The 62,837-nt window shown below is 40.9% G+C and overlaps 2 protein-coding genes across 2 annotated transcripts; both read right to left on the bottom strand.

Moving 5' to 3' along the window:
• Window positions 1–788: 788 nt before the first annotated feature.
• LOC115005129 (synaptic vesicular amine transporter-like) lies at window positions 789–12,823 on the bottom strand (the record flags this gene model as incomplete). The annotated part of the gene is made up of 9 exons (XM_029426943.1): window positions 12,738–12,823; window positions 12,430–12,611; window positions 8,497–8,821; window positions 5,503–5,561; window positions 5,317–5,400; window positions 4,104–4,196; window positions 2,528–2,617; window positions 2,369–2,412; window positions 789–849 (listed from the first exon to the last, which is right to left on the bottom strand). Coding segments are annotated over exons 2-9 (889 nt in total), but the record flags the coding sequence as incomplete, so codon positions are not given.
• An 11,494-nt stretch (window positions 12,824–24,317) lies between these two features.
• Window positions 24,318–37,317, bottom strand: kcnk18 (potassium channel, subfamily K, member 18). The gene is made up of 3 exons (XM_029426944.1): window positions 37,089–37,317; window positions 36,667–36,810; window positions 24,318–25,153 (listed from the first exon to the last, which is right to left on the bottom strand). The coding sequence occupies exons 1-3, from the start codon at window positions 37,315–37,317 to the stop codon at window positions 24,318–24,320; spliced, it is 1,209 nt and encodes a 402-aa protein (XP_029282804.1).
• Window positions 37,318–62,837: the final 25,520 nt, after the last annotated feature.

The following is a 62,837-nucleotide window of genomic DNA, read 5'->3' as shown; positions in this document are numbered from 1 at the left end:
AGCAGCACCTCCAAGTCTGAGACCTTGGTACTCTGCCAGAAAACAAAGCTCTCAATTTAACAGTCCGTGTTCCAAGCGCTACTCCTTAGTCATGAGCTTTGGGTGGTGACTGAAGAGGTCTTTCCATTGACACTTTTGGCTGCGCCAAAACAATGCCGAAACAATGTTGATTTATGTTTCCCTTACATACAAGGTTAAACTCGTCAAGTTGTGCCAAGTCGCGCCCGAGATGGAGTATCTCTGGAGTCGGATAAAAGTTTGTCCAACCTGTCTCCAAGTAGGTTACTGTGACGTCTTGCCGGGCACAGCCAATGAGCTATAGACCCCCTTTACCCCCTCAAACAAGCGTGTGTTGCGAGCCTCAACTCAATGACTGTGCAGGAGACAAGAAAAATAAACGTTGTGTTCTGACCTCTCTGAGCACTGCAAGTACTTTTGTAGTTTCTGACTAAGGCTACATCCTTTTATTGTAAAGAATCCTATTTATTTAGGAAGTATATTGAGTTTATCCACCAATTTACAGCTGCTCCTTTGACCACTAGTCGCAGCCATGGATCAGCCTGCTGCTTTTAAACTATTCAAGAGAAGCGTTTCATCAGTTAAAGACACACCTTTAACTGATGTGTTTAACTGAAATGTCCAATAGACAAACTGCAAGATCTGGTACAATTTCTCTTCCTGCTATTTCTACCATCACCATCATAAAAGGCAATATCCCACTGATGATATTCCTAAGTCGGGTGACATTAGGTTTTTTCACATCTACTGTGCTGCTATTATTTTCTTACCAGCTGCAATTAGAATGTATGGATCCTTCATTAGTGTGAACAGCGAGGTCCCCTTCTGACTCTGTGAAGGACAAAGGCACAATAACAAATGCAAAAATCTTATACCGTAGCCCTCAACTCTCACTTGTAAAAGACACATCTCAGCAGAATTTGCTTTAGACTAAGCAGATAAAAAGCATTTTAATTGTTCCATTGTATATTTGTACACACTGGCAACATTACCATTGAGATAACCTCCTCCCAATGAAATATAACCTTTGAGGATGAATCTAGTGTTTTGCTGTCATAGCATTGACTGAATTCACAAATACAATATTTAATGTAATAATATGATTGGATACACAAATATCTCCAACGACAATATTCTTCTTCTCCGGTGGGCCTCTGTGTAAGGCAAAGCATATTAGATACCGTAAAACTTAAATGAATATCCCAGGCTTTTATTTGCTTCAATCAATGAGATCAACTGGCTTGTATTTGGGACAGGTGTCTATATGGGAAAAACTCTCTGCAAAGATGGGAAAACAAGCATACCCAACAACAAAGTGCAGGAAGCAGAGAAAATATTGTGTGTCAGTAAAAGTGTGACAGACAGTGAGCAGGGGACTTGACATGACAATATTCACAACTTGGATTCATTTTTTATGAAAAACTGTATTGATTATTTTGATCAGAGGACTCTTACGGACTAAAGCAATATGAATAATCGAGGAATGGAAAATATTCAGACTTTACTTCTGAACGGGACTATCTTGTCTTACTGCAAGTCTCTGTGGAACCTTATTCAAATGTCTAGGCAGGCCTCTAGGCATTTTTGTTTTAGAAATGCACAAGATGAAGGATATTGAAAAGGTAAAAGAATCTGCTAATGACCAGACACAGATTACATTACGGGCCTAACATGTTCTATCTGAAGGAGTGCCTCTGTCAGTGCCTTTCATTCTGTTTGAACGGCCCCATGCGTTCAGCTGCTCCAACCATCTTGCTACCAAAATAACAATTTAAACCCCATGCATCCAGGAACAAGCATGAAGTAGCAGACACAAGTGACTGACATTCATGGGCTCTTCCATCAGCCTGCATTACAAATCATGAACTCTGTTGTCAGAAATCTTCCACTTCTTAATATTAATTTCCTTTAAAAAAATTCAAATAGCCTTCTAATTGGCTGTAGCCTCTTGGTTGCCATAGTTAATGATACCCACTCCACAGATTAGAGAAAAGAGCCAGTCAATGGTCTGACAAAAGATTGGATTGATCAGATTGGACTGATCCTGAATGTTAAATTGTGCCTGAGTTCCTGTTTTCTTGGGGAATATCAGACACTTTACAAAGTAAAGTGCTTTGCACTAGTGGCAAGTTTCAGTTCAGTGCAGTTCATTTGCTATTTACCAAAAGCCATGGATGTTTTGTTGCATGTCATCCACCTTCTTTATTTCTTTCAACAGATACCTGTATTTACTAAACAATTATGGACAAATGGCATAAAATAGTCTTTAAAATGTTCTGCAGCTGTAAAGGTTATCTTAATGAAGTAAGAAAACCTTCAGGAAATGAATTAACAAGGCAAACAAACTCACCTCTGGTTCCACCTTGGTGGGCTGAAGAACAAAGAGCTGCAGAGCTGAGCAGACGCACAGTAAATCAACTTAATGTGAGAATAAGCTCAGACATTATCCTTCCCATTACTTCCATAGTGACTATTCTTGGTTTTGATGTAAGAAACAATGTAACTGTACCTCCATCAAACAAAGCCAGGAAAGCCAGAATCAGGAAAGGAGCGGTCTTCCCAACAAACTCATACATCACACTGCCGAATGGGGGTCCAACTGTGGAGGAGACACAAGATATAATAGAGTAAAGGAGTTCTGAGCAGAGAATGAAGTTACTCTCCATCTGTGTGTTGTAATCCGAGTTTCTCTGTGATTAGTTTAAATAGGCCACACGTGCATGTTAGTGTGTGGCTAACTAATAATGACCGCCGTTCTGCGCTGCACTCGGCGGTAATCACTGATAACGTGAAAACGTAACGGCCACCTTCTGGCTGCTCCTCAGGTTAACACTGTCAGCACTTTTGTCGTTGTTTGCAATGTTTTTCTCTTTGTTAGCACTGTTAGGCTCACGAGGAGTAAGCTACCATGTGAATACAAATCAAGACTTCCTAGTCTAACAATGGCATAGTTGTCAGTGCTGCAAAAAATCGGGACCCTAAAATCAAAAGTCAAATTAATCTTCTATTGATCACGATATTGATTAAAGGAGGAAGTCAGGTGCAGTATAAAGAGTGACAAAGTCCGTGTATGGAGGAGGTTGTTCTGGATGAAACTGTCACATAAACAAAGGACTTTAACCCAGCAGACCCCTGTTCCTGTCCCGTGTGAAACCAAAGCTCAACACGTTGACTTATTTTTAGTTAAGTTACGTAACAAATGTACTGTTTTTTAAACCCAAAACATGATCTTTTCATCAACCTAAGGTTGTTTTGTTACCTTTAGGATTAGTTTTGTTGCCTAAATACAAACAAAACAAGTTGTTGTTATAATAATGATACTAATAATAATAATAATAAATATTTATAAATATGTAATAGCCAGTAGTGGACTCAGTAATCAGATCATTTACTTAAGTAAAAGTAACAATACCACAGTGTACAAATACTACTAAATAAGTAATTTAATTACTTAAGAAAAAGTAACATATTAACATCAAAATGTACTTAAAGTACAAAAAGTAAAATTACTCATACTGCACAACAGCCTATTACAAAATAATATATGATATACTATTGAATCATAATTATTAATGCATGAATGTGTTCTGTAGCTGGTAAAGTAGTTTACATATACTGCTAAGATACTTGTGAATTTCACTAAGAGATCAATAAAGTTTGATCTTAACCTATAATATTACATAATACAATACATACATTTGTATTATTAATCTGAATCTTCAAAGTAACTAAAGTAATCAAATAAATGTACAGTAGAAAGTATAATATTTATCTCTGAATTGTATTTGAGCAGAAGTATAGAGTAGCAAGAACAAGTACCTCAAAATTGTATTTAAGTGTAGTACTAGAGTAAATGTACTTAATTACTGTCCACCATGGCTCAGGAGGTAGAGCCTCCGTCTAGTAATCAGAGTTACAGGTTCGATCCCGTCTCCTCCACAGAGAGTTGAAGTGTACTAAGTGCTCCTGATGAGCAGGTTGGCACCATGGCAGCCTCTGCTACCAGTGAGCTGATGTGTTGTGAAGATCTTTGAGTGGTGCAACAAGATCTGTTGTGACCTTTACAGAAGCATCTGTATACATACTTAACACTCCCATTGCCAGACCACCCAGGGCGATCCCGATGGCGTGACCTCTCTCCTCATCGTCTGTGTACACACTCGCAAGCATTCCCATCCCTGAAAACACACAGATGTATAGATCCTGCAATACAAACCACTTGTTCATACATATTTCACTTAACAGACACAATTACTGACAGAGGGCAGCACTTCCTATACAAGGTTTACAAGATATACTATTATTCAGACATGTGTTTTGAGATATATATACTGACAGGTGTTTCTATTATCTTTTATAATAGCCCCTGGTAGACCACCACACCAACAACACACTATTCCACCACTGTGTGCAATTATCACTGCCATGTGCAATATTCACTTTTATCAACCACTCTGTACTTATAATACTTTTACTCTATTTTATTTTATTTACTTATTGTGTACTCGCCATTTTACTTTCTTGTTATTTTCCTGTAACAAGGTAAATTTCCCCGTTGTGGGACAAATAAAGGATTTCTGATTCTGATTCTGATTAGACTGCATTAGTTTTAACTCTGTGTAACTTAGCACGTAAAACAAAGAACATCACATGATCACAACTGTTGTAATGTGTGAAATGATGTGGTCTGGAAAATTAGGAGTATAGTTATTAATACTTTTTGTTGCTACACTTATGTTGCAGAATGTAAATGTTTTTTGCAATGCTCATGGCCAGTAGATAACAAATGGATCCTGTGACTTATCATTTTTCAAAGTAAAGTTTTGAAAGACAGTTACCAGCTTTTAAATATTTATATTGTGTCAAACTCATTGCTTTTAGACTGGAAAACATAAAGTTTTGCTGCTGCAGCCAGGCAATGAAAAAGAAAAATATCCAGTTCTCTGGATTGGTGCTTCGTTGTTATCTTACAAACAAAAGTATGCTAACGTCAAAGTCCCGTGTAACAAAGACTCAAAAACACCACTTAAGTAGGACATTTAAAAAAATACTTTTGTAGCATCAAAGAAAGCGACCTGCCTCTCTCCATTGGATGACAGGACTGAGGTCTTCACCTCTTGTCTAGCCTGGCAACATTTAGGCTACAAACAACCCATAATGCAACACTTATTCAAATGAAAAATCTCAGTCTGTAACATACTCATTCAATGTCTGTTGTGAATTGATAGGATGTATTTGGATCAGATGAATAGTTGGATGGATTGACTGACTGGATATTAAGACAGGAGGAAGTCTTACCGGCCACAGATGAGCAGGAGGAGCCTACACCTTGAAGCGATCTGGCCAGAAACAGCAGAGCGTAGCTCGATGAGAAGGCGAACACTTCACAACAGTGAGCACAACAGAAATATAGACAAAGAAACATCAGGCATGATGAAAGCATTTTGATTTTCTGATAACGACGACATGTTGCATGAAACTTACTGATAGTAGAGACGAACATGATACAGAAGCCGGCGAATAAGGGAAGTTGGTATCCTATTCTAAAGAGACAAAGAGAAAAAAGACAGACTACATTTTTACAGTCAGCAACTATTTTGAGATGTCTACACAAACATAAATGGCATTCAAAGCTTTCATTCTTTTCCACATATTGTCTCTTTCTAAAGCAGTGACACCTTAAACAATTGATGTGAGAAGTTGTGGAGGACTGCTGATTTTTAAAATGGAAAATGCTCCATCCAGTGAGGGATGTTATTGCTCTACATAATCATAAGAATAACGAGTGAAATCTGTTGTCAGTTAGAAGACATAATTGCTTTGGTCAACCAGGACAGATATTCAGGATGTAGATTGTCTCCAACTGAGAATTATGAGTCAAAATGGCCTGCAGCACAACCATGTAGTGATTCAAAAACCATGACCTGAAAGATAAAATGATCAAAATAAACTGCATAGCAAATACTGTCTTGTAACAGTATTTGTATGAACACAAAGCATTTGTAGAAATTCTGTATTTGCATGACACATTCTTGCCAGTTACAATTGTTAGACATTTAGAGGAGGATGACAGTGTGTTTTTTTTTATTAAAATGCTAAAAGCTGCCATGCACATCAGAGCTGTTGTATTCCCCCGTAGATACCTGACATGCTTGACTTGCCTTGTATTGTCCTCTGTCAGGATGGAAGGTGACTAAGAACCGGTAATGTTCCTTGCTTCAATTACAGCCTATCTGAGTGCCCATCTGAGACACTAAATATTGCTTTTGAGGTTAGTGTCACTAATGTTGGAACATCCACGCTTCACCATCTCCCCTAAATATGTATCTCACGTTCAGCTCAAATCTTCAGACTGGCTCTGTTTTTAATCCTTAGAATTAATTATTTAGTCTTGCCCATCATTATAATGTTATGTTCTCCTCCAAGAATTAAGGTGCCATGGAAAAAACTTTAAAAATTAAAATTAAGCCCAAAATAAAAAAAAAAGTGAGACATTTTTTTTTTAAAAGAAAAGAAAATGATACACATATATATATATATATATATATATATATATATATATATATATATATATATATATATATATATATATATATATATATAAATAAATCACATATGTGACATAGCCTATCATACTCATGTGCTGGTTGAAATTTGAGTAACTCATCCAGCTATCCATACATTATTTGTATCAGCTATTTTCTATGGAGCGGTCTGCTGGGGCAGCAGCATCTCGGCTGCTGACAGGAAGAGACTGAACAGACTGGTGAAGAAGGCCAGCTCTGTCCTGGGGAGCCCTCTGGACACTGTGGAGCTGGTGGGAAACAGGAGAATGACGGCCAAGTTGTCCTCTCTATTGGACAACATGTCCCCCCCCCTCCAGGACACTGTGTCCGCACTGTGCAGCGACAGGCTGCTTCACCTGCGGTGTCTCACAGAGAGATACCGTAGGTCCTCTCTCCCTGCAGCGGTCAGACTGTACAATCACCACGGCCCCTGGTAGACCACCACACCAACAACACACTATTCCACCACTGTGTGCAATTATCACTGCCATGTACAATGTTCACTTTGTATAACTTCTGTAATTATCACTGTCATGTACAATGTTCACTTTCACAACTTTTTATCAATCACTTTGTACTTATATTATTGTTACTCTATTTTATTCTATTTAACTATTGTGTACTCACCACTTTACTTTCTTGTTCTTTTGCTGTAACAAGGTACATTTCCCCGTTGTGGGACTAATAAAGGATTTCTGATTCTATTCTGATTTGATTCAGTTGGATTGTTAGCTGACATGACATTACACCCTTAAAAACCATCATGACATAAACTGACATGTTTACCATGTGCATCATTTGCTTTTCCTCTCTAGAATTGGAAAAGGGAGTCTGTTGCTGCTCTTTCTTCTCAATTTGTGTTGGATGTTAAATTAGATAAGGCCATAAGTGTTGTTCTGTGTTGACATAAGCTTTCTAAACACAAGAGCAAATTTGAACCACAATTCTGGCCCTCGGCTAGCAGGAAGCCTCTGCGGCCTGAAAGGAAACCTGTCATACTGTGATACTCTTGCTCGGTCCTTTTTCATTCAGCTTTACATGAAATAATTGTCTTCTTAATGTTTTTTGTCTTTTGTCTTTAAAATATCCTGCATCATTGTTCAGTTGTATCAAATGCCACATAACACCATAATTGTAGTTATTCCAAATATGTTCCTCACATGGATTAAATTGAGCTAAACACTGAAGTTACACACTGTAGATGCATTGCATATGTTACAAAAGAACCAGTAGTACCGAGCATTATGTAGGTCACTGAAAAATCAGTGTATAATACAAAACACAGGGACAGCAACAAACTGAGTCTCGTGCTGTGTTGGACACAAACCAGAAAGCTGAAAAGTCCCATCCTTTACAAGGGAAATGTAACTGGCTCTTCAAGTCAGAATTTTACATAGAAAACGCTGGCGATTAATTGAGTAATCAAGAAAATAATCGGTGGATTCATCGATAATAAAATCAATTGTTCATTGCAGCTCTAATGGTATGTCTAAGGGGAAAACATGCTGGGCATTTAGATCACAAATCAGTGCTTTCACCCTGTGATCTATACTCATGTGGTATGTGACTTAATGAGTGAAAACGTAAACTGCATTATATACTAGGAAAATTTTTATCTTATGGTTTAAGATAAGAATAACAAACATGCACGATTTCTGTTCATTATGTGACAACTACGTGAGTTTGGATTGCTTCTGCTCATTACTCTGTGACACAAATGTCTAGGCTGCGGCAACAATAATGCTCCAGGTTGCCTGCGAAAACCCTTAACCAGCTAATTTCCCCTGTTGTAAACGTTACATAAGTAATGCCTCCACACAGAGAAGAGACATAACGTTAAAGTTAAAGTTAAAGTTAAAGCCTTTTATTGTCATTATACAAAAGTACAACGAGATTCAGAGTGCAAACCTACCTGTTTGTGAGCGGCCCTATGAAAGGATTGATAATCAGCTGTACGGTGGCCTTGGAGGCGAACAGCAGTCCCACTTTGACATTCTCATTAAGCAGCATGGTGGTGGACTGGGGGCAATCGGAAGAGTTCTTTGGCAGCTCTGTAGCAGTAGGGGGGGCAGTAGACCTAGCTGTGGTGTTGGGGCCCGAAGACCTCATGGTGTTGTCGTATAAGGACACGATGCTGTGGAAGGCTCCTGCAGGAGCCTGCTGTGACAGGGTGTCGTTCTTCAACACCACATCTGTTGACTCATCCAGATTGTAGAGGTAGCTGGGAATGATGGGAACTAGCAGGCATAAAGAGGCAAGAGGAGATTGATGTGATGAAATATGACAGGAGCACTGACTGATGCTCACTAGCATGATAGTAATCCAGATGCCATTGTAACATACAGCATGTCAGCAGAGAGCAAGAAAGGTACTTCAGGGGTGATTCACTACCCTGAGACAGAAGGAAACCTCAAAGAAGCCAATGTTTCTTTAACCACTTAAATGTGTTTTTACCACAAAAAAAGGTTCCAGTGGTATCTATTTATTTAGACAGTTTAAGATATCAGCCCCTGAAACTTCTACCCAATGCAGTGGAAGTGAATGGAAGTAATGTGTGGTGCTCAATGCACTGAGTGTTACATTTGAATGACTCAAAACTAACGTGTCTTTTCCAGAAAACTTTAACCTTAAAGTTTCAGAAGTCCACTGAATTGTGTTCATCAATGAAGATTATATGTATATTATTTAATTTGATGGAATGTTGTAGCCATTAAAAAACATACAACTTTAATTAAGTGTTAGAACATATGATGTCATTAGGGCAGATCATTCAGTGCTTCAGCCTAGAATATATATATATTTTTTTATTCTGTGAAAAGATGGCATTAATATTTTGGGCCATTTTTGTGAAATATTATGGATTTATTAGAGAATTTTAAGCAGAGAGGTGAAGGATATGAGGGTAGGAAGAAGCTCGTAGAAACATGCAACAAAGGTTGGCGTTTTATGGTCAGCACGCAAAACCCCAGACACAGGGCACCGCTGAAACTTTGCATTCTAATATAGCAGGGGGATCCTTATGTAGGTGGGAGTAATATAGCACGGCACATGACATGATGCAGGCAGGCAGTAATATGCTCATGGGCAAATGTTGAAGCTGCTGGTAACAGAAAAATAAAGAGGAGGACGCATGCATTCATTCTGTGAGACAGAAAACAGGTTAAGAGAGGACCTGCTATTAAAAAACAATCTAACTTTTTTGATCCTTCACTAAATGTAAAATGTAATGTAAACAATGTATGGAACTACTGTATATTCTGTTTATGATTCTGTTTCCTCACATAATGAATAACAAACACAACATAATCTATGGTTAACTGACTTTTTGACAAGAGCACATTTTGTTCAGGTTCTGTCTTCTGCTGCTCCTGGACAAGCTTTGTCAGTTTGGCTATTTGCCTTCTCAAGATAGCATGGGAGCATGACGATGGTAGTTTGAATCACTTAAAAAAAGGAACACTGCGCAACACCCATTAAACAAATGTTTGATGTGTCAGACTGCTAGCATTGAAAGTAAAGTAAATAATGAAAATTATATACATGGGAAACCTATAACTATACATTGTTTTTACATTTTGTGTGTGAGAGAAAGATAGAAAGGAAAAAATAAAACTCATTGAATAATTAATGTATACTCATTTATGGAAATATGGTCAAGGAGTATGCATGGCACTGTCATCCATACAATGTCCAAATAATATAAATGATTGTAGTACTGGACACGATAATGATCTAAGATTTCAAATAATCCAGTGATTATACAGTATATGGGTTAGATTTTAAAGACTGCGTCTACCAAACATATGTCTTTTTATGTCTACAGGTTATTTTTTAATGATTATATTCCATCATTTTCAGTAAATCTGCATCAAGTGCCAAGGTCTGCTTGATACTAGTGGAATGATCTGCTTTATTCAGCATACATTCAGGATCTTTCTCCTTAAAGTTTTTTAACTAGATGAGAATGGTTCCATCTGTCAGAAAAGATCCAGAGTCTGTTCTGCCAGCAACAGTTGCAAATGTCTGGGATGTTCCGTGGTATAAGGACGAAGTGAGCGAGGATTGTTGATGCTGGTCTCAGTCGTCAGTTATTTTAATTTAACCATTAATAATGATGGTAAACTATGTTTTCAGGGGTAAATTAGGAATTAATTAAAGGTATTTCAAGGCCGCTGCTTGTGTGTTTGTTAAGTTAAATACATATTGCTTTGGAAATTATGGGATATGATGATGACACACACAAAAACACACATGCACACACATACACATATGTATTTTGTATTGTAATATATAGTGTAATATATATATATATATATAGATTATATCACAAGCATTTCAGGTTAAAGCTATGAACAGCCATCAGCACTACAAAAGTCACTAATGGCTAATGGTCAACGTTGCTGATGTGGTGCATAAGGGTGTGTTTGTACACACTCCTGACACTAAGTCCATACTGTATATGAGCACGCTCTCTAAAAACTAAGAACCACTAAGATTACTCTGTAGTTCCAGTATTTACTCTTAAACCAGCGGCTGCATGTTGAATGTTCAGTGAAACACAGTGTACCGTGCACAGAACAACGCATGATAACCTGGACGGAGACAAATCAACCACAGACCTTTTCAAAAGACCACTGGTGATGTGAGGGACACTGGATCATACCTCAGACTGTTTCATTGAAGAAGGTTCATCAACAGCAGTAACACTGGTTTATATTTCACATGTGCATCAGTGCTGTGATTTAAACAAACTGTGTTTAAGAATAGGCCATCACCTAAAGCGCTTTTACAACACAAGCCAGCCCCCGTTCACACACACATTCAAACACAAGGTGCCACCTGCTCTTCAGAAGAGATAAACACCCACACACACTTACACATTGATGGCACAGTTTGGGGTTCAGTATGTTGCCCAAAGTCTTTGGGAAACATACTGAACCCCAAACTGTGCCATCAATCAGTCTCCACGACATGGAGACCGCAGGAGCCGCAGCCGACCCTTGTGGTGTGTTTACTGTTGCAGGCTGACATGTAGGCTAAACCAGTGTTTTGGAGCCGATTTATTGTTGGGTATTGAGCTTTCCTCAAGCTTTTGTATGACTGGTCATTACAAATATTGGAGGGGACAGATTTAAGTGACCTCTGTTCCGGCGGCAAAATCGCGCTTGTATGAGTTTTGGGAAAATAACAGAATGAGAATCAATACGCATTGTAATATTTACTGTAACTTATTATTATAGCCTGCATAATGTCTAATTGTTATTTTATTAAATAGATTATACTTGGCTGGACTTACACAGTTTAAGAGAGAGAGAGAGAGAGAGAGAGAGAGAGAGAGAGAGAGAGAGAGAGAGAGAGAGAGAGAGAGAGAGAGAATATTAGCATCGGGATATTACATCTTTGCGAGCGTCAGATGGAGAGGTTAATATAAGAACTGAGCTGGTCTGGATTTTCCAGTTAATTTACTGGAGAGCAATGACAAGCCGTTGTGATTATTTTTGGAGGCTAAATCTAAAACATTTAAACAAATCATCATTCATGCTCCAGTCTGGTGACCTGCAACTTGCACTATATTTTAGAATATTAGAACATATATTTATATTATTAATATTTAGAACATATAATTTACTGAATAATACTAAATGTGTCACACGCGCGTTTTGAATTCGATGCGGGGACTTTAGCACAGTGTAAGCGCTCATCTCCTGACAGCGGCAACAAGCTGCGCCATACCAAAGGACAACTAGGCATATGAGGACAGACTTGGTGAATTGCACTACCTGTTGCAAAAAAACAAGCAAACTTTGCAGACATGTAAGAGGTGAGAAAACAGGAGTGCACCTACCGACTACAGTCAGCAGCATGTTATCCAAGAGGAGAGCGACGAAAACAATGAAGAGACTCAGTTTCCTCGATTGTCTCTCCTCTCTGAGCCATTTCATCAAATTAAACTGCCGAAGCGTATCTAATCTCCCCATGGTGTTAGTCCCGAAAAGAGCAAGACAATAGAAAGGATGACAAGTTATCCTGGAGAGACACAAGTGGCAGTGATGGGTCACTAACTTAAAAAAAAATCCTTCCAGTCTACATAAATAAGAAATATCAAACACACTGCTCAGAAGAACAGTGAGCGCTGCAGTGAACAAATCTTACCTTAGATGCACAAGGGCCAACAGCGGCGGCGGCAGCAGAGCTCGAAGGAGGAGATGCTGTCTTTCTAGTGACTGGACCCACTGCTGACGTCATTCAACCTTTATGTGTTGGTCCCTGTCAGCCCTACCTTCAAACATTCAAACCAGATCTACTGGATTAGAGGACAATAATACATCCTAAACAATAGACAGGACAACGCACACACGACTTAAAACTGGGCTTTAATGACGATGCAAAGATCAATACTGACCTGATGCCACCTGGATGTAGAACCAAGTAATCCTGCTTCATATACCTTTCATAAGGGGAAATAAATAAATCTGTGCTCAGAAGGTATTCATTCATGATTTACCATCTGCCTGTAGATCTGAGGTTTCATGCTGGTTCATTAGCATCAACATGAGTGCTAAACGCAAATCATCTCGCTGTTTTGTGATTGACATAAAGATAAGAATATCATTAAAAAAACAACATAAAGAATCATTACAGACATAACAATGTTTTGTACATTTTCATTAAAGATTGCAAAAATGATCAAACGCTCAATCGATCATTTAAATAACAGGTGTGTATAAAATATCAAATATAGATTTCTGTGTTTCTCAAATTAACAAAATAGAAAATGTAAAAGTAATTTACATTTTTTATTTACTTACCGTATTTGAGGTGAACTGTACATGGAATTAGTGATATTAAGGGTTAAAACAGCTGAATTGGATCCTTACAAAACCAAAAGTAAAGCCAAAAAAGTTTGATCAAGGACTTTAACAACTTAATTTAATTAAAGCTACATTAATGTTTTTTTTGTCTTGGGGGAAGAACTCTACAGCACAGTGAAAATCATATATTTAACATTATGGCTCTATAAAGTTATAGTTAACGTGTAAGAAAACAATTACCATCCATCAGACATGGAGCAACATTAACATGCATGTGGAGTTGTTTCTAGCAAGCTGAAAGATGTTAAAGAAAAAACACAGTTTAATATAATTTGGGTTTATTTTTCAAACTCCACTTATCGGTTCTATCTATACAATACCATTGTGCTCACCAAAATAATCACTGAGATTTTGGAATATAAAATCATTAGTTTACTTAAATCTGTAAAATAAATTCACCCATAATGTCGTAACAATCCCACATTGTATTGGATAACCGTGCACAGCTAGCATAAGTTGCACAAGGAATTTCACCTATAAACTGTGTTATCTGATCATCTGACCGTTCATGTTTCTTGCCCAGATCTGACGCAGTTTTAGTGACGTTTAGTGACACATTTCAAGATGTCAACAATTACTTTGCTGAGAACAAAGTTGTAATAAACTGTCCATTATTCACTCCGCCAGAGGGCATAGGTTGAGTTGTGCTCCCACAAACCATTTATTTGTATTCTCTATTTTGTCAGCAGGTAATATTCATCGCAGTCATTCAGAAGTTAAACAGTGACACCTTGTTTTATATGTCATACTGATTTTGTATATCATTATCTCCACAAGGAGATCATGCAATCGGTCATGTTTGTGCGTGAGGGAGTGAGTGTGCGTGTGCATCTCTGTGTCTGTCCACGGCTAATCCCGCATACAGGACCAATCATCCTAATATTTTTTGTGTACATTTATGACTGTATGCTCAGGGACCTCTCGTGGTTGCAGTGCTTCACAAGTTTCACTGTAACAAGTAATCACTGTTTCACACCGTGATTGACTACTGACTCCTCACTATTCTTAACCGGCCAGCAGGGGTCAGGGAAGCTGCTGCTTCAGTTTGGACTGTTTTGGACAGTGGGTTTGGCTAACAGTAAACAGCTAACGGAACTCAACACACCTTACATGGGTTTTTTTGGCCGACTTTTGACTTAATTTAGCTAACTAAGTGGTCTTTACACTATAAAGTAAGTCATAACCGAATGTGTGCTATTAGGTATGAATTATGTTTCTAAATAATAAAGAGAAAAGTAATATTGTGATTAACTTGTTTTCGTCTGTCAGACAAATTGGCATTCAGTCCATGGGCAGTCCTCGTAATTATTACGGTTTGAAAATGTCAACCTAATTTTCTAAAGAGAGCAGAAGAGCAAAAACGTCAATGTAAGGCATTGTCACATACTTAATATTCATGAGATGACCCTTCACCACAGTAGGGTTTATCCCAGTGTCCACATTTACAGAAAAACAAAGTTTGAGGCATGTTCCCCCTAAGTTTGCAAGTGCTTGCCTGAGAGAATACCCACAATTCATAGTGTTGTGACGTCAAACATGGGGTTACCAGGGGAACACGCTAAACAAGGACAACTGGCACATTGGTGTTCAGCCAGACATATATATTGGATGCTCTGTTCTGCCTAATTTACAAAGAAACACTACATTAACAAGGATTTAAGATGGTGCATAAAAACACATGAAATCAGAGGAATGTAAGCATAGGCTATTACCATTTCTTTCAATTGAAGTTCTGACAAAAATCCACTCTGTAAATCAAATCAAATAAAAACATATTTATATAGCCCAATATTACAAATGACACATTTGTCTCAGTGTGCTTTACAGACTGTACAGCATACGACACCCTCTGTTCTTAGACCCTCGCACCGCAAATGGAAAAACTCCCTAAAAGAAACCCCACAATTAAAGGGGAACAATGGAAGAAACCTCAAGGAGAGACTGAGGAGGGATCCCTCTCCCAGGACAGACAGACTGTAATAGATGTCGTGTGTACAACATAGTAAAAATACAACATAGACAATCCATGTGACAAAAATTATGATGTGATCGTATATGAAAAAGATGCATCCACGAAGATGTCAAAAAAAGCTTCCCAGTGCCTCCTAAAAAATAAATATGAATAAAAGTGGGACTAGGGCAACAAGCGCAGCCACGATTCATGATTCAGATGTAACTTTTAATAGTGGAAACCTGACAGATGAGAGACAGAAATCCTGGATGCTGAGTTAGTAACATGCATTTAAGGGACATGAATGCACACAGATAGAGAGGGAGAGGAGGAGAGAGAGAGAGGTGTAATTCCCCCGGCAGTCTAAGCCTATAGCAGCATAACTAGGGACTGGACCAAGGCAAGCCTGAGCCAGCCCTAACTATAAGCTTTATCAAAGAGGAAAACCATTATACCATTTTGAGCCCTTGCAGCCTCTCGCACTGAAGCACTAGACAACGTCAAAAAGACCCTGGGTTCAGGGGTTAGGGTTTACGGGAGACATTGTGATTGGGCATATGATTCATAATTTTGCCTCTGGGCCAACTCTGATTTCATCAACAATTTTACAGAAGTCGCCATGGGGTTCATCGGCAAACTGGTAGACGACTCCATGCCTACTGTCACTATTAAGACCTTCCCCAATCAGAAACTGTGAATGGATAGGACCATTTGGGACGCACCGAAGGGGTGCACTGATACATAGACCCTTCACGGTGAAAACTCTCTGGCAGACGAAGTTACTGTAACGCACTTATTTTTGGACTTTTAACTCTGTACAATGCATATTTTTATTCTTAACAATGCGAACCTTTGCACATCCCCTAGAATATACTTTTGCACATCCATGCCTAACTCTTTTATTTTAAACACATTTTACGTATTTTAAAATAGTATTTTTATAACATTTTTATTGTAATTACTTCTATTCTATACTTATGTTTCTATGCACTAAAACACCTCAGATTTCTTATGCACAAATTAAAAATGCTCAAACTCAATTATCTTATGCATCTGGCCTCGATACTTATGCTTTGAAAAGTTGAGTTTGAGGTAGATGAGTAAAACAGTAAAATTGTAAAGTTGCAGGCTGGAAAATCATAACAATGAATTAAAACAGATTGGTGGGAATTGCAGAACTGGGTCATGACTGGGTTAACGCTACAACGCATTACATGTATTCATTTCAACCATTGCGCTGATCCAAGGGATATTCCCCAAAGCTTTTAAAGTAAATCAGAAATCAGAAATCTTTTATTTGTCCGACAATGGGGAAATTTACCTTGTTACAGGAAAAGAACATATGAAGTAAAGTGGCGAGTGCACAATAATTACATAGAATGAAATGGAATTAAAATAATATAAGTACAAAGTGGTTGATAAAAAGTTGTGAAAGTGAATATTGCACATGGCAGGGATAATTGCACAAGCTTACACCCAAGGGGGTATATATTTTAAAATATGTTCAAGGGACTCTTTTTGTTGGCATTTGGGTTAAGGATAGGTCCAAAGGAAACATGAAATTGCCAGTTTAAAGGTTAAAAGTATCTGTCAGTGAAAGCAAGACATTGGCACATCAAGGCCTACAAAATGATAAAATGATCACATGGAAAAAAGCACAGCATAATATTTAAGCCAAAATAGCAGCAGATCATTTCTGTTTCATAATTTTGGTGTCATGAATGACATTTTATGTGCTTATTTGATGAGTTTGTCTAATAACATTGTTGTATTGTATCTGTATTTCACCCTGAAAGCTTCCCAAATGCTTTGGCAACAAACAGTAGATCCTTCCTCTGCCAATAAAGTAGATGTGAATTTGAGGTTGAGAGAGAGAAACACAGACCTTGGGAATGCATTTGTATTTCAAACAAACACTGAAAAGCTGACCAGTGTTGGAACTGCTACACAAAGAAATACAGTCTGGCACTAACTGTGAGTCTCCCTTTCTCCCCTCCTCATTATATTACAGCAGCACCATCTTGTGCTCTGGTTACGCTACTACAACAATAGGGCTTCACTGACGTGGTGCAGAATTACTCAATGATATTATACATTCTCACATTATGTTATGTAACAACTGATGAGTTCATAATAACTACATAACATAACTTTAAAATGTAGAAGAGTGTGCCTCTAAATAAATGGTTAACATATTAATAAAAACATGGCAATGTTATCAATTAAATCACATCAACAATCATTCCTTACAAAGGAGTGCAAACAGCTTTTAATATATGATAACTTAAACCTAAACGTTATGTACTTATATGGCGCCTTTCGTGAAAAGTTGCAATACAAGGCAATTAACATAGCACAGTAACAGAGGGTAGATACAAGATTAATACATATTTGGGGGATTAAGATGAAGAGAATTAGGCTTCTTTTAAGGTAAAAGATCAAATTTAAGATTTCGTCTAAAGCTATTTACAGATTATGATGCCCTCAGCTCTTCTGGCAGGCTATTCCAGAGGTGAGGACCAGAGACACTGCTTGTCTGGCTGACATTTCTGAGTGGATGTCTGCACACCACTCAACCTTGACAAGACCAAGCTCCTTTTCCTTCCAGGGAAGGGCTCTTCCATCCAAGACCTTACCATCAACATCGGCAGCTCCCTTCACTGGCTACCAGCGGTGCCCCGAATCTGCTTCAAGACTCTGGTGCTTGCCTACCGTGCTGTGAATGGATCAGCCCCTTCCTACATCCAGGCCATGGTCAAACGATACACCCCAGTCCACTTACTTCACTCTGCATCGGCCAATCAGCTCGCTCCTCCCTCACTGCGAGTGGGACCCAGATTCCCCTTTGCTATCCTGACTCCAAAAATGGTGGAACGAGCTCCCCATTGATGTCAGGTCAGCAGACAGTCTTCACATCTTCCGTTGCAGACTGAAAGGGCACCCGTTTGAACACCACCTTTGCCAATATATTAAAACATATATATATATCTTATTTCTGTATGTAGCACTTATTGGTTTGGTTTATTTGAAGCTATTGTACTGGACTTAAAATGATTTTACCTCTTGTAATGTAAATGCTTCCTCTCTGTATGACTTTGTCCTCACCCTGGGAATAATTAAAAGGCCAGTGTGGGATCTAGTGGGAGTATACATGGAGAGCATGTCTGATAAGTATTCAGGTGCTAGTCCATGCAGTGATTTGAACACTAATAAAAGGATCTCAAAATCTATTCTAAAATGGACAGGCAATCAATGAAGGGACTTCAGGACAGGTGAGCTGGTCCTCTCCATTAATGATGTGTCATGATCTTGGTTCTGTTTCCTGATTTATTTTGAAATGTTCCCTTCCTATTAGATGTGTCTCAATTCAGGGGCTGCAGCCTCTCCAGAGCGGTCCTGCCTGCTTCGCACACCTCCAGAGCGGTGCCGCCTGCTTCGCCTGCTTCGCCTGCTTCGCCTGCTTCGCCTGCTTCGCCTGCTTCGCCTGCTTCGCCTGCTTCGCCGGTCTCGCCAGCTTCACTGGTCTCGCCAGCTTCATCGGTCTCGCCAGCTTCACCGGCCTCCTGCCCGGCCTCCTGCCCGGCCTCTGCCCGGCCTCCTGCCCGGCCTACTGCCCGGCCTCCTGCCCGGCCTCTGCCCGGCCTCTGCCCGGCCTCTGCCCGGCCTCTGCCCGGCCTCCTGCCCGGCCTCTGCCCGGCCTCTGCCCGGCCTCCTGCCCGGCCTACTGCCCGGCCTCCTGCCCGGCCCTTGCCCGGCCTCTGCCCGGCCTACTGCCCGGCCTCCTGCCCGGCCTACTGCCCAGCCTACTGCCCGGCCTCCTGCCCGGCCTCCTGCCCGGCCTCCTGCCCGGGCTCCTGCCCGGCCTCCTGCCCGGCCTCCTGCCCGGCCTCCTGCCCGGCCTCCTGCCCGGGCTCCTGCCCGGCCTCCTGCCCGGCCTCTTGCCCGGCCTCCTGCGGGACTTCCTTTCTACTAGGAAGCTTCGCCTGCTTCACCTGCTTCGCCGGTCTCGCCAGCTTCACCGGTCTCGCCAGCTTCACCGGCCTCCTGCCCGGCCTCGCACCGCACAAGGAAAAACTTCCTAAAAGAAAAATGGAAGAAACCTGTAATAGCAATTTAAATGTCTACTGTTTAAATAATGTTCTAATAATGTTACAAGTGATGATCTGCCTATTTCTCTTTCTATGCATTTGCACAACTTTACAAATTCCCTTAGCAAGCCAGGGTCAACTGCCTTTTCTTGTCTTAATGGGGGAGGCATTGTAAAACAGGACACAGATGGTCCTCTCTCTTTAGATTTACATACTGATTAACTCTCTGAGAAAGAATCTTGGGTGTGACATTTGTATTAGTGTTTACATAACTGTTATCAAGGAGACGGTCAGGATACTATGTTGCTCCAAGAAACAAATGTTTATGTTTATATACCCAAAGCTAAAAGGTTTGAGTTTCCCAGGACTAAGTTCATCAGATTGGAGGAGATGACCTTACAAACATCAAAAGGAACTAATCTAACAGAGATCATCTTTGGTTTATTGCTTGTTTACAGTGAATAACAGATGTGCTGATCAATCACCTATTGACTGATGCTTTATTGTTCTATAGGTCATCAGCAGTCTGAACAGGAGTGTATAAATTGTCTATGTATCTTCATTCAAACTGTGCCCTCCTACAGACTATGTTGTATTCTGTAGAACTGGTGCCAATTTGAGATCTCAAATAAATGCAAAAAGACAACTCTGTCTCTATCACCATTTATTTGACTTTATATACATCTCTCCAGAGTAAAGCAGGAAAACTTCCACAACAAACCTCAGGGAGAGCAACTGAGGAGGGATCCCTCTCCCAGGATGGACAGATGTGCAATAGATGTCGTGTGTACAGGATAAACAACATAGTAAAAATACAACATTTGACAGAAATGATGTTGTGTTGAAAAAGAGAAAGTATGGATGAATCCAGGAAAATGTCAAAAAGGCTTCCCGGTGTCCAGCAGGACCAGGGCAGCAGGCGCAGCCACGATTCCTGATCCTGACGTAAACTTTATCAGTGGCAACCTGCCACATGAGACACAGAAACTCCGGGGATGATGCCCCGGATGCTGAGTTAGTAACATACATTTACATAAATGCATACAGATAGAGAGGGAGAAGAAGAGAGGGAGGGGAGGAGAGAGGAAGAGAAGGTGGAGAGCAGGGAGGTGTCCTCCGGCAGTCTAAGTCTAGGGTCTGATCCAAGGCAAACCTGAGCCAGCCCTAACTGTAAGCTTTATCAAAAAGGAAAGTCTTTAGCCTGCTCTTAAATGTGGAGAGGGTGTCTGCCTCCCGAACACAAACTGGAAGCTGGTTCCACTGGAGAGGAGCTTGATAACTGAAGGCTCTGGTTCCCATTGTGCTCTGAGATTCTAGGAACTACAAATCATCCTGCATTCTGGGAGCGCAATGCTCTATTTGGTGTATAAGGTACTATGAGATCTTTAAGATATGCTGGAGCCTGACCATTAATGGCTTTGTAAGTCAGGAGAAGGATTTTGAATTCTATCCTGTATTTTACCGGGAGCCAGTGCAGAGCAGCTAATACAGGAGTAATATGATCCCGTTTCCTAGTTCTTGTCAATACACGTGCCGCTGCATTTTGGATCAACTGAAGAGTCTTAAGCGACTTTTTGGGACAACCTGATAACAATGAGTTGCAGTAATCCAGCATTGAAGTAACAAATGCATGGACTTGTTTTTCTGCATCATTTTGAGACAGGATGTTATTCTTATTTTTGCAATGTTACGTAGATGAAAGAGGCAGTCCTTGAGATTTGTTTTATGTGGGAGTTAAAAGACAGATCCTGATCAAACATAACGCCAAGATTCCTTACGGTGGTGCTGGAGGCCTAATTAATGCCATCCAGAGCTTCTATGTCATTAGAAAATGCGTTTCGGAGGCGTTTAGGGCCAAATATAATAACTTCAGTTTTGTCTGTGTTTAACATCAAAAAGTTGCTATACATTCAAGTTTTTATGTCCTTAAGGCATGCTTGAAGTTTAGCTAATTAATTGGTTTCATCTGGTTTAATTGATAAATATAATTGGGTATCATCTGCATAAAATAAAAATATACTATATTATAAAATATTATATTTATATAATCGACAAAAAGCTTAATATGTTTTAAAGTTCAATGTGTAGTTCTTAGCCACCTGCTCCAAAGAAATAGGGGGCAGTATTTCACCTCTAAACTGGGTCCATACAATCTCTAATGTTTATATTTTTGCAGTTCCCCGGTGCTGTGGCTGAACTCCAGCTAACTGCTAACTGAAGCTACGCTGTTTCCCGGGGCTGCAGACAGATCTACTCAGAGAAACAGCCTCCTGGCAGCTGTGAGGACAAAGAGAGGTGGTGCTGGGTTTTTTGTTTCTGCCACTTTGAATGTAATCTAATAAACAAACTATAAAACAAACACAGAAAATGGCTGTAAGAGTCAGCAGTTGTACTTCTTCTCTCTGTACTGAGGCAGACTGCAGCTACACTGACTCACTATCACCTCTAGAGGAACAAGTGGTATTACATAAGACATATAGACGTGTTGACATAACGTCAACACTGCTTACCACACTGATGATCTGTTGGTAATGTTTGTTCATTGTTTTAATGTGTTAAGTTTAAATTATGGCAGATCTTACACATTGAACCATTAATCCATCCATCCATCCATCCATCCATCGTCTACCGCTTATCCGGGATCGGGTCGCGGGGGCAGCAGCTCCAGTAAGGAACCCCAATCTTCCCTTCTCCGGGCCACATCCTCCAGCTCCGACTGGGGGATCCTGAGGCATTCCCAGGCCAGTGAGGAGATATAATCTCTCCACCGAGTCCTGGGTCTTCCCCGGGGTCTCCTCCCAGCTGGACGTGCCTGGAACACCTCCCTTGGGAGGCGCCCAGGTGGGATCCTTACTAGATGCCCGAACCACCTCAACTGGCTCCTTTCAACGTAACCATGAACCATTAATGTGCGAAATAATAGCCTAACTAAGTAAATGCACGTTTTTTAATAATATTGATAGATGATGGGCCGGTCGGGGTCAAAATGCCAGGGCCGATTCTTTGTCCCAGTCCTGCCCTGTGAATGGTTATTATAATAAAACATACAGTGGTTTAATGTCTGTGTCATAAATGTTCAATTTGAGCAGTGATCAGGTTAATCAGTTAATGTGGTCTTGTAAATGATCAGAGGCCACAAAATATGCTTGTTAATATATATATACACAAATATACTTGTGTAATTGAAGACAAGGCAGCAAAATCCGCAATAATAATAAAATACTTCTTAGGACCATTAATTTAATTGATTTAACTACACGTAAGACAGGTTTCATTTCAGTTATGCTCAAACCTACAAAAAAGACAATATAAACAAATGAATTGTAATCTATGAATAATATTGGAGAGGCACCTAATTTGTATTTTGTGTACTGCAGCTCTTTGACCATTATGTAAAGTGAATCATCTGTCAATCCTCCTGTCCCCAAACTGTATCTGTATTTATTTATGTTTGGACTAACTACTTGCAGACTTGTCAAATACAACACTTTGGCCAAACGTTTTATTTGGAGAGTAAGTTTGTATACAGCATATTTATAGGCAGGCACAACATGATTTCAATCAAGCCTAATTTTTGTTTTCATTATTTGGAGATCTTGAAACATTGTACAGTATACACATCACTTGCAGTTTAAATGCATTCATTGTTATAATGTAAAATACACTATTAATGCGGGAGCCCACATACAATTAACCTGGTGCATGCTTGGAAGCTTTTCTGAACACAGAATCTTAATCCTTGGAGTTCCACATTTTTGTCATTAGTGGGAGATTGCAGGTCAACAGTATTGGTCACATAGAAGTGGTATACATCATCTGAAAGCTGAGACTGAGATGCAGCTCAGCACTGTGTCAAGTTCTTCTATTCCTAAATCTGTAATAAACATTGTGTTTTGGTTAAGTGCCTATTCAAATTTAGAGTGTATCAGAGCTTAGAACATTATGATCGAAGTATATGATGAATGCTACCATGCACTATTATGTCTCATAAGCTATTATGCAATTTTTGTACCATTTGTTACACAGATTCGGTGCCAAATTTAAACATATTTGACCACTTGATGGTCAGAAATCCCTCCAAAATACCACATAAAGAAACCAATACCTTGAGGAACACCATAGAAAAGTGTATGCTGTTATTTGGAATCAAAACCTTTTTTCCCCTCCATACACTATTTAAAGTGCCAGTATCAGATGTAACACTAGTATTTGATGTTGTTTTGCCCACCAAGTTGTCAAACTAGCATTGGTGGTATTTGCTATTGGTATTGCAGACTTATTGTAGTGGATTGTACTATCATCTGCAGGTGTTACCATTTTTGGTATTTATACTCCAAGTTTAAATTAGGAAACACATCCTTGTCGGTAATGCATCCTGGAAAATGTAACATTTGTCTATGTGTTCATTTGATATCATGTGATTAAGTAAAGTTTAATTGAATAAACAAGACTGAATTTAAAAGGAATTTTATTCGATTTTCCTAGAGTTCTGACGCATTATTTTGTCCATTCTCTTTAATGCTTTAAACCAGTACAATTGCTAGATTACTCATAATTATTCCTTGGCAAGATACTGCAGCCAGATATGCAGAATGTGTAGCTCTTCTTGATGGGAATCATTTTAAATATCACCCTCCTTCACTCGGCTACGTATGTGTTTGGCACATGCACACTTTTTATTTTGCTCATGCTTATAACCAAACAGCCAGCACAAAGAATGCACTGTACATGTTATTTTAGTCTGCTGTTTTGGACCTCAGTCAAAACCAGGACTGTGAGCTTGGTCAACACTTGGACATGAGGCAACGATTCTCTTGTTGACTTATTCCTTCTGTTCATTTTTGAAAGTCTCCACATTTCCCCTGCTGATGAACTTGATGCATTGACGGTAGCAGCTTACAATTCTTGTTTGGCCTAGCTTGAAAGCCATGGACATGATGGCCATGCCGACAATGATGAAGAGTGAGGTAAGCATGAAGTACTTAGGGTGATTGGGTACAATATCGCCAAAACCAATAGTAGTGAGTGTGATGAAGCAGAAGTAGTAAGGATCAAAGCCCTTAAATTCATTTTCCCACAACGGCAGAATCAAACCGCCAAATAAAATGTAGGCAAATACGATGAAAAGAATCAGAACAAAGGGTACATCCAACATTTCCATTCCATCCCCCAACCCTGTGAAGTCCCAAATGAGATATCCTTTGGGTGGTGGTGGCAGCCGGTCTAGCTCTGGGCAGGAGAGGGTCCTGAGCAGTGGGCTCTTTCTAAGTAAATTCTCCCGGGCGAGAATTTTCTCAAAGATCTCTTTGTTGTTTTGGAGCTGAATGGACTTGTGTCGTACATCCGCCTGGCTGTGCAGTACCTGCCGGATGTCAAGGGGTTCACGGGCCACAATGTCATGGCTAAAAAAAAAGGTTCCGTCCTCCAGGGCCAGGTTGGTCGAGACCCCTGACCTTTTCGGAGCCTTCCATGGTGACCAGGTGTGGGAGCGGAGGATTTTGCAGAAGGTGTGGATGCGCACATAGGCTCTGGACATAAGCATAGCAAGGAAGTCTCCCACATCGAGGGTGACCAGAAGCATGAGAGGGATGCCCACCATGGCATACAAGACACACACCACCTTACCAGTCAAGGTAACAGGATAGATCTCCCCATACCCTGCAACAACAATTGAGAAAATGGACACTTAAGAAGTGTAAAACAGGGGCTAATAATCTAGACAATATTTATGGGCAGGTCAGGTCCTCAACCTGCTGCTTGGATCCGCTTCTTACCACATTTTAAAAACTTTTTTTTAACTGTATAGTACTTTAAGTTTTAGTATTAGACATTATTAACTGTTCTCTTTAGTCAGGTATATTTCCTGCAGCACTTAAAACTGATTTCACTCAACCACTTATGAAGAAAAGCAACCTTGTGCAACCTAAAACACATGCCTGGCAATCAATCAAGAAATGCTACTTTTTCAAACAATGTATATTCATACAATGATACAAAGGCAGACAACAATGGATCTATAAGCTGGTTGTGAAGAGATGAATGATGAAAGTTCCTAACTAACAGGACAACACAGAAGACAATGTGCCTCTAACCTCTAACAACCTCTAATGAGCTTCTTGTGGTGTGGTAAAAAGCATTGTCTTCTGAGAGTGCCCTCTCTTCAGTGAGTTGTGGGCTTCCTGTTGCTGCTAAGCCATTAGCCATTAGCCATTAGCTGGGTCTCCTTCACCACTTATTATGTATCTGAGCGTAACGGACATACTAAAGTGTGTCTTCAAAAAGTTCTTACGCTTCAAATCATGTCGTGATTATAAATTATATAAAATAATTTAAAAATAGATCACTAATAAGTGAAAAAGAAACATTAGCAAAGGAAATGTTATCAAACTACTAAATATCTTAAAGGTATATGTTTAGCTAGTTGGATTGAGGTTTCTAGCTGATACAGAGTCTACACGTACCGTACAGCTCCCAGTTAGTTCCACAGTAAACACACAGATTGCTCAGGTAGAAAACTATAGGCCGCTACACCTGAAAATTACAGGACAGACAGCTGTGTTATTTTGACCAGCTCTGTTAGATGGATAAATATGTGAATATTGCTTGCATAGGAGTAAGAAAATACACAATAAATATACGTAACACTAGAAGTAGAACTAAAATATATATATATATATATATATATATATATATATATAATACAATACAATACACAATATAAATAATACATTATTTATAAATATAACTTTTTTAATAACTGATGACTGTAAATGTAGATTGTATGGACCCAGTAGTGTGAATTACTGCTACCTATTTCTTGGGAGCAGGTGGCTCGCAATTACACATTGCATCTTAAAATAACTCTAATAATTATATTATACCATAGCAATAACAATACAGAACAGCTGATAAACTATTAACCCAAATAGAGAAGGCAATGACTGTATGACGTTTGTGTAAAATTAGTGGTTTGGATGAATTTTGAGCAGACTATTTCTGTGAATATTATTATTCTAAATAACTTTTAATATAATTATGTGTATTGTCTTTTTTTATTTGAACAATTATACATACTTAATAGGCTTCTTTTTGACAAATTGCATATTTTTCTAATGCAGAATGGAGGGGGAAGGTTGAGAATATAGCAGTGTTGTGTTCAGGTCTTCACCGTGCATTTATCCTGTAAGATTTATATTATAAATAATATTCCAAACTTTAAAAATAACAATTTTATTTAGTTTAGTTTACAACATGTCACTTCCAAACAGCGAGGTCAAGTTTCAAAAGATGGTCTCAATGAATACTATGAAATGTCTGCTATAAGGGACCAACATCATCACACATAAATATAATTGGACTTATTGAATCCACATCAGCTTTCCAGTCATACTCAATGTATCCAATTCTAACACTGTTTAGGGACCCCACCATGCAGAAATACAATATTTTAGAATAAGCAAAAATAACACATGCAAAAAAACCTGCATGGTTAAGTTTTTACCCATTTTCATTCACATAACTTGAGGCGAGAGGTCAAGGGACCCCTGTGAATATGGCCATGACATGGTTGGTTTCATATGAAACATTCAGTACCTTCACTCTGGCTTTAAATGTCAAAACTTTAAGAGGCTAAGATTCTACCCTGCTGGATGATTTGTTCGCTGTTCTCCATTACTAGCACATTCTGATTAAATTAAAGTTAATTTCAACAATTTCAAAAACGACTTCATGAAAGAAAGGGAAAGGAAAGGAGAGACCCTGCCCGGAGGAAGCCCGGGGCCCCCGTCTGGAGCCAGGCCCAGAGGGAGGGCCTGACAGCGAGCGCCTGGTGGCCGGGTTTGCCACGGAGCCCGGTTGGGCACAGCCCGAAGAAGCTACGTGGTGCCTCCCATCCATCCATCCTGTGGGCCCACCACTCATGGGAAAAACCGCTGGGGTTGGGTGCGCTGTCACACGGGTGGCAGTGATGGTTAGGGACCTCGACGGACCAGACCCGGGCAGCAGAGGCTGGCTCTGGGGACGTGGAACGTCACCTCTCTGTGGGGGAAGGAGCCGGAACTAGTGCGGGAGGTGGATCGCTACCAGTTGGATCTGGTGGGGCTTAACTCCACGCACAGTCTTGGCTCTGGAACCGTACTCCTGGATAGGGGTTGGACTCTATTCTTCTCCGGAGTTGCCCAAGGTATGAGGCGTCAGGCCAGGGTGGGGATACTCACTAGCCCCCGGCTGAGCGCCGCTACGTTGGAGTTTATCCTGGTGGACGAGAGGGTCGCCTCCCTACGCCTTCGGGTTATGGGGGGGAAAACTCTGACTGTTGTTTGTGCCTATGCCCCAAACCGCAGTTCTGAGTATTCGGCCTTCTTGGAGACCCTGAATGGAGCCCTGCAGGGGGCTCCAGTAGGGGACTCCGTAGTCTTGCTGGGAGACTTCAACGCACATGTGGGAAACGATGGAGACACCTGGAGAGGCGTGATTGGGAGGAAGGGCCTCCCTGATCTAAACCTGAACGGTCGTTTGTTGTTGGACTTCTGTGCTAGTCATGGAATGGCCATAACAAACACCAGGTTCGAACATAAGGATGCTCATAAGTGCACGTGGTACCAGAGCACCCTAGGCCAAAGGTCAATGATCGATTTCGTAATCGTATCATCTGATCTGAGGCCGCATTTTTCGGACACTCGGGTGAAGAGAGGGGCGGAGCTGTCGACTGATCACCATCTGGTGGTGAGTTGGATCAAGGGGTGGGGGAAGACTCTGGACAGACCTGGTAAACCCAAACGGGTAGTGCGGGTGAACTGGGAACGTCTGGAGGAAGCCCCTGTCCTGGGGATCTTTAACTCACACCTCCGGCGGAGCTTTTCAGCCACCTGAGTGGGCGATGTTCAAAACCTCTATTGCTGAAGCTGCGGTGATGAGCTGTGGTCTCAAGGTCTTAGGTGCCTCAAGGGGCGGTAACCCTCGAACACCGTGGTGGACCCTGGTGGTCAGGGAAGCCGTCCGACTGAAGGAGTCCTTCCGGGTTATGTTATCCGGGAGGACTCCGGAAACAGTTGCAGGGTATTGAAGGACTAGAAGGGCGGCAGCTTCTGCCGTGTCGGAGGCAAAGCAGCGGGTGTGGGAGAAGTTCGGAGAAGCTATGGAGAAGGACTTTCGGTCGGCACCAAGGTGCTTTTGGAAAACCATCCGGCACCTCAGGAGGGGAAAGCGAGGAACCATCCAAGCTGTGTACAGCAAGGGTGGGACCCTGCTGACTTCAACTGAGAAGGTTATCGGCCGCTGGAAGGAGCACTTTGAGGAACTCCTGAATCCGACTAACACGCCCTCTATGGTTGAGGCAGAGCTGGAAGCTGATGGGGGATCATCGTCAATTTCCCTGATGGAAGTCACTGAGGTAGTCAAACAACTCCACAGTGGCAAAGCCGCAGGGGTTGATGAGATCCGTCCAGAAATGCTGAAGACTTTGGGTGTTGAGGGGCTGTCTTGGTTGACACGCCTCGTCAACATTGCGTGGAAGTCTGGGACAGTGCCTAGTGGTTGGCAGACCGGGTGGTGGTTCCCCTATTTAAAAAGGGGGACCAGAGAGTGTGTGCCAACTACAGGGGTATCACACTTCTCAGCCTCCCTGGTAAAGTCTACTCCAAGGTACTGGAAAGGAGGGTTCGGCCGGTAGTCGAACCTCTGATTGAAGAGGAACAATGCGGATTCCGTCCTGGTCGTGGAACAACAGACCAACTCTTTACTCTTGCAAGGATCCTGGAGGGGGCCTGGGAGTACGCCCATCCGGTCTACATGTGTTTTGTGGATCTGGAGAAGGCGTATGACCGTGTCCCCCGGGTGATACTGTGGGAGGTGCTGCGGGAGTATGGGGTGAGGGGGTCACTTTTGAGGGCCATCCAATCCCTGTACGCCCAAAGCGAGAGTTGTGTCCGGATACTCGGCAGTAAGTCGGACTCGTTTCCCGTGAATGTTGGCCTCCGCCAGGGCTGCGCTTTATCACCAATCCTGTTTGTGATTTTCATGGATAGGATATCGAGACGTAGTCGTGGAGGAGAGGGGTTGCAGTTCAGTGACCTGAGGATCTCATCGCTGCTCTTTGCAGATGATGTGGTCCTTATGGCATCATCGGTCTGTGACCTTCAACAGTCACTGGATCGGTTCGCAGCCGAGTGTGCAGCGGTTGGGTATGAGGATCAGCACCTCCAAATCTGAGGCCATGGCTCTCAGCAGGAAACCGGTGGATTGCCTACTCCGGGTAGGGAATGAGCCATTACCCCAAGTGAAGGAGTTCAAGTACCTCGGGGTCTTGTTCGCGAGTGAGGGGACAATGGAGCGAGAGATTGGCCGGAGAATCGGAGCAGCGGGGGCGGTATTACAGTCACTTTACCGCACCGTTGTGACGAAAAGAGAGCTGAGCCAGAAGGCAAAGCTCTCAATATACCGGTCGATCTTCGTTCCTACCCTCACCTATGGTCATGAAGGCTGGGTCATGACCGAAAGAACGAGATCACGGGTACAAGCGGCCGAAATGGGTTTTCTCAGACGGGTGGCTGGCGTCTCCCTTAGAGATAGGGTGAGAAGCTCAGCCATCCGTGAGAGACTCGGAGTAGAGCCGCTGCTCCTTTACGTTGAAAGGAGCCAGTTGAGGTGGTTCGGGCACCTAGTAAGGATGCCACCTGGGCGCCTCCCTAGGGAGGTGTTCCAGGCACGTCCAGCTGGGAGGAGACCCCGGGGAAGACCCAGGACTCGGTGGAGAGATTATATCTCCTCACTGGCCTGGGAACGCCTCAGGATTCCCCAGTCGGAGCTGGAGGATGTGGCCCGGAGAAGGGAAGATTGGGGTTCCTTACTGGAGCTGCTGCCCCCGCGACCCGATCCCGGATAAGCGGTAGACGATGGATGGATGGATGGATAATTTCAACAAGTTAAATATACATTATCCATCTAAAATTGCTGACAGGGCCCAGACTTGTGTCGTATCCCTGCGGGGTCCCTGCGCTGCACTTGGTTGGTATATGATACCTCCTTGATGACATAGTGAATGCTGGAGCGCATGGTCATCAGCTGTTCATATCATATTTGGTGTGTTTGAGGGACTGTGCTTCCCACACAGAGCACAACTAAAAAAACTGCACAATTTTTAGGGGCAACTAAGGAGTATATTACGGTAACTGTTAACTGTATTCGTCTGTTAACTATCAGTTCAATTTCCTCTTCTTTGATGCATTTATTGTAAATGGTGAAATCAATTAAAACAGTGTGTTGACAAAACATTTAAGAGGTAAGAGATACTTAATATTGGGCCCCTGCTTCCTTCTTTATGATTATTACAGCCAAAAACACAATTCTACAATATTTTAGGGACAATACTTTCTTGGACAGGTTGTTCTCAGTCATAACAATCTAATTTACAAAACAATGAAAATAGTGTGTTGACTTGTTTAATCAACCATTTGCAAAACATTGATACAGATGTTTGGGCTCTCATGTGATATCCAGAAGAGGAGGGAGCTGCCTTTTATATGTTATGGTGGTTTTAGTAAGAATAAGACAAGACACACTGCTGAAAATTGCAATTTTATAGCGATCCACAGAAATCTACACATTCTGCACGCATTTATCATGTCAAGAAGTTCTTCTGTGAGTGTTTCCCGTGTCTGCTGTGGGAACCTTCAGGTTTCTGGGATCAACAATATCCCAGGACATTCCAGTGAGCACCCAACATAGACACTATCAGGAAAAAGGCCCATCAAAGGATGTACTTTCTGCACCAGCTCAGGAAGTTCAACCTGCAAGATCTATACTGCAGTCATTAAGTCTGTTGTCTGTACATCAATCACTGTTTAGTTTGGATCAGCCACCAAAAAGGACAGGAACCGACTACAACAGACAGTTTCGATTGCAGAAAAACTCAATGGTGCTAATCTGCTCTCCATTCAATATTTACACATGCCCAGAGTCAGGAAACGTGCAGGAAACATCCCTGTAGACCAGGGGTGTCAGACTCATTTTAGTTCAGGGGCCACATACAGCACAATTTGATCTCAAGTGGGCCAGACCAGTAAAATCACAGCATAATAACCTATAAATAACTACAACTCCCTTCATTTAGTGCAAAAAAGTACAAGTACATTCTGAAAATGTTCAAACTTAATCTTTTTACAAAACATTATGCAAAAAAAAAAGGTCCAATCTCAACAATAGTAATAGTTTATCATTTACACGTGTGTTACAACTTACTGATCACAGTGTATCTACAAAGGCTTTTACTTTATGATCAAAGCAACTCATTTTTACACTTTGCAAAGTCATCCCGTGGGCCGGATTGGACCCTCTGGCGGGTCAGTTTCGTCTGAGTTACAATATGTATACACATGGTCACACATTGACTAAACCACAGTAATATGAAGCAAGCACTTTTCCCTTTTACTGCCTGGCGACCTCGATACAAAGGGCTGAGCACACAGTCATTAGCAGCGAACAGCACCAAACCACAAGTATCACAAACCACATCACAGAAGACTCTGAGGCACAGAGTCAGTTATCACTCAATGTCAAACAGACGGCTTTCAAAAGGCCTTACAAGTGATGTTTCAGTGTAGTTTGCTCATCTGACCTCAGGGTGTTTTACAAAGTGTGCCATGGTTGTAACGTGTAAACAGGTCTTCTGACTGATATTCATGTTTAGTTTTACAGATTGAACTCCTGGATTAACACATCAATAACAATTATCTGACTACACTTCTGATTGTCTTTTGAGATACACAACCTCACAGCTACTATGTATACAGTATGTATCTCATCTGTAAGACTAAGAGCATATAAACTGCTAATTGTTGTTATGTGTTATTTATTTTGTGTCTCAATTTGTTATTTACACCTGGTCCCCTTGTTACATCCTTGTTTTAGAGCTGACAGGATTGGTGGCTACCATGAAGAAAGTACTATACACCATTTCAAAGTCACCAGGATCATCAGTATATGTACTTCCAGGCAAACTGACAGTGATACCAGCAGTGATGACTTGCTAGGACTACACTGTAACCGGACTCCATTATCGTTCTATAACAAAATAATCACTGCAAAACAACGGCATTTTGTTTTCACTTGAATCCAATACAATGCCTGCCCCACATAAATACACATAAGTGGACTCAAGTAGTGCTTGAGTATACCTTCTGTACTACTTGAGTATACTGGCAATGTAAATTGTTTGTAAAATTCGGGTATTATTGCAATTATTGCCAGTGTGAAATATACTTAACAAAGCATTGAAGTTCATTTGATGGTAGTCAATTTTTAAATAAAATAAAATAAAATAAAATTCAGACTTTATTAAGGACACAACTCAAGGGGTTTCCATAGCAAAATAAAATTCAAGGTAAAGCATCAATTTAACCTGACAAAATTAAGTGAATGAATGCAATTGTAGGTGCAGATAATCTGTATTAATTTCATAATTATGAATGGATTTCAATGTAATATATTGTCTATCTTATCAAGTCTTAAGTAAGTATACTTTTGTTTCACTTACGACAGTAAATACAGTATAACAGCTTTGTAAATAAAATACACTTAGCTCATGATTAATGTACTGAAAGTATGCAATTTTATTTATGCACTATCAATGGTCTTTGTATGCTAATGGTATTTTCTCACATTATTAGGAAGTAGTAACCACACAGCATACAGCCACCTTCACAACAGACACAGCACTCAGCGAGGCACTTCCACATTGCTACATTGATACTTAGGTTGATTCATATGAATGCCATATCTCGATTAGAGGCACCCCATCCCCTGGTTGCTTCCGTCTCCCCAACTCTGGTGAGGTGAATAAAGGGAGGGTGATGTCTGACTCTCCATCTTTCCTTTCTTCTTCCCCACTCTGGGGTACCAGACTGCGCTACAATGCTTCTCAGTGAGTTTTTTATGTTGGAGAAGCAGCCCACTCTCTCCATGTCATGTGAGCTGGAGAAGGGGTAGAAAGCTTGGACACAGCTATGCGCTCCGCGTGCCACGATGCCAACCCACATACACTGGGTGATCAGGTCCCGGGTGAGTCTGTCACTGACAAGAGCTTGTGTCCTAATTGTGCCAGGAGCACAGGACCACACAACAAGGCTCCACACGGAACACCGGTGATGATTCTCATGATCACCAGAGTTTCCTCACTGAAGCATGGCAACATTCTCTGGTTACTTTCCCCCCATGAAGAGACTGTAAACTAGAGCAGTGTTTCCTAAACTTTCTGTAGCCAAGGCACACCAAAGACCAAGCCAAAGTCTCAAGGCAGGAAGGTTTTTTATTCTCTTTATATTCACAACTTACTTTTCACATTGAACAGGTGCTCTTTTATTAAATAAACTAAACGCTTATGTTATTTATCTAATTTATGTGCATGTTTCAGTTGCTTTGCGTATTCACATTCTCTCCTCTGCTCTGCTTCGCGAAGGGTGGAGCTCCGCTTCCGAACCCACACACACGCGTGCGCACACACTTATCTTAATCTCGCCCAGTCTGGGAAAATCGCCTTATGCTTTGACATCAAAGAGGGAGAAGTTGAGCAGTTTAAGTCTCCCAGCCGCAATGGTTCCACTGAAACACATGAACCTCCTTCACTCCCAGGGCATATGGGATGATTTTGATGCGTGTTCACGGTCGATGCTAGATCAGTGCCATTGACTAGTGTCGAGCTGGTCCCGATGGCATGGCCAACGGTGTGTGAGTGTGTGTGAATGTTTATCTCTACTGATGAGCTGATGTGCAACCTTGTATGGTAGCCTCTGACTCTGTATAAATGTGTGTGAATGGGTGAATGATGACATGTATTGTAAAGCGCTTTGAGTGATCGAAAAGATTGAAAATGCGTTATATAAATGTAGTCCATTTACTGCAATATTTATACCCACGTTATCCTCATTTGAACACCTAAAATGTCAAGGGCTGTCAACTGGTAAGACTTGCAAACAGAACCGGTCTCACTGTACACCTGGATGCCAACAAACTCCCCCAACAACAATACAAAGATGCACTCAACAGTGATAAATGGTAAATAGACTGCTTTTATATAGCGCTTTTCCAATCTTTGTGATCACTCAAAGCGCTTTACAATACATGTCAGCATTCACCCATTCACACACATTCATATAGAGTCAGAGGCTCCATACAAGGTGCACATCAACCCTATCCCCACCGTTCTTGTCAAGACCTACCAACACTCACTCTCCACACTCATCACGAACATAATCAACTTCTCCTTGTCCAATGGCCCCATCCCCTGCCCCCTCAAACTTGCCACTGTCACCCCAATACTGTAAAAACCTGGACTTGACCCTGACATTCCCAACAACGACCGGCCCATCTCCAACCTCCCCTTTCTGTCCAAAATCTAGAATCCCACCTCAACTCCAATAACCTCTACGAACCCTTCCAATCTGGCTTCCGCTCCAAATACTGCCCTTCTGAAAAGCGGCATACTTCCCTCTGCAGATTCTGGCTTCTTAAACATCCCCAGGATTCTCGACCTCAGCCTGTGAAACCATCAACTACTTAATTACTTAAAACCCACCTCTTCAAGATTGCCTTCTCCTGCTAAACTCCTTCCCCCATCTCATGACTCTGCTAGTTTTAACTGTCCTTTTTTTGCCACTTGTGTGTACAATGTTTTATGTATGTGCTTGCTATATAATTTAAACGTATTATTATAATTATAATTATTATAATAATTATTATTATTATTATTATTATTATTATTATTATTATTATTATTATTATTATTATTATTATTATTATTATTATGTGTTGCAATTGGTCCAGGTTATAAGGTGTTGTGTGATGTGCTCCCTGAGAGGAACCAGGAGCCTCTGGAACTGTCTACAGTCTACAGGGGTCTCATTAAAAGACATTACCTGGCTTTTTCCTAGTCTCCTATTTCTGCCTTTGTGCGGTCATACTTGATCAGCGTTGCCATATGTACGATAATTATCGTATTTGTACAATAATTTTGCCCTCTGTACGATGCACGATCAATAATGCCAAATATTCCATTGTGTACGATAATTTTATTATTTTGTACTGCAATTAGTAGTTGATATTACTATGTGTTGTCTCACTTTAATTAATCTCCCAATTAATCCTACGTCAGTGTTTATGCATTTCTTCTTATGTGTCCTTTTTTGCACATTTGAAGAAAGTTTGCACAGGAGAGTTGCTTGTCAGTTGCTTTAAAAAAACGAAATGATGTGGGGTAGATCTGTAGGTGTGTCAAAAAGTTGTTTAAATAAGTGTTTTGTAAAATGACACATTTACGCCTATTTATTCTTGTGATTATGACTCGCATACGATATTTTTCCTCTTAAGCCTCTGGTATGATAGTTTTACATTTATAATCTGGCAATGCTGTACCTCAGGGTTATGACATCTGGTTGTATATTTCACTCAGTGTTTGGTGTGAGGTCTGTGGAGAAACTATCCACTTTGGATATACAGACTTAGCTGGGAGTACATCAAATACCTAACAGCATTAGCCTCCGGTAGTTACCAATAGCAAGCCCGTTAGAAGGTGTAGCACGGAAAAACAAAAGTGTGTTAAACAAGGTGATTAATTTGATGTTGGTGTAATGAGGCTGTGTGTGTGTGTGTGTGTGTGTGTGTGTGTGTGTGTGTGTGTGTGTGTATGTGTGTGTGTGTGTGTGCACGTGTGTTCACGCGCGCGCGCGTGTGTGTGTGTGTGGCCAGACAGTTCCCATTTACCATAATTATCATTATCATTATAAAGGCAGAGGGAGTTTAAGATAGTGGGAGAGAGAAAGGGAAATCAATACAAAACTAAGAAGAAGCTGGGAACTGGAAGCCATTGCAGGGGAAATTCTAGGTCTCCTGTGATACACTTGGTAATAATCTTTTAGTGTTGGTATGGTACAGCAGAGGCTGAGATATCCTGACTTTTACTCCCTACCATGGGTCAAAGCTAGATCCCACATTTCCCATAATGCAACTTGATAATATATATATATATATATATATATATATATATACCGTATATATATATATATATATATACGTATATATATATATATATATATATATATATATATATATATATATATATATATATATATATATATATGAGCCATCAACTTGCAGTGGCTATGGTAATCTTGTTGACTTACCAACTGTTGTGAACACGGTGCAGCAGAAGAACAAGGAGCCAAAAAAGTTCCATCTGTCTGGTCTCTGGAGCCATATGGACTTGAACTTCTGCATCTTAGTCTCCACTTCATGCACTATGTCCTGATGTGTGATGGAGGCGTTTTCTGAAAATAAAGAGAATTTCTTAGATATTTAATGTCGTGCAAATTAATATTGATATTTAAATATAGTTAGTTGTTAACGCGCTGTGGCAAGGATACACGCATGCCTAGGTCCAAATTCATTTATCAGCATTAGAATGGAAAGAAAATATACCAATTAGCCACGGATTTAATCAGCAAACTCAAAAAGAAATAGTTAAATGTCGATATATATTTGTTTTAAAAGTTTAGTTGCACAGCGATATTAGATGGTACCAAAACAGATATTTGTGGCAACTTACGGGTTTGGTTCTGTACGGTGCTAACAATCTGACGCAGGAACAGATGGTACTCCTGCGGGGTAGGGAACACGCTCCTGCCTTCGATGTGCTCGAACATGAGCGCACCCAGCGCTGCGTATGCAACCAGAGACAGACACAGCAAAAGGTGAGGAAAGAGTTTCCAGAGACGCGCTGCGCATTTTCTGGACTCGGCCTTAGCGCTTATTCCTCTCCTCACTGCCACTGACATCTTCTTCTTCTTCTTCTTCTTCTTCTTCTTCTTCTTCTTCTTCTTCTTCTTCTTCTTCTTCTTTCACCTCCGCCTCTTCTACCGCAGCCCCAACAGTCCGTGTGGAGAGCGCCTATGCGTCCGTCAGTTTTGCTGCTCTAGAAATGTGCGCGGATGCTGCTGAGGCTGTAAACACACCGTACACGCATTACAAAGGCTCCCGGTAGTGCATTGTTGACTCTATCGTTAGTTACTCCCTTCTCTGACTGCCTGGGGTCCCGGAGGAGCCTGACAGAAACATTTACACCACCATCATTAGACCAAGATTGTTGTGTTCAATGCAGATCAAATAGGGGATTTTTTGTTTTGTTGATACTGATTGAAATAAAGCTGCAGCCAGGATAATGAACCTATAGCGACCCTCATTACAGATGTTTTTTTTGTTTGTTGGCCTCTCTTTGTGGTAATACTAAACATCCAGGCCAAAATGTTACTATTAATGTATTACTAATGTATTTTAGTTTATTCATCCAGTTTATTTTATCCATACGACAGTATTTATAGCCGGTGATGGTGGTGATATTTGACCTCTTCAGGTGCTGTAAATATTCACATATATACGTGTACATATATATATATTTATTCAATTTAAATGAAACTTGAACATTTCTCATTTGTGGAACTGCTAACAACTCATAGATGTCTGACAAGGGGCCCGACCAAGACTCTACTTTGTAAGAGGTTACAATCAAAAAGGAAAACCATTGTTTTAATCATAAATTAAAGTACAAGTAAAGCTGAAGTTGAAACTCAACCTTGACAAGACCGAGCTCCTTTTCCTTCCGGGGAAGGGCTGTCCCATCCAAGACCTTACCATCAACATCAGCACCTCTGTTGTTTCCCCGACTCGGACTGCAAGGAATTTGGGTGTGACACTGGACGACCAACTGTCCTTCAGAGCCAACATTGCTGCAACAACCTGCTCCTGCAGACACACTCTGTACAACATTAGGAGGATACGTCCTCTACTGACTCAGAAAGCGATGCAGGTTCTTGTCCAGGCTCTTTGTTATCTCATGCCTTGACTACTGCAACTCCCTCCTCGCTGGACTGCCTACATGAGCCATTCGACCTCTACAGCTCATCCAGAATGCAGCAGCCCGACTGGTCTTCAATCTACCCAAGTTCTCCCACACTACACCGCTTCTCCGCTCCCTTCACTGGCTACCAGTGGCGGCACGAATCTGCTTCAAGACTCTGGTTCTGGCCTACCGTGCTGTGAATGGATCAGCCCCTTTCTACATCCAGGCCATGGTCAAACCATACACCCCAGCCCACTTACTTCACTCTGCATCGGCTCACTGCTCCCTCACTGTGAGTGGGACCCAGATTCTCCTCAAACAAAACCGCCTGTTTTACCTATCCTGGCTCCAAAATGGTGGAACGACCTCCCCATTGATGTCAGGTCAGCAGATAGTCTTCACACCTTCCGCTTTATTTTTTCTTTGTACATTGCACTTATATTGGTTTGGCTTATTTGTAGCTAATAGTTGAATTTGTATTCTATTGTTTCTGCATGTTGCACTTTTGTTTGGCTTATTTATAGCTATTGTTCTGCACTTAAAGGATTTTACCTACTTGTAAGATTCTTGCTGTTCGGAGTTGTGTCCACATGATTGTTTGCACTTATTGTAAGTCGCTTTGGACAAAAGTGTCAGCTAAATTAATTGTAATGTAATATAAAGTACTGAGGTACTTAATAAAAAAAGATATGCTCACAGTCTCCTTGTTTTGACCATGTTTACTCTTTACATGTTGACTGTTTACTGGGAGTTTTACTTAAAAACACCATTTATTTCCATGTAGCCACGTTAAAAAAAACATAAATCTCCCCAAAACATTCCAATAGTATTAAACTCAATAAATATTGATCAATAATTATATATGACTGAATAACTCATTCTCTAAAGGCCCCTATTTGCCCCACAGTACTATATGATGTATCCACACACTGATTGTCTCAATCAGACGAATACAACTATATAAGCCTCAATATTGTCAGTGCTTCGATACAGCCAGCAGGTGGCTACGAACAGCCAGCGCTCCATCCAGTGAAAGTCACACAAGCTTCATTAGGATGGCTGTTATCTCCTCCTTAAGCTTCCCTGTGATTGGCCGTGAGCCTAAAAGACTCTAGAACTGTAAGAAGCTCAAATCTGCTGTTTTTGGCTAAGATAACAAATGCCTTTGGGAAATATTTTGGGAAGAACATAGATTTATGTTAGAGTGACTGTCAAATATAGAGTTTGACCGATCGTTTCCGCTTAATAGTGGCCGCTCTGTGTGTACAGAGTCGATGTGCGTTGAGGTGCTTTAGAAAGCTCGGAACTTCTGCTTTTCAGCAATATCGGACATGTTGTAGACTGAACATTCTCCAGGATCGTTTGAACACAACTTGCTCTTGTATTTCTGAAGGTTATATTTGTAGAACTTTATTATTAAAATACTTATTTTTAAAACATAGTTGGGACAACATACAGTTGGTTTACAGATTATGAAAGCTGAAGACTGCATGATTTAAAACATGCATATCTTCTATAAATAGCACATCTTCCATCGCAACTTTGGTAACTACAACACAGGGATGGACCCGGCTCAAGGGGTACAGTAAACGTACTTTGGACAACTGCCCTCCCTGCAACAGCAATTATGCCTCCTTAATCTCTCAAAACAAACAGGCTTGCCTTCTGTCTAGCCCCAGGGGCAACAGGTGCTGCAGGATTGCTATATTTAGTGAACCATATGAGGACCAATTGTGAACAACTGAGGCTCTATTCTGTAAATACTTCGACACTATTAGAGTGAACATCCCAAAGCATTCTATTTGAGATGCTTCTACTTTCAACTTGTAAGTGACAAAAGTTAAAGTTTACTGTGAAGTGCGCTGAGTTTATTAAATATGCATTAAGGAGGTGACAAGGTAAACTTGCACAAATCTGAAGAGCAATATCAAATATTGTATAATATGGATCATTCTGAGAAACACATTCCTTACTTAATATTCTTATCAGATATAAAACATGTTGTTTGTGTTTGCTATAAGTTAAACTTAATGTTTCTAGATAACTCGATTACTTACAGTGTAATTCTATCCCAATTTACAAATTTACAGCGTTGTTTTTTTGTACTAATGGTGTATTAGTACAGTACGTAGGCCTACTGCTTTTGAATTTATACAGTAGGTATTGTTTAATTTCTCAGTATCAGGTATAGAGCATGAACAATTTTCAATTTAGAGAGAACTATACTGTGATTATTTTTAACTACTTGTGACCTATTCTAATTATTAGAATAGGTCCCCTAATTATTAAAATAGGTCCCCAGTAGTTAAAAATACTCACAGTATAGTTCTTAGTTAGTTAGTAGTTATTAGAATCTAATATGACGGAGTACATGAGTGAACTCCTTGAGAGCCGCACACTGGTCATAAACAAGTGTCCACCATCAGTATTTGCTGGTGAAGTCAGCTGTGATTAGGCATGGGAGGATACGAACATTTCATGTCAGGATTATCCTGCCCAAAATAATTGCTATTCACGAAATTATCCAGATAATCATCAAAATATGCTTAAAACTCTTAAAATTACACTAAAACATACTGGAATCACAAATAATTGTATTCTATCAAAAATAGGACACACATATTTTAGGAGAACATCCTTTTTAGTGAAAACAAACAATCTTAAATAAGGTAATCGTAAATCATAATGTCTCCCTGCATGAATAAAGGATACAAAATAAATTACATTACAGTTAATTTAGCTGATGCTTTTGTCCAAAGCGACGTACAAAAAGTGCAAACAATCATGGGGATACAACTCCGAACGACAAGAATCTTGTAAGTATAATAGCTTCAAATAGGTACAATCGTTTAAGTGAACACTGTCTTCAAATAAGCCAGTTTGAAGTGCAATATAAGTGCAATATACAGAAACAGTAGAATACAAATTCAACTATTAGCTATAAATAAGCCAAACCAATATAAGTGCAACATACAAAGAACAGTTATTTTGTTGCAGTTGCAGTCGAAACAGGTGAGTTTTCTGTCTGCAATGGAAGATGTAAAGACGGTCTGCTGTCCTGACATCAATGAGCAGATTCGGGCTGCCAATGGTAGACAGTCGGTTGTCCAGATTCACACCTAGATTTATTGCAGTCGGAGTCGGGGAAACAACAGATTAATTATCCCGTATTTTTAACCTTTCAAAAATAATTTAAAAACGTGTACAGTGGTAAAGTGGCCTCCAGTAAAGCAGGTGGCAGTATTATGTTTAACTTTAGCTGAAAAACGTTATCCGCCAGTAAACACACAGAAGAAGAAAACAGGAGCAATAACACAGAAGAAGATGAAAAATATGGATGAGAATCACAGTGAACTGCTTCATTTATTTAATAAAAAGCAGAGTTGGGCAAATTCATGCTTTTTGTAATGTGTGCCATTCAGATGTTAGCATTGCACACAGCGGAAAAATCGTCCAAGCACAAGCACGCCCAAGAGGCACAAAAACATACACTGTCAATGACTTCATGTGTGACAAGATCTGTGTCGGAGGAAGACCAAGTGACCAAAGCTGAGGGAAAGATGTCGATGCTTTGCGCCAAAAATAATGTAGCCTTCAGCTAAATAACTCTAAACACAAAGCACAGCTGAGCGTGAAGACAATGTCATTAGTTTTCAGCTATTTGATCATAAACCAAATGATTGTATGTGTTTTGTAGATGAAAATGAAGTATTTAACAAAGTTATAAAAATTCATCCTGTGTTGGGCTTCAACATATATACCAAACTTTATGGTAATCCATCACATAGCTGTCAAGATCAAAAAAATCATTAAAAAATGTTTTTGAATCAACACATTGACACAAACAGCTGTGTAGACCATTCAGAATGTACTGTAATGTAAGGAATGGATGAACAGGATAGAATAAATAAGATTATAATAAGATATTTGCTCAACAATATTGTAGAGTCATATCCCATAACTTAATATGTTGTACAATTTGTTAAAGATCAGAAGCAGTTTATGCCATTGTTTATTATTATTATTATTATTATTATTATTATTATTATTATTATTATTATTATTATTATTTATTATTCATTATTCATTATTTATTATGGAGCTGAAGTCTTAGATATTTAAATTTTATGATAAAGTCTGTAGTGTATTTGCAGGTCAGTTCTCAGTTAAATGTAATAATGACCATAAGTGGTATAAGACAGGGGAGGTCCAGGGAATGTTGGCTTGGCTCACATACATCACTTGAACAGCATGTCTGCTCAGCGTCAGTGGAATAAACATTTTAGCTGGCGTTCTGCTTAAAATAAACACCCATCAGAAAGTCACTGTACTCTGGCGTCTAATCATCAACTTACTGTAACAGCATACCAAAGCACCTAGTCAGAGAGGAAACACAGTGAGTTTGTCCCTGGCCCGTATACCAATATCTTAGACAAAGCTTTTAAAGGCAAACTAAGTCAGCTGTGTTTGTGTTACCGTAACTTATTTTCAGATGAGCTTGGAGGAAACATTACTTAGGCCTGCTAAATCACCCTGACTGTGTTTATATTTGAGGCGAGGTGAAGACCACCCCAACTAGTAGGGAACGATCCCTTTTTAAAGAAAACATTTTAATCTAAAGTTCAAAGAATGTATTTAAAATAATAGTACAAATTCACAAAGTAATGGAATAAAAAGACACCTTGTAAAGAGTCCAGAGATTCAGCAGTTCTTATATTTTTAGGGAGACTTTGAGGTGATGCGTCGGACCATCGGGCCATTAGACCGGAGCGCACGGGGATATCACTTTGTGTTGGTTCTCGTGGATTACGCAACGCGATATCCGGAAGCAGTGCTGCTGCTTTAAAAAAACATTAATTGAAAAAAATTATTCTTCCTCCCAATCATTATGAAAATGTTACGTTTTCTTTCGCTTTTCTGCCATGTTTAGGGTAAAACCCGCACCTAGCGCCCCAGAGTAGCTGCTCCTACTAGCTTGTTTCAGCGAAAAGGGAAATGGAGATTTTGCTTGCGCGTGAAATTGAACGATACATTTAAAACATTTTTTTTAATTGTATACTTAATATTGTCATTTTAAAATAAAAAATAATGCAAGTGTTATTGATTTAAAAAAAATAACAAAACAATTAAATGCAGATTTTAGACGGCGCTCCATGGTGATTAGTGCTATTTTTTTTAACATGCCCTGCGGGCAACTCACGTAGTCCCTGCGAGCGATCAAGTGCCCACGGGCACCGTGTTGGCTACCCCTGCTCTAGAGCCTATGGTGGAAGGCCCTGGGAAGGTATATGGTGGTAGTCCACCAGCTGCCTCCATGCACTTGTGAAGTAGTGCCCTTAGTATTCATTTATTTTCTATCTGCAGTGGGCCTACACTGAGGAAGCTTGTTGATAATAAGGTATACTAATTAACAAATTGTGTTTGGGTAGCTGGATGTACAGAATTATTGTTTCTTCATGTAAGAATTTTTTGTTAAGGAATGCCATCAAGAGGCTTTTGAAACTCAAATAGCAAAAGGATCACATTTTACTTGCATGACTAAGATGTACATATTGTACAAAAGTTGACAAAGAAATTTGTAAATAATAATTAAATTATGATAAAATGTAATTCAATCCTATCTGGACACAAAGGGCGTCGATAGCCTATAAAGCTTTACGTCACACCCTAAAGCCATTAACACAATCTAATTCCAAGTCTTAAGGCGATGCCTTCCCTCCAGTTCGACAGATATTTTCCAGTGATAATGTTCTCTCTCTTTCACCACTCAAAGCCTGTGTTTGGCCTGGGCCCAGTGCAAGACCCTTACATTTGTCTTAAACAACTTTGTTGTTAATACTAGTTGGCAGTGACTTTTTAATACTCAATGCCTCCTACTCTGTATGTGACAGATTACTTACTCTGCTTTAGGGGAATACAAGTCTGACATTTTGGGAAATATTACATGTTGTTTGATTAATTTCTGCACATTCAGTATAGATCTTAGCCTTCCCTCAAATCCACATTTGACACAAGAAGTCAGCTGTGTGTAAACACTATTCTGTCTACGGACTCCGACCGCACTGCACAGTTGCTTCTGGACTGTAATGGAGGTCCACATAAGCTGAGAGTCTTAACCACACTCACATATTAATGAGACAACAATAGTTCAAGTATGATCCTAATTTGTTACATGCATACATAACAATATGTGCAATGTATAAATATGTAATTGTGGTTATGTGGTCGAGGTTAAGGTCAGAAATAATGAACACATTTAATGGAAGGAATACACAGGACAGGCTTTCAAACAGAACTGAAATCTTTGATTTCTTTTTATTGATATATACTTAAGTACAGTCATCAGGCTATTATGATTAAATCATCTAAAACAATACAAATTAATAATCAATACTAATCATGATGCAGACACTGTATGCAGTATATACAACTTAGGAATCCACATGACAAAACAAGCGTTTTCAGTATGTTAAGGCAAACCTGCATTCAGCAAACACAAGTAGGGTTGCAGTGGTATTAAGTAAGTTAGAAATTCATATGATTCTGGATTAATGCATGCCATAAAACATCCTGCTGATTTATCAGCAATAAATGTTTTTTAATTGTGCTTGGGAAATGTGAAATATATATACCATCTGTTATTATTTAACATTACAAGGTAGGTAAAAACATTTGAAGAATAGATTGTACTGTATATTGGACTTGTTGTATGAAGTCGTTGACACTTATTATGTTTCTCATTGAGACGGTTGGGACAAACATTTATTGATGGCTTATTTTGAGACAGTAGTTTGTAGTGTTGCTAATCAAATATCCTTTTAAGTGCCCTAATACCAATTACAGTAGCTACATTTCAGCTTTAATAGACATGTGGAGATTATATATATATATATATATATATATATATATATATATATATATATATATATATATATATATATATATATATATAATCTCCACATGTCTATTAAAGCTGAAATGTAGCTACTGTAATTGGTATTAGGGCACTTAAAAGGATATTTGATTAGCAACACTATATATATATATATATATATATATATATATATATATATATATATATATATATATATATGTTATAGTATCTGACGAACAAAATCCAATGGCCTCTACCCTAATTCCTACACCACTACATCCAGTGCTCTTTCTCAGACTTCACCTATCATTGAACTCGAAATTCATTTGGTTTCAAATAAACACCTTGTAAGTACTCAAACCTCCTCTGTGGTAGTTCCTGCTACAGTACGAGTCCCCAGGAGCACATTTTGTCATGATGACACACACAGACTCACTAGTAAATTTCACTGTGTGTGCTGTGCTATGTACATATGTGTGACCATTAAATGAGGATTCAAAATCCTCAATTCCCACTATGTATACAAAATAACAGTCACTTTCACAACAGCGGCTGGTAAATATTACTTGAAAAAAAAAAAAGAGTTAAAATGAGTAATTTAGTCAGTCGGGTGTGGTTATGGTGCCGGCTGCTGGTAGAGAGGTGGAAGTGACTCAGCCGGAGATCAGACAGTTGGACAGAATCGGTAATCAGTCACACAATATCAGCCTGGTGGTAACCTAGTTCTGGTCTCTTGCAGTAGGCTGGGTCCAAGACAAGGAAGATGTGGTGAAGCAGAGCAGCAGAACCACATTTAGGTTATAATCATTTTGTGAGGCTCATTACATTAAAGCCTGTTTGTTTTCACCCAACCTCCTCTCAGTCAGTCATTTTAATTGAGTGAGTGCAGGACACGCTCACAGTAATATATAATTTAAAGTGATAACACAAAGTGTTCAGCTTCCACCTGTTTAATTCCCCTTCTCACCCCCTCATCCTGGAGCTTCCCTGGCTGAAACATAATCCTCAGATCCACCGGGGGGCGGGGGTATTGGGATGGGGAGAGGACTGCTCATTAACCTGTCTTCATTCTGTTTCTGTCCGAAGGTCCCCTCAACCTGCGGATCCTGCACCTCCGGTACAGTCAGTGACTCTGGCAGTTCCAGATGAGGAGTTTTCTGATCTTTCAAACATTCTGCCCTGTTACCTCAACCTCAAGGAGGTTTTTAACAAGGCTCGAGCAACTGCTCTGCCTCCTCATCGACCTTAAGACTGCCCCATCATCTTGATTCCTGGTCATTCTCCCCCTAAGGCGCACCTCTACTCTCTCTCTGCTCTGGAGAGGGGGGCCATGAAGGAGTACATTGACGCTTCTCTCACTGCTGGACTCATCCATCCATCCTCTTCTCCTGCGGGGGTGGGTTTTTTCTTCGTGTTCAAGAAGGACAAGACACTCCGTCCCTGCATCGACTACCGTGGCCTGAATGACATCACCATTAAGAACAGGTACCCCTTCCTCTTATCTCATTGGCTTTTTAACTATTACAAGATGCTAAGATATTTACTAAGCTTGATCTTAGGAATGCTTATCTGGTGAGGATAAGGGAGGGGGATGAATGGAAGACCGCTTTCAACACCCCCAGTGGTCACTAAGAGTACTTGGTCATGCCTTTTGGTCTCATTAATGCCCCAGCCGTTTTCCAGGCGCTTGTGAATTACGTTCTCTAGGAGATGCTGAACCGTTTTGTGTTTGTCTATCTGGATATCCTCATCTTCTCTCCCGACAAGAAAACCCACGTCCAGCACGTCCACCAAGTCCGGCAGTGCCTCCTTGACCACCAGCTCTTTGTTAAGGCTGAGAAGTGCGAATTCCACGTTCCCACTGTCCTGGGGTTTATCGTCTCGGAGAACAGTATTCAAATGGATGTGTCTGAGTGGGCCATGCCCAGTAGTCGCAGCGTTTTTTGGGATTTGCTAATTTCTATAGACGTTTTTATTAGGGACTTTAGCACTGTTGCTGCCCCTCTACATGCTCTCACCTCCCCCCATGTCAAGTTCCAGTGGTCACCTCTTGTGGACCAGGCATTCCGGAGGCTGTGGAGGAGTTTCACCTCGGCACCTATCCTCACCCTTCTGGATTCCCGTCGCCAGTTTATTGTGGAGGTGGATGCCTCGGCTATGGGCATTGGAGCTGTTCTCTCCCAGCGGTCACTGGGGGACAACAAGGTTAATCCCTGCGCCTTCTTTTCCTGGAATGAAAGCAAAATGTACTCATTCAATGGAAATCTCCCATACGCCACATTTGGCATGGATCTGCGCAGTCAAGAAAACTGGCGATATCATAAGTGCTTATTGCAGTTGTGTTGCAGGGTAAGCTATTATAAATATATAGCTAACTTGTGTTTGTTAATTATTATAAAACTCAATATATAGAAAGTACATTTGTCAATATATAAGTAGATAGACTACCCAGACATAAAACTTTTTGACACATACCCCAGGTCGAGATCAGGGAATTAATTTGTTGATTTTCCTTGCATGAAATGCTCACTGCAAATCTGCGAAGATTTCTTGGGCTCCCAAGACTTCCCATTGTAATCCTGTCTCTTTACAGCGTTGGTCCATGCTAGCCTTCTATCATTGTTCTTTAGTGCTGTTGGAAATGGAAATAGTTAAAACGGGGGCTTGCAGTCGCAATTTTTCATCAAACGAGTGTAATCGTGAAGCTCACAATGAGATTCTGCCCATTTATTTAGCTTTTTCCCACTGTTTGAACATCCTTTCACCACACAACTTCGGTGTTCAAATCCCATAACTAGAAGAGCGATGATAACACACTAAAAACTAGCCAAATACAATGTAAACACGCGGAGAAGAAATCCAATATGGCGGCCCTTGTAGAGTTGGTGCTCACTTTTCTAGCCCCGCCACACCAGCATGCATTGCGATTCCACCGGAAGTCCAAAACTCCGATTCCATGTATAGGTTTCACTGCTCTCGTCATCAGGTTTGCCCTGGATCAGCCCCTAGTTATGCTGCTATAGGCTTAGACTGCCTGGACACCTCCCTGCTCTCTTCCTTCTCTTCCTCTCTCCTCCCCTCCCTCCCCTCTCTTCTTGTCCCTTCTTCTCCCTCTCTATCTGTATGCATTTATGTAAATGTATGTTACTAACTCACCATCCGGGGTATCATCCCCGGAGTGTCTGTCTCTCATGTGGCAGGTTGCCACTGATAAAGTTTACGTCAGGATCATGAATCGTGACAGCGCCTGCTGACCTGGTCCTGCTGGACACCGGGAAGCCTTATTGACATTTTCCTGGATTCATCCATACTTTCTATTTTTTTTTCCAACACAACATAATTTCTGTCAAATGTTGTATTTGTACTATGTTGTTTATCCTGTACACACGACATCTATTGCACGTCTGTCCGTCCTGGGAGAGGGATCCCTCCTCAGTTGCTCTCCCTGAGGTTTCTTCCATTTTTACCCCTTTAATTCTGGGGTTTCTTTTAGGAAGTTTTTCCTTGTGCGATGCGAGGGTCTAAGGACAGAGGGTGTCGTAACCTGTACAGTCTGTAAAGGACACTGAGACAAATGTATCATTTGTGATATTGGGCTATATAAATAAATTTGATTTGATTTGAAAATGTCTCTGCTGCGGGGTGCTGCCCCCTAATGGATCCCCGCTCTTTTTCTTTTTACATCTTGATTTAATTGATAACTACTGACTAACCCTCTTGTTCTAAATTTCTCTAAGTATCTCTCTATCTATCTTATCTTATGCTTCTCTCAAATACTCCTACATCTTGCTGTGGAGTGTTGCCTATATATATTATGTGGCATTATTAACTTCTCCTGCTCTAGATTGATATTCAATACTTCTAAACTTAAACATTTCTCCTAAATTGGTGTTGTTGGTAGCGTACTTCAACTGACTACCTGTTGTATCTAAACCTACACGTGTACTTCTTAAGCACTTACAACTCTCTCCTATCCTTCTTCTCTTAAATCCTCAGTTCTTTACTCTCCTTTTGGCTCTGCTAACGTTAGCTGCTGTAGCTTGGCAGCTTGCGATGGCATCTCTCTCTTCCTTTTCTGCTCTCTCCTGCTCGGTGCTTAGCTATTGCTCTGCCTCCTTTAGTGATAATGGTACATGTATCAAATGTAGTTTATATGCAGGGTTGGAGGCGAGTTTTAGAGGGATAGAAGCGCGGCTCCCCACCATGAAAAGTCAGTGGTTAGCAACTACAGCTGTTAGCAAGCCCCCTGTAGCCGGTGCGGGCCGACCAGAGGTATCTCCTGTTAGCTGTCCACTGTGACTGTCCGAAAGAAATGTAAGCAGAAGCACACTGCTCACCACCAACCGCTTGCTGTTTCTAAGAGGTTCTCCCCACTCAGCGACATACCCGCTAAGAAGCCAACTCTGCTTATCGGTAGCTCAATTCTGAGATACGTGAAGTTTGAGAATCCAGCGACAATAGTCACGTGCATTCCTGAGGCCAGAGCGGGCGACATAGAAGCACATTTAAAACTGCTGGCTAAGGCTAAATGTAAATACAGTAAGATTGTTATTTACGTCGGCGGTAATGACACCCAATTGCGTCAATCGGAGTGCTCTAAAATTAACATGGAGTCGGTGTGTTGATGAAATGTAAATGATGTAAATGATGTGGGCTTCGTAGATAATTGGCGGACTTTCTGGGGAACTCCTGGTCTGATTAGGAGTGACGGCCTCCATCCTACTTTGGAAGGAGCGGATCTCATATCTACTAATATTACAAAATGTATTAGTGGACCTAATCCATGACAACCTAGAGTTGAGACCAGGAGACAGAGTTGCAGTCTTACACACTTATCTGTGCTTCCTTCCGGGCAGTCACCCACTCAAATCTCCATAGTGACTGTATCTGCCCTACGACCATTGAAATGAATAAAATCAATAGTAAAAAGAAGAGGAGTTATACATAAAAACCTAATATAAATTAACACCACCGCTGCAAAAGTGCAACTAAATAGAACAATTAAACGTGGGCTCTTAAACATCAGATCTTTATCATCTAAAGCTGGACTAGTAAATGATTTAATATCAGATAATAAGATTTATTTATTTTTGTCTCACTGAAACCTGCCTGAGACATGAAGAATATGTCAGTCTAAATTAATCCACTCCGCCTGGTCATAATAATACTGACGTTCCTCGAGGCACAGGCCGAGGAGGTGAAGTTGCAGCCATATTTGACTGAAACCTATTGATCAATCCTAAACCTAAACTAAACTATATTTCTTTTGAAAGCCTTGTTCTTACGCTTTCAAACCCAACATGTAAAACAATAAAGCCAATTGTATTAGTCATAGTGTACCGCCCTCCTGGTCCGTATTCTGAATTTCTGTTTGAATTCTTATCGAGTTTAGTCCTTAAAACAGATAAAGTAATTATTGTAGGTGACTTTAATATTCATGTGGATGTTGATAATGACAGCCTTAATACTGCGTTTATTTCATTATTAGATTCAATTGGGTTTAGTCAGAATGTACATGAGCCAACTCACTGTTTAACCCTGGACCTTGTTCTGGCATATGGTGTTGAAATTGAATGTTTATCAGTCTGTCCGCATAATCCTCTTCTGTCAGACCATTTTTTAATAACTTTTGAAGTCCTGTTACTGGACTAAAAAATATCCTACGCTTGATGTCTATCTACATGTGCTGTAGCTGAATTTAAGAAAGTGATTCCATCAGCACTTAATTCAATTCAATACCAGGTCTCAATATCAATATAACGGAGGACTCCTCTGCTAACTTTAGTCCCTCCCAAATTAATCATCTTGTTGATAGTGCTGCAGACTCGAAGAAGAAGAGGAAGAGAAAGAGAAAGAGAAAGAGAAAGAGAAAGAGAAAGAGAAAGAGAAAGAGAAAGAGAAATAGAAATAGAAAGAGAAAGAGAAAGAGAAAGAGGAGGAGGAGAAGGAGGAGAAGGAGAAAAAAAAAAAAATCTTGTTTAGTCTGGCTAGATAATCTTAAAACGTATAAAAAGGCTCTACGTAATACCAGAGCAGCTTATTACTCATCATTAATAGAAGAAAAATATAAGAACAACCCCAGGTTTCTTTTCAGCACTGTAGCCAGGTTGACAGAGAGCAACAGCTCAACTGAGCCTTCTATTCCTATATCGCTCAGTAGTGACGACTTTATGAGCTTCTTTAACGATAAAATTATAATTATTAGAGAAATGTTTTATCTCCTCCTGTCCTCAATCAGTAATGACTTAACGTCAACCTCCAGAACCTTAAAAACAGCTGTAACTCCTGAAATATATCTAGACTGTTTTACTCCTATCGACCTTAACCAACTAACTTCAACAATCTCGTCGTCCAAGCCAGCGGTCCCCAACCTTTTTTGCGCCACGGACAATATTTTCACGGACTTCAAAGTATGTGGGGATAAATATGACAAAATAAAAGTATACGACTGGCATAGAAACAAATATAAAGTGCATAAAAAAACTCACCATTATGCTGAATTAGTGGGAGCCCTGAGCATGTGTTTCTGCAACGAGCCGGTCCAATATAGGGGTATCAATTCAATACTTCACCAATAGTAAAAGGTTTCTTCGCCTTAGCAATACGGTTAACCACTAAGTATGACGCTATCAGTGCACTCGCATTTGTTGATATGGTGGCCAATTGTTTATGTCCTTCTTGTTCATGTTCAGGGCTTGTCTTTTAATGCCGGGTGCTTGGTCGCCATGTGCCGAAGCAGTTTTGAAGGCTTCGTTGCCTCATTTGCAAGCCTGTGCAGAGTGGCGCATGAGAATCACCTGTAGCGATAAACATGTATTTTAAGTAGGACTCCTGATCTTGTCTTTTAAATGCAGCTTTCTTTTTCTTGGAAGTCATAGGCTTTTCTTCATCTGTCTCCCCATTGGATCTTTTCCCCTTTCCAAAAAAGCTCTTTAAAGACGTTTGTTTTCCACTAATATTTTGCTAGCTTGTGGGCTTAATTTCTGAAGTAAAGTGTCACGTGACTGAGACGAGCGTCTTGACCTATGGTCTTGACATGTGTCAAGAGACACAGACGCAAAATAAAATATTTTTTTATTCATTATTTCTGTGTACCGGTCTGCGGACCGGTGGTTGGGGACCACTGGTCTAAGTCTAAGTTTATTTAATTTAGTGAACTGAACAGTCAATTTCATGGATTTTCCTGTTGAGCCTGCATCTTAAAGGGAAATTGTCATTGTAGAAGACCATGAAAGACAAAAGGAAAGTGCGTCAAGCACTGATGAACCCCAGCTTCACAATGAGCAGGAGCTACCTCCGGCTAATGACCCAGGCAGAGAGGTCCAAGAGACTCAGCCGGACACTCAGCCTACACTACAAAGGTCTACTAGAGACTGACAACCGAGCCAGTTGTTCACATACACCTCTCTAGGTCAACCAACTTACCAGCCACGTGTCATTGTGAGTGCAATAGGGACTCAGCCCACAGTCTACACTCAATAGTATCCACAGTCATCCCTCCTACATACTTGCCAGTCACCTATCACATTCACTGTTATTGAATAGTTAATAGACATTGTGCACTTACACAGGGTTACCATTAGTTATATTTCTTTAGATTTTGGGTATCCAATAAGTTTATGTGTTTTGTGTATTATTGAGAGGTTACGTGACCAATGAAAAATAAGGACTGCTCAAAGCAAGTGTCAGGAGCCATTTTTGTTTGTATGGGAGTGTGGCCCACCCCAAAACTGCAACTATTTTGTGTTTATTTAATTGAGTGAACTGAACAGTCAATTTCATGGATTTTCCAGGCCTAATATTCTCCCTATTAATGTAGGTGACAATCACCTCATTTCACTTTTCCATATGTATTCATATCCATATGTTCCAACAGCTGCACCTCCAGTCACCGGTCCGTCAAGCTCCTGAAGTTCGCAGACGACAACACCCTCATCGGACTCATCACTGGTGGGGATTAGTTGGCCTACAGGTGGGAGATTGACCAACTGGTGTCTTGGTGCAGTGTGAACCACTCAACCGCGCAACGCTCTATAGACAGTCGAGATGATAGTGGACTTCAGGAAGAGCCCAGTGACACCTGCCCCAATCACCCTGTATGACAGTGGAGTCCTTACGCTTCCTGGGCACCATCATCGACCAGGACCTGAAGTGGGAGCTGAACATCACCTCCCTCATCATAAAAGCACAGCAGAGGATGCACTTCCTGCGACAGCTGAGGAAATTCAACCTGCCAAAGACGATGATGGTGCACTTCTACACTGCCATTTTTGAGTCCATCCTCACCTCCTCCATCACCATCTGGTACGCTGCTACCACTGACCGGGACAAGGTCAGACTGCAGCGTGTCATTCGCTCTGCAGAGAAGGTTATCATCTGGTCAGGCTCCAGCATATCTTAAAGATCTCATAGTACCTTATAAACCAACTAGTGTATTGTGCTCCCAGACTGCAGGGTTACTTGTAGTTCCTAGAGTCTCTAAGAGTACAATGGGAGCCAGAGCCTTCAGCTATCAAGCTCCTCTCCATTGGAACCAGCTTCCAGTTTGTGTTCGAGAGGCAGACACCCTCTCCACATTTAAGAGTAGGCTAAAGACTTTCCTTTTTGATAAAGCTTATAGTTAGGGCTGGCTCAGGTTTGCCTTGGATCAGCCACTAGTTATGAACTCCAATGAACTCTCAAAGTAGAGGTGAGGAAGGGACCAAATGGTTGAGCAAAAACAAAATAAATAAATATAACAAAACAAAACCTGGCTACTACTGTCCTTGCAAAAAACACACAAACAAAAGCCTTTACTAACTGATCTAATAACAAGTGGTGTAAAACACATACAGAGGTGGCAACAACCTGCTAAACTAGTGTTTCTAACAAAGAAGTCTCTACGTGGATGAAAATGTACAGGGTACCCCAACTTACCTAAATCCACAACCTCACACCACACACACACATTACTACAACCATAGAACTGTATATAATTTGCTTGGTCTGGGGACATCAGCAGTAGGCCACGACACAGGCTGAAGAGAGACTCTCCCAGCTCTTCCTGGTCCTCCTTTATTGAGGGCCCTTCCTCCTGATAGGCCAGCCAATCAGGTAAACACCACCTAATTAGCTGACATGTGAAGAAGAGGGGGAGGAGAGAAAAACACAGCAAGACCAACACACAACCTGCCTGGCACGTAACAGGCAGCATAAAAAACACACACACAGCTGCAGTCTTATTACATTACAGTTCATTTAGCTGACCTTTAATTATGGAGTTTCTTTTAGGAAGTCTTTCCTTGTGCGATGCGTGGGTCTAAGGATAGAGGTTGTCGTAACCTGTAAAGTCTGTAAAGCACACTGAGACAAATGTATAATTTGTGATATTGGGCTATACAAATACATTTGATTTGATTTGATCTGCAGGAGCGGGTTGTTACAGCGATGTTGGGACCGAAGGACAGTTGGTTGTCCAGCGTCACACCCAGATTCCCTACAGTCAGAGTCGGGGAAATCAAATCAATATCACAAATTATACATTTGTCTCAGTGTGCTTTACAGACTGTACAGGTTACGACACCCTCTGTCCTTAGACCCTCGCATCGCACAAGGAAAAACTTCCTAAAAGAAACCCCATAATTAAAGGGGGAAAAATGGAAGAAACCTCAGGGAGAGCAACTGAGGAGGGATCCCTCTCCCAGGACGGACAGACGTGCAATAGATGTCGTGTGTACAGGATAAACAACATAGTAAAAATACAACATTTGACAGAAATGATGTTGTGTTGAAAAAAAAAGAGAAAGTATGGATGAATCCAGGAAAATGTCAAAAAGGCTTCCCAGTGTCCAGCAGGACCAGGGCAGCAGGCGCAGCCACGATTCATGATCCTGACGTAAACTTTATCAGTGGCAACCTGCCACATGAGAGACAGACACTCCGGGGATTATGCCCCGGATGATGAGTTAGTAACATACATTTACATAAATGCATACAGATAGAGAGGGAGAAGAAGAGAGGGAGGGGAGGAGAGAGGAAGAGAAGGAAGAGAGCAGGGAGGTGTCCTCCGGCAGTCTAAGCCTATAGCAGCATAACTAGGGGCTGATCCAGGGCAAACCTGAGCCAGCCCTAACTATAAGCTTTATCAAAAGGGAAAGTCTTTAGCCTACTCTTAAATGTGGAGAGTGTGTCTGCCTCCCGAACACAAACTGGAAGCTGGTTCCACTGGAGAGGAGCTTGATAGCTGAAGGCTCTGGCTCCCATTGTACTCGTAGAGACTCTAGGAACCACAAGTAACCCTGCAATCTGGGAGCGTAATGCTCTAGTTGGTTTATAAGGTACTATGAGATCTTTAAGATATGCTGGAGCCTGACCATTAATTGCTTTGTAAGTCAGGAGAAGGATTTTGAATTCTATTCTGTATTTTACCGGGAGCCAGTGCAGAGCAGCTAATACAGGAGTAATATGATCCCGTTTCCTTGTTCTTGTCAATACATGTGCCGCTGCATTTTGGACCAACTGAAGAGTCTTAAGCAACTTTTTGGGACAACCTGATAACAATGAGTTGCAGTAATCCAGCCTTGAAGTAACAAATGCATGGACTAGTTTTTCTGCATCATTTTGAGACAGGATGTGTCTTATTTTTGCAATGTTACGCAGATGAAAGAAGGCAGTCCTTGAGATTTGTTTTATGTGGGAGTTAAACGACAGATCTTGATCAAAGATGATGCCAAGATTCCTTACAGTGGTGCTGGAGGCCAAGTTAATGCCATCCAGAGCTTCTATGTCATTAGAAAATGCGTTTCGGAGGCGTTTAGGGCCAAGTATAATAACTTCAGTTTTGTCTGTGTTTAACATCAAGAAGTTGCTAGACATCCAAGTTTTTATGTCCTTAAGGCATGCTTGAAGTTTAGCCAATTGATTGGTTTCATCTGGTTTAATTGATAGATATAATTGGGTATCATCCGCATAACAATGAAAGTTTATAGAGTGGTTCCTTATAATATTGCCCAAAGGAAGCATATATAAGGTGAATAGAATCGGTCCAAGAACAAAACCCTGCGGAACTCCAAGACTGACTTTGGCTGTCATGGAGGATTTATCGTTAACAAGTACAAATTGAGATCGCTCAGATATATAGGACTTGAACCAGCTTAGTGCGGTTCCTTTTATGCTAACACAATGTTCCAGTCTCTGTAGTAGAATGTCATGATCAACAGTGTCGAAAGCAGCACTGAGGTCTAACAAGACAAGAACAGAGACAAGTCCTTTGTCTGATGCCATTAGAAGGTCATTGGTAATTTTCACCAGTGCTTTCGCTGTGCTATGATGAACTCTAAATCCAGATTGAAAAACCTCAAATAAACTATTATTATGTAAAAAATCACATAACTGTTTTGCAACTGCTTTCTCAAGGATTTTAGCGAGAAAGGGTAGGTTAGATATCGGCCTATAGTTGGCTAAAACCTCTGGGTTAAGACTAGGCTTTTTAAGAAGTGGTTTTATTACAGCTACTTTAAAGGATTTTGGTACGTAGCCAGATAATAGAGACAGGTTGATCATATTTAATAACGAGGTGTTAATTAAGGGTAAAACTTCTTTAAACAGTTTAGTTGGAATCGGTCTAAAAGACAGGTTGATGGCTTAGACGATGAGATTGTTGAAGTTAGTTGGTTAAGGTTGATTGGAGTAAAACAGTCTAGATATATTTCAGGAGTTACAGATGTTTTTAAAATTCTGGCAGTTGAAGTTAAGTCATTACCAATTGAAGTCAGGAGGAGATTAATTTTGTCTCTAATAGTTATAATTTTATCGTTAAAGAAGCTCATGAAGTCGTCAACAGAGGTGCCGATGTTAATGGTAAGGTCTTGGATGGGACAGCCCTTACCTGGAAGGAAAAGGAGCTCGGTCTTGTCAAGGTTGAGTTTCAAGTGATGTGCGGCCATCCACCGAGATATATCAGCCAGACAAGCCGAGATCCGTGCCTCCATCTGGGTTTCAGATCTGGGAAAAGACAGAATCAGTTGAGTGTCACCTGCGTAGTTGTGGTAGGAGAAACCATATCAGTTTCATCAGTCTATAGTCCACAATGAAGTGGTTAGCTGTCTTCCAATTCCACAGACAAGTCCCGTTCTAACATTTTTCAAGGCTTTTTATTTCCTGTCCCTAGGGCATTGTCCTCTCTCATTGGTTGGCTGGGGGCCAGATCCCATTGGCCCCCTTTTGGTGCATAGTGATGGTGATGCGTCCCTCATCTCATAGCTGATGTCATCCTTGAATTCTTCCAACGCCCACATAGAGAAGGACATTCCTGTATGATACTCACTCTAGGTAAACTTTTACCTGACTAGTGAAATACATTCAGTGCTTAGTTGTTTGGTCCTAAGTTAACAACTAGCTACAAACGCATAATACTATTCAGTGGTGCATGAAATAGGTGACTATAACATATTTGAGGTAAACAAATACATGTCAATACATTCAGAAGTTAATTATATCACACCAACTACAGGTCGATATTTAAGCTTCCCTTTCACGCTAAAATTCTTGAGAAAGCAAACAGTCGCAAAACAGTTGTGTGATTTTTTACATAATAATTTATTTGAGGTTTTTCTATCTGGATTTAGAGTTCATCATAGCACATGGATGGCACTGGTGAAAGTTACCAATGACCTTCTATTGGCATCAGACAAAGGACTTGTCTCTGTTCTTGTCTTGTTAGACCTCAGTGCTGCTTTCAACACTAATGATCATGACATTCTATTACAGAGACTGGAACATTATATTGGCATAAAAGGAACCGCACTAAGCTGGTTCAAGTCCTATCAATCTGAGCGATCTCAGTTTGTACGTGCTAACGATAAATCCTCCGCAAGGGTCTGTACTTGGGCCAACTGATCACCATCTGGTGGTGAGTTGGATCAAGGGGTGGGGGAAGACTCCGGACAGACCTGGTAAGCCCAATCGGGTAGTGCGGGTGAACTGGGAACGTCTGTAGGAAGCCCCTGTCCGGGAGATCTTCAACTCACACCTCTGGCGGAGCTTTTCATATATCCCTGTGGAGGTTGGGGGCATTGAACCTGAGTGGGCAATGTTCAAAATCTCTATTGCTGAAGCTGCGGTGATGAACTATGATCTCAAGGTCTTAGGTGCCTCAAGGGGTGGTAACCCTCAAACTGCTGTGGCAGAGGCAAAGCAGCGGGTGTGGGACAAGTTCGGAGAAGCTATGGAGAAGGACTTTCTGTCGGCACCAAGGTGCTTCTGGAAAACCTTCCATCCAAGCTGTGTACAGCAAGGGTGGGACCCTGCTGACTTCGACTGAGAAGGTTGGCAGGAGCACTTTGAGGAACTCCTGAATCCAACTAACACGCCCTCTATGGTAGAGGCAGAGCTGAAAACTGATGGGGGACCATCGTCAATTTCCCTGATGGAGGTCACTGAGGTAGTCAAACTCCACAGTGGCAAAGCTGCAGGGGTTGATAAGATCCGTCCAGAAATGCTGAAGGCTTTGGATGTTGTGGGGCTGTCTTGGTTGACACGCCTTGTCAACATTGCATGGAAGTTTTAACGATAAAATGATACTTATTAGACACTAAATTAATCTCATCCTGCCCTCAATTGGTGTTGACTTAACTTCAACCTCCGGAATTTCAAAAACAGCTGTAACACCTGAAATATATTTATATTGTTTTACTACAATTAACCTAAACCAACTAACTTCAACAATCTCTTCGTCTAAGCCATCAACCTGCCTTTTAGACCCGATTCCAACTAAACCGTTTAAAGAAGTTTTACCCTTAATTAACACCTCATTATTAAATATGATCAACTTGTCTCTATTATCTGGCTCCGTACCACAATCCTTTAACCTTTTAATACCTAAGCCTAAAAAGCCTCAACATTTTCGCCTGGACTTTTTAGCTTATTTTGACTATAAAAAGGTCAGAAAATGTCCTGTGAGTAAGTGATTTTTCCCATTTTCCAACAATACCTGGAACTTTCCATATCTGGCAGTCATTTACAATTTATTGCATGTTTTGAGAGTGTAATAACAGTTTAAAATGAAGATAAACACAAAAGCGGAATTTGAGTTTAGTGGTTTAGTGAACAAAAAACACTGCAATTGTACATGAATAAGAGATTTAACATGTTACATTTGAAGTTTGAAATGTATACAACTATTTCCAGTAAAGGTTTTGAGTCTTTTCCTCTTACATCTGCAAAAACAGGCCATAAAATGGAAAATATGTCCAGGCGTTTTTCCCCACACAGGGTAATTCTCTCCTCTCCGAGTGTCCCTTCAGATGCAGAGGTCTTGGTGGTACTGCCAGAGACTGTTCCTGTTACTTTTGTTTTCTCTGGGTCACTCATATGAAGATTAGATCAAATGGTCATGAACTGTCCTGTACAGTCTGGGGACATGACAGTGGCAGGGAATGACAAATGGAAAATGGTTTGCTTATACCAAAAGTTGCTCATCTTTCTGCAGGTGTACAACATGCCTGTGGACTTCTTCATTTCTTCTGGAGTTATTTCAGTCCAGATGAACTTTCTCCCTCTCTCCAGGCTTTTGGCTGCATTCTTGTTTGTGTATTCAGAGAGGAGTTTGTAAACTGCAGCATCAAAGTGGGAATAAATGTCACCTGGTGCTGGGTTTCCCATATCAAGAGGGGGTTGGACACCTGGGGCTACATGAAGAAGACGCGTACATTTACGCATATAAAGTACAATTATACACCTAGTACAACCTTACAGACTTGGTACACTGTTCTAAACAAGTCACCACGCAATACAAGTGTTGATTTATATACCGTCTTGCTTCCATTTGAATTAAATCCGCTGTTTTCCGGCTCTATATCTCCGCGGTGTTGTTTGTGTCTCTCCAGCGCTGGGTGTGTATTCGCTCAGAACAAAGGCGCTGTTTCATGGGCCAAAAGTGAAGCTACTGTAATGAGTCGATATATGCTGTAAAGCACAGAATCTCAGCTTTCATAAACCGTTGAAATCTTTTACATAATTACGATAATCCAAAGTTTCGCTTGCAAAATGTGCTTGCGACACATTCGGTGTTAAAGGGTTAAAAAGCCTAGTCTTGATCCAGAGGTTTTAGCCTATAGGCCGATATCTAACCTTCCCTTTCTCGCTAAGATCCTTGAGAAAGCAGTTGCAAAACAGTTGTGGGATTTTTTACATAATAACAGTTTATTTGAGGTTTTTCAATCTGGATTTAGAGTTCATCATAGCACAGAGACGGCACTGGTGAAAGTTACCAATGACCTTCTATTGGCATCAGACAAAGGACATGTCTCTGTTCTTGTCTTGTTAGACCTCAGTGCTGCCTTTGACACTGTTGATCATGACATTCTACTACAGAGACTGGAACATTATATTGGCATAAAAGGAACCGCACTAAGCTGGTTCAATTCCTATCAATCTGAGCGATCTCAGTTTGTACGTGTTAATGATAAATCCTCCGCAAGGGTCTGTATTTGGGCCGATTCTATTCATGATGCTTCCTTTGGGCAATATTATAAGAACCACTCTATAAACTTTCATTGTTATGTGGATGATACCCAATTATATCCATCAATTTAATCAGACGAAACCAATCAATTAGCTATACTTAACTATACAGTCAACCACTCCGTCAAGCCTCAAAATAGAACTATTTAATGCACAATCTCTCACAAATAAATCCTGTCTCATACATGATCACATCTAAGACAAGGGGATTGACTTCATGTGTCTTACTGAGACCTGGCATCAGCCTGAGGCCTATTTTGCCCTAAATGAAGCCTGTCCTCATTTGAATGCCTTGCATTTAAATGCAAACCCCCCTTCCCCATGACCATTCTCCTCATCTACCGCCCACCCAAGACAAACCCGGCCTTCATCTCAGAGATAAATGAACTTCTCACTTCACTCTGTACCACATCTGCAAATACTTGGGGATTTGAACATTCACGTCGACACCCCCTCCCGCCACCCTGCAGCTGAATTCTTACAACTACTGGACATTCTCAACCTAAAACAACATGTTGATGTCCCCCACACACACCGGGACTCAGTGTTCATAGATTAGCATTTCAAGAACACCAAAAGCCTACTCAGAGTCACTCAGAAACGCACAGACACAGTTCTACTCCAATATCATCAATAAAAACCATGGAAACTCCAAGCAGTTGTTCTCCACCATAAGTCATCTCCTCAGGCCACAAACTCTTTCACACACCGACACCACAGAAGAGCATTGCAATAGCTTTATTACTTTCTTCAAGACTAAAGTCGACATCATCTGCTCAGTCTGTCCCTGCTGTCAAGCCACAGCCTGGGATTTTCCCACCTCTTCGCGTCTTCTTGGAGATCTCTCAGCAAGAGGTTGAGGACGTCATCCGCAGGATGAAACTTTCCACCTGCACACTGGACCCTTTTCCCACAGCCCTGGTAAAATCTAACATTTGTGCTAAGCCCCCTGAACACCAAAATCATTAACCTCTCGCTCCAGACTGGTCATGTCCCATCTTCTCTAAAAACTGCCGTCATCAGACCTCTTCTCAAAAAACCCACCTTAGACCCGGATGTCCTCACCAACTACAGGCCCATCTTCAACCTGCCAACTGCCTCTTTGAGAAATTCCAGTCCGGTTTCTGTTCCGCCCACAGCACTGAAACAGCTCTATTCAGGGTCACAAACGACCTGCTGATGGCGGCTGACGCTGGCTCCCCATCTCTCCTCATCCTCCTGGATCTGACTGCAGCGTTCGACATGGTCGACCATCAGATCCTCCTTCAGCGCCTCCACTACACCATCGGTCTCTCTGACTCCGCCCTGAGTTGGTTCCAGTCCTACCTCTCTGGAAGAACAGAGTAGGTATCATTGGGAGGTGCAAGTTTGCAGATACACCCAGTAACCTGTGGTGTCCCTCAAGGGTCGGTTCTTGGATGAAAGACAAGGTCCAGTCAAGGTCCAGTCTTCCCCCATAATCCACATCACCTTTTCTGGTCTATCACCATCAATTACCAACCTAGTTGTAAGATTTGACCCTCATCTGACTTTTGACACCCACGTCAAACATCTGTGCAAGACCTCCTTCTACCACCTCAGGAACATTACAAAACTCCGCCCCACACGCTTCCTGTCAGATGCTGAACAACTCATCCACTCGTGATTTGTCTTTTAACTCCCACATAAAACAAATTTCAAGGACTGCCTTCTTTCATATTACGTATATGAAAGAAGGCAGTCCTTGAAATTTGACTATACAGTATAGTCCTTGTCAATACATGTGCCGCTACATTTTGGATTAATTGAAGAGTCTTAAGGGACTTTTTGGGACAACCTGATAACAATGAGTTGCAATAATCCAGCCTTGAAGTAACAAATACATGGAATAGTTTTTCTGCATCATTTTGAGACAGGATGTATCTTATTTTTGCACTGTTACGTATATGAAAGAAGGCAGTCCTTGTCGTGATTTGTCTTTTAACTCCCACATAAAACAAATTTCAAGGACTGCCTTCTTTCATCTGCCTTCTTTTGATACCTGGACTCCAGCTTCAGTCCACTGTCTTTGAAGCTCCCCCAAATTCTGGAAGCGACTCTTCTTC

This window comes from Cottoperca gobio, unplaced genomic scaffold (genome assembly GCF_900634415.1).
Source record: "Cottoperca gobio unplaced genomic scaffold, fCotGob3.1 fCotGob3_25arrow_ctg1, whole genome shotgun sequence".
In the NCBI taxonomy this organism is placed as follows: domain Eukaryota; kingdom Metazoa; phylum Chordata; class Actinopteri; order Perciformes; family Bovichtidae; genus Cottoperca; species Cottoperca gobio.
The sequence above is the reverse complement of the archived record's forward strand: the minus strand, read 5'-3'. Positions and strand labels throughout refer to the sequence as shown.

Bases quoted from the DNA above. Each gene is read 5' to 3' on its own strand.
- kcnk18 (XM_029426944.1), bottom strand. From the start codon at position 37,317: ATGTCAGTGGCAGTGAGGAGAGGAATAAGCGCTAAGGCCGAGTCCAGA. The intron at 36,811-37,088 runs GTAAGTTGCCAC...CTTTATTTTCAG, and splicing joins CACCGTACAGAACCAAACCC to AAAACGCCTCCATCACACAT. The intron at 25,154-36,666 runs GTAAGTCAACAA...TTGTTGTTGCAG, and splicing joins CACCGTGTTCACAACAGTTG to GGTATGGGGAGATCTATCCT.